The sequence below is a fragment of the Nerophis lumbriciformis genome, linkage group LG28, assembly GCF_033978685.3.
Source record: "Nerophis lumbriciformis linkage group LG28, RoL_Nlum_v2.1, whole genome shotgun sequence".
Classification (NCBI taxonomy): domain Eukaryota; kingdom Metazoa; phylum Chordata; class Actinopteri; order Syngnathiformes; family Syngnathidae; genus Nerophis; species Nerophis lumbriciformis.
This window is the reverse complement of record NC_084575.2, coordinates 34,062,825-34,134,913: the sequence shown is the minus strand read 5'-3', so window position 1 is coordinate 34,134,913 and position 72,089 is coordinate 34,062,825. Positions and strand designations below refer to the sequence as shown.

The 72,089-nt window shown below is 41.1% G+C and overlaps 2 protein-coding genes and 1 non-coding gene across 3 annotated transcripts in view; 2 read left to right on the top strand and 1 right to left on the bottom strand.

The window, feature by feature from the left end:
* The window catches only part of sumo1 (small ubiquitin like modifier 1), a 10,660-nt gene extending 3,455 nt beyond the window's left edge, over positions 1-7,205 (bottom strand). The window contains exons 1-2 of the mRNA XM_061924073.1: positions 7,080-7,205; positions 6,725-6,799 (exon numbers count right to left, since the gene is read on the bottom strand). Of these exons, the coding sequence (XP_061780057.1) occupies positions 6,725-6,799; positions 7,080-7,091 (87 nt within the window). The 5' untranslated portion in view covers positions 7,092-7,205. The remainder of the gene's footprint in view (positions 1-6,724; positions 6,800-7,079) is intronic.
* A 3,052-nt stretch (positions 7,206-10,257) lies between these two features.
* On the top strand, positions 10,258-10,329 carry trnag-ucc (transfer RNA glycine (anticodon UCC)). The gene has a single exon. It is a non-coding gene; the product is annotated as a tRNA-Gly (tRNA).
* Positions 10,330-31,603: 21,274 nt separating this feature from the next.
* On the top strand, positions 31,604-68,088 carry LOC133571079 (mitogen-activated protein kinase kinase kinase 2-like). The gene is given in 17 exon segments (XM_061924123.2): positions 31,604-31,633; positions 31,636-31,663; positions 34,553-34,671; positions 37,662-37,702; positions 37,776-37,875; positions 37,981-38,094; positions 41,741-41,837; positions 49,675-49,805; positions 49,887-49,966; positions 50,042-50,106; positions 57,037-57,129; positions 57,211-57,444; positions 59,521-59,669; positions 59,747-59,878; positions 59,950-60,079; positions 60,179-60,356; positions 65,826-68,088. Coding segments are annotated over 17 exon segments (1,941 nt in total). The 3' UTR covers positions 66,046-68,088.
* The last annotated feature ends 4,001 nt before the right edge of the window (positions 68,089-72,089 follow it).

Below are 72,089 nucleotides of genomic sequence, written 5' to 3'. Positions count from 1 at the left end.
CCCACCCCCCTCCGTCAGCCGGCGCAACGCGACCTAATACGCATGCCCGGAAAATGTACACGTCATAGTCACCTCCAGTGTTGCTTTGTGTGCAAGCTGGCTTTCGGAGACTCTTGTTTTGAAAGCGCAGGCGCGATGGAGCGGCACTTTTATTGTGAAGACAGGAACTGTGCAGTCAGTCTTTAGGCTTTTGACGGGATGTACGGTTGAAATAAAAAAGGGACTTTTTTCCTTCACACTTTTGATTGATTGATTGGAACTTTTATTATTAGATTGCACAGTACAGTACATATTCCATACAATTGACCACTAAATGGTAACACCCCAATACGTTTTTCAACTTGTTTAAGTCAGGTCATGTGACCACCTCGCTCTGTTTGATTGGTCCAACGTCACCAGTGACTGCATCTGATTGGTGGAACGAAGTGAAACGTCACCAGTAACGCAGGCACTTTGAAGGTCTGTCTGACAGACCAAAACAAACAAAGCGTGCATTAACAGATCGATAAAAAAAATGAGTAGCGAGTAGCGAGCTGAATGTAGATAAAAGTAGCGGAGTAAAAGTAGCGTTCCTTCTCTATAAATATACTTAAGTAAAAGTAAAAGTATGTTGCATTAAAACTACTCTTAGAAGTACAATTTATCCCAAAAGTTACTCAAGTAGATGTAACGGAGTAAATGTAGCGCGTTACTACCCACCTCTGATTATACAGCATTATTCACATGTGAATATTATAAATACATTATACGTTTAAATACAGTCAAAAAGGAACATCTGCATTATACATGTCTATAATTTGTTGTTAGTTTGTACACTCGAGTGACTTTCAACTAAATAATTATTTGTTTAAGGGGTTATCTGGCTTTGTGTAGACTTAGCCTTAGATGGTATATTTTGTTGTTAGTTCCGGCACTCGAGTGACTTTCAACTAAATAATTATTCGTTTAGGGGGTTATCCGGCGTAGTGTAGACATAGCCTTAGATCAGGGGTGCTCATTACGTCGATCGCGAGCTACCGGTTGATCTCGGAGGGTGTGTCAGGCGATCACCAGCCAGGCATTAAAAAAATAGTCCTAAAAATGAGCGATCATAAATCTTCACTATGACGTCACTTTCGTCACTTGATTGACAGTCACGGCACCCGAGGGTCTTCTGAGATGACGCTGGCTGCTGCCAGCTCATTAAAATTACCGACTGGAAGGCGAGAAACACTTTATTTCAACAGACTCTGGCGCCGTACCTATCGTCAAAACTCCAAAGACCGACCGCACAGTTGCACAATAAAAGCTCTGCTTCATCCTGCTTGCGCTACCAAAATAAGAGTCTCAGGAAGCTGGCGTGCACAAGCTAGCAAGCTACGGAGTTTGCCAACAATGTATTTCTTGTAAAGTGTATAAAAAGGAGTACGGAAGCTGGATAAATAAGATGCCAAAAAGCAACCACTTTCATGTGGTATTGGACAGAAAGGAGGACTTTTTTTCTCCTCCATTCGAAAACGTGGACGTTATCAGCACCACTGTCTGATTACAATCAATGCAAGTAATCAGAAACAGGTAATACACCAACTTATATTCTTGTCTTCATGAAAGAAAGGAATCTATATGTGTTAAACATGCTTGTATTATCTTTAAACACCTTTAACTTGTTAACAATATTAACTATATGTGTTAAACATGCTTGTATTATCTTTAAACACCTTTAACTTGTTAACAATATTAATTATATGTGTTAAACATGCTTGTGTTATCTTTAAACACCTTTAACGTAGTAACAATATTAACTATATGTGTTAAACATGCTTGTATTATCTTTAAACACCTTTATCTTATTAATAATATTAACTATACGTATTAATATATGTTTGTATTATCATTAAACACCTTTAACTTATTAACAATATTAACTATATGTATTAAACATGTTTGTATTATCATTAAACACCTTTAATTTATTAACAATATTAACTATATGTGTTAAACATGCTTGCATTATCATTAAACATCTTTAACTTGTTAACAATAGTAACTATATGTGTTAAACATGCTTGCATTATCTTTAAACACCTTTATCTTATTAACAATATTAACTATATGTATTAAACATGTTTGTAATATCATTAAACACCTTTAACTTGTTAACAATATTACCGTATTTTCCGCACTATAAGGCGCACCTAAAAACCACAAATTTTCTCAAAAGCTGACAGTGCGCCTTATAACCCGGTGCGCTTTATATATGGATAAATATTAAGATTCATTTTCATAAAGTTTCGGTCTCGTAACTACGGTAAACAGCCGCCATCTTTTTTCCCGGTAGAACAGGAAGCGCTTCTTCTTCTACGCAAGCAACCGCCAAGGTAAGCACCCGCCCCCATAGAACAGGAAGCGCTTCTTCTTCTACTGTAAGCAACCACCCGCCCGCGTAGAAGAAGAAAAAGCGCGCGGATATTACTGTACGTTTCATTTCCTTTGTGTGTTTACATCTGTAAAGACCACAAAATGGCTCCTACTAAACGACAGGGATCCGGTTCATGAAAAGACGCAATCTCTCCAACCGCACACGGATTACTATTTCACAGCAACTGATATTCCTGTGAACCGCACTGTGGATACAACGGGAGCACGTACGGTGAATATTCGCACCACAGGGAATGAGAAGTCATCCTTCACTGTGGTTCTAGCTTGCCATGCTAATGGCCAGAAACTTCCACCCATGGTGATATTCAAAAGGAAGACCTTGCCAAAAGAGACCTTTCCAGCCGGCGTCATCATAAAAGCTAACTCGAAGGGATGGATGAAGAAAAGATGAGCGAGTGGTTAAGGTAAGTTTAAGTTTACGCGAAGAGGCCGGGTGGCTTTTTTCACGCAGCTCCGTCCATGTTGATATACGACTCCATGCGCGCCCACATCACGCTGGTTTTAATATATTATTAAAGTTTGACTGACCTATTTGACTGTTTTTTTGACATTCCTTTAGCGCAGTTAGATGCGGCTTACAACACGGGGCGGCTTATAGGTGGACAAAGTTTTGAAATATGCCGTTCATTGAAGGCGCGGCTTATAACCCAGGGCGCCTTATGGTGCGGAAAATATGGTAACTATATGTATTAAACATGCTTGTATTATCATTAAACACCTTTAATTTATTAACAATATTAACTATATGTGTTAAACATGCTTGTATTATCATTAAACACCTTTAACTTGTTAACAAAAACATATATTTCATAAATAAGTAAATATAAATGATATATATGAATGAGGTAGATCCCCACGACTTGATCAATTGAAAAGTAGCTCGCCTGCAGAAAAAGTGTGAGCACCCCTGCCTTAGATGGTATAGAATAGAATAAAAAGTACTTTGTTGATCCCTGGGAGAAATTCTGCACCACAGTTCGCTCACAAAAGACAATAAACACTTAGGTATTTTTTACATGTGAATAATATAAATACAGTCTATTATACAGCATTATTCACATGTGAATAACATGAATACAGTCTATTATACAGCATTATTCACATGTGAATAACATGAATACAGTCTATTATACACAGAGGTGGGTAGAGTAGCCAGAAACTGTACTCAAGTAAGAGTACTGTTACTTTAGAGATTTATTACTCAAGTAAAAGTAAGGAGTAGCCAAATATTTACTTGAGTAAAAGTAAAAAGTATGTTGTGAAAAAACTACAAGTACTGAGTAACTGATGAGTAACATACACACTCATATCATATATATATATATATACTGTGTATATATATATATATATATATGTATGTATGTATATATATATACATACATATACATTGATATATACAGTATATAATTTATATTTATTTAATTTGCTGTTTTTGTTTACATGTTAAAGGTGTTTTAATGAATATACAAGCATGTTTAACATATAGATTAATTTCTTTCATGAAGACTAGAATATAAGTTGGTGTATTACCTGATTCTGATGACTTGCATTGATTGTAATCAGACAGCTGATGTAACGTCCACGTTTTCAAATGGAGGAGAAGAAAAATTCCTCCTTCTGTCTAATACCACATGAAAGTGGTTGGTTTTTGGCATCTTATTTGTCCATCTTCCATATTCGTTTTTATACACTTTACAAGAAATATATTGGCGTCAAACTCTGTTGCTTGCTAGCTTGTTTGCGCTGGCTTTCGGAGACTCTTGTTTTGAAAGCGCAGGCGCGATGGAGCGGCACTTTTATTGTGAAGACAGGAACTGTGCAGTCAGTCTTTAGGCTTTTGACGGGATGTACGGTTGAAATAAAAAAGGGACTTTTTTCCTTCACACTTTTGATTGATTGATTGGAACTTTTATTATTAGATTGCACAGTACAGTACATATTCCGTACGATTGACCACTAAATGGTAACACCCCAATACGTTTTTCAACTTGTTTAAGTCAGGTCATGTGACCACCTCGCTCTGTTTGATTGGTCCAACGTCACCAGTGACTGCATCTGATTGGTGGAACGAAGTGAAACGTCACCAGTAAGGCAGGCACTTTGAAGGTCTGTCTGACAGACCAAAACAAACAAAGCGTGCATTAACAGATCGATAAAAAAAATGAGTAGCGAGTAGCGAGCTGAATGTAGATAAAAGTAGCGGAGTAAAAGTAGCGTTCCTTCTCTATAAATATACTTAAGTAAAAGTAAAAGTATGTTGCATTAAAACTACTCTTAGAAGTACAATTTATCCCAAAAGTTACTCAAGTAGATGTAACGGAGTAAATGTAGCGCGTTACTACCCACCTCTGATTATACAGCATTATTCACATGTGAATATTATAAATACATTATACGTTTAAATACAGTCAAAAAGGAAAATCTGCATTATACATGTCTATAATTTGTTGTTAGTTTGTACACTCAAGTGACTTTCAACTAAATAATTATTTGTTTAAGGGGTTATCTGGCTTTGTGTAAACTTAGCCTTAGATGGTATATTTTGTTGTTAGTTCCGGCACTCGAGTGACTTTCAACTAAATAATTATTCGTTTAGGGGGTTATCCGGCGTAGTGTAGACATAGCCTTAGATCAGGGGTGCTCATTACGTCGATCGCGAGCTACCGGTTGATCTCGGAGGGTGTGTCAGGCGATCACCAGCCAGGCATTAAAAAAATAGTCCTAAAAATGAGCGATCATAAATCTTCACTATGACGTCACTTTCGTCACTTGATTGACATTCACGGCACCCGAGGGTCTTCTGAGATGACGCTGGCTGCTGCCAGCTCATTAAAATTACCGACTGGAAGGCGAGAAACACTTTATTTCAACAGACTCTGGCGCCGTACCTGTCGTCAAAACTCCAAAGACCGACCGCACAGTTGCACAATAAAAGCTCTGCTTCATCCTGCTTGCGCTACCAAAATAAGAGTCTCAGGAAGCTGGCGTGCACAAGCTAGCAAGCTACGGAGTTTGCCGACAATGTATTTCTTGTAAAGTGTATACAAAGGAGTACGGAAGCTGGATAAATAAAATGCCAAAAACCAACCACTTTCATGTGGTATTGGACAGAAAAGAGGACTTTTTTTCTCCTCCATTCGAAAATGCGGACCTTATCAGCACCACTGTCTGATTACAATCAATGCAAGTAATCAGAAACAGGTAATACACCAACTTATATTCTTGTCTTCATGAAAGAAAGGAATCTATATGTGTTAAACATGCTTGTATTATCTTTAAACACCTTTAACTTATTAACAATATTAACTATATGTGTTAAACATGCTTGTATTATCTTTAAACACCTTTAACTTGTTAACAATATTAATTATATGTGTTAAACATGCTTGTATTATCATTAAACACCTTTAACTTGTTAACAATATTAACTATATGTATTAAACATACTTGTATTTTCATTAAACACCTTTAATGTATTAACAATATTAACTATATGTGTTAAACATGCTTGTATTATCATTAAACACCTTTAATTTATTAACAATATTAACTATATGTATTAAACATTCTTGTATTATCATTAAACACCTTTAATTTATTAACAATATTAACTATATGTGTTAAACATGCTTGCATTTTCATTAAACACCTTTAACTTATTAACAAAAACATATTTCATAAATAAGTAAATATAAATGATATATATGAATGAGGTAGATCCCCACGACTTGATCAATTGAAAAGTAGCTCGCCTGCAGAAAAAGTGTGAGCACCCCTGCAATAGACAATAAACACTTAGGTATTTTTTACATGTGAATAATATAAATACAGTCTATTATACAGCATTGTTCACTTGTGAATAACATGAATACAGTGTATTATACAGCATTATTCACATATGAATATTATAAATACATTATACGTTTAAATACAGTCAAAAAGGAACATATGCACTATACATGTCTATAATTTGTTGTTAGTTTGTACACTCAAGTGACTTTCAACTAAATAATTATTTGTTTAAGGGGTTATCTGGCTTTGTGTAGACTTAGCTTTAGATGGTATATTTTGTTGTTAGTTCCGGCACTCGAGTGACTATTTATTCGTTTAAGGGGCTATCCGGCGTAGTGTAGACATAGCCTTAGATGGTATAATTTGTCATTAGTTTGGACACTGGAGTGACTTTCAACACACCGAGGTAGAAACACTTGCAACTCCAGTTAAACGTTAACTTCAAAACACATCATGTCCTGCGACTGATTCTGGTGTAAACAATGTTTGGAAACGTTGCAGAGAAGTCTCTTACCTGACCGATCACTTTCAATTTGATGTATTCTCCATCTTTCTTATCTCCACCGTCTTGGCTCGATGGTTTTGTTTCCTGCAAGTCAACAACAATACATGTTTAAACGTCACTCCGGACGACGCTTTGAAAATAAAACCCCTGCTGGTGAAAACAGAAGTGAAAGTGGTGATGAAAAAACATTTGAACTCATATCTTGTTAGTTTGGAGATAAAGTGAGTAGTGTTTGGGCCTCTAAATGAGAGCTAAACGTTAGCATATCACTGCACCTAAATGGCAGGCAAAACACACTTTTATGTCCAATTGTGGGTTACAAACATGTAATGTACAACAATTACGATAAATACGCGCATCCTACCGTATCTGACATGTTTTCCACTGTGGGCGAAGACACAAATGAACAAAAGAATTAGCGTTAGCAATTATTCGCTGCTTCGCCGACCATAAAGCTGATGTTGTGAGAGTCATTGTACCCGGAAGTGATATAAAAACCGGGATATCGTAAACGGAAGTGATGTACAAAACGAGCTATTTTCAAAATAAAACACAATCCGATTTAATCGACTCCAGTCAGTTATTAACTTATTACAGCCATTTTTTTCGATAAACATCGTAAAATTAGAGAGTTTAATTATTTCATTATTTTGTTTGGACAATTGAAACAACAATGTTTGTCGTTTGGTTTAGCTAAACTACAAACCCCGTGTCCATATGAGTTGGGAAATTGTGCTAGATGTAAATATAAACGGAATACAATGATTTGCAAATCCTTTTCAACCCATATTCAATTGAATGCACTACAAAGACAAGATATTGATGTTCAAACTTATAAACTTTATTTTTTTTTTGCAAATAATAATTAACTTAGAATTTCATGGCTGCAACACATGCCAAAGTACACTCTTAGAAATAAGGGTTCTAAAAGGGTTCTTCTACAAGGGCTGAGGTTCTAACTGGAACCATTTGCTTCTGAAAAACCCTTTCCCGAAGAAAGGGTTTTTCAAGGGTTCTTGGTAACGCTAATGGTTCCAGTAAGAACCATTTTGATCCAGAGAACCCTTTAAAACCCCTTTTCTGAATAATTGGTTTTAAAAGGGTTCTCACTAACACTAAGGGTTCCAGTAAGAACTATTTTGATCCAGAGAACCGTTTTTGGAAGAAAGAGTTCTTCAGGGATTGTTGAAAGCATGGGTAAGATCCTGTGTCACCAGGGACATACTTCCTGATAACATTTGCCAATAATGGTGCCTATCTTTAAATAAATGTTTTTCTCATTAAAATGTTTTGAATGTTTGTTCAATGTCAACATGATAAATGACCACAGTATAATATGAACTAAACTGATCTGTAGAATACAATATGGTTCTTTATAGAACCCTCAGAAGACAAGACGGTTATCGGTGAAAACCTTTGAAAAGGGATGTTTTTAGAACCCCCTGTGTCAGGTCTAGATGAAACCCTTGAAACATGAAAGAGTTCTTTGTGGAACTCCCTGTGTGAGTTCTAGATGAAACCCTTGAAACATGAAAGGGTTCTTAGTGGAACTCCCTGCATAGGTTCTAGGTGAAACCCTTGACAAACGAAAGGGTTCTTAGTGGAACTCCCTGTGTGGGTTCTAGATGCATCCCTTGAAATACGAAAGGGTTCTTAGTGGAACTCCCTGCGTGGGTTCTAGATGAAAGTCTTGAAATACAAAAGGGTTCTTAGTGGAACTCCCTGTGTGGGTTCTAGATGAAAGTCTTGAAATACAAAAGGGTTCTTAGTGGAACTCCCTGTGTGGGTTCTAGATGAAACCCTTGAAATACGAAAGGGTTCTTAGTGGAACTCCCTGCATGGGTTCTTTGTAGAACCTCTCATGGGGGGTTCTGGGTGGAACCTTACACACACAGTTCTAGGTAGAACACTCCAAAAGGGTTCCAGGTGGAACCTTTATAAAAAGGTTCTACCTGGAGCCAAAAAGGGTTCTCCTATGAGGACGAGCCGAAGAACCATATATGGTTCTACTTAGCACTTTTATTTCTAAGAGTGTAGTTGGGAAAGGGCATGTTCACCACTGTGTTACATCACCTTTTCTTTTAACAACACTCAATAAACGAGTGGGAACTGAGGAAACTAATTGCTTTGAAAGTGGAATTCTTTCCCATTCTTGTTTAATATAGAGCTTCAGTCGTTCAACAGTCCGGGGTCTCCGATGTCGTATTTTACGCTTCATAATGCGCCACACATTTTCGATGGGAGACAGGTCTGGACTGCAGGCGGGCCAGGAAAGTACCCATACTCTTTTTTTATGTAGCCAACGCTGTTGTAACACGTGCTGAATGTGGCTTGGCATTGTCTTGCTGAAATAAGCAGGGGCGTCCATGAAAAAGACGGCGCTTAGATGGCAGCATATGTTGTTCCAAAACCTGTATGTACCTTTCATCATTAATGGTGCCTTCACAGATGTGTAAGTTACCCATGTCTTGGGCACTAATGCACCCCCATACCATCACACATGCTGGCTTTTCAACTTTGCGTCGATAACAGTCTGGATGGTTCGCTTCCCCTTTGGTCCGGATAACACGATGTTGAATATTTCCAAAAACAATTTGACATGTGGACTCGTCAGACCACAGAACACTTTTCCACTTTGCATGAGTCCATCTTAGATGATCTCGGGCCCAGAGAAGCCGGCGGCGTTTCTGGGTGTTGTTGATAAATGGCTTTCGCTTTGCATAGTAGAGCTTTAACTTGCACTTACAGATGTAGCGACCAACTGTATTTAGTGACAGTGGTTTTCTGAAGTGTTCCTGAGCCCATGTGGTGATATCCTTTAGAGATTGATGTCGCTTTTTGATACAGTGCCGTCATTCAATGTTGGTTTCCGGCCATGCCGCTTACGTGGAGTGATTTCTCCAGATTCTCTGAACCTTTTGATAATATTATGGAGCGTAGATGTTGAAATCCCTAAATGTCTTGCAATTGCACTTTGAGAAACGTTGTTCTTAAACTGTTTGACTATTTGCTCACGCAGTTGTGGACAAAGGGGTGTACCTCGCCCCATCCTTTCTTGTGAAAGACTGAGCATTTTTTGGGAAGCTGTTTTTATACCCAATCATGGCACCCACCTGTTCCCAATTAGCCTGCACACCTGTGGGATGTTCCAAATAGGTCTTTGATGAGCATTCCTCAACTTTATCAGTATTTATTGCCACCTTTCCCAACTTCTTTGTCACGTGTTGCTGGCATCAAATTCTAAAGTTAATGATTATTTGCAAAAAAAAAAAAGTGTATCGGTTTGAACATCAAATATGTTGTCTTTGTAGCATATTCAACTGAATATGGGTTGAAAAGGATTTGCAAATCATTGTATTCCGTTTATATTTACATCTAACACAATTTCCCAACTCATATGGAAACGGGGTTTGTATATATTTTCTTATTTTTACTCAAAAGTGGACGAACATTAGACACATTTTACCTGCACATTGCTTCCCGCTGTTTCCGACATCAGCTGCCTGTGTCTTTTAGAGTCCATTTTAAAATGACTTTACTAAGCATTGGTGGTATAGTGGTTAGCATAGCTGCCTTCCAAGCAGTTGACCTGGGTTCGATTCCCAGCCAATGCATGACTTGCGGTTTTACCATGAATTGATTACGTGGACCCTGACTTAAACAAGTTGAAAAACTTATTGGGGTGTTACCATTTAGTGGTCAATTGTATGGAATATGTACTGTACTGTGCAATCTACTAATGAAAGTTTCAATCAATCAATCAAAAACCTTACCTCTCTGAGCTGCTCCACCTCTATGCCCCCACCCAGTCCCTCTGGTCAGCTGATCAGCTGCTCCTGGAGGTACCCAAATCAAAGTGCAAGCTTGGAGGGGACAGGCCCTTCTCTGTTGTGGGTTCCAAACTCTGGAACCATCTCACTCTCCATGTGAGACAGGCCCCTTCTTTGGCTACTTTTAAGACCATTCTTAAAACCCATTTTTATTCACTGGCTTTTAACCCAGCATGAGACTTTAAACTGTTTTTAACTGTTTTTAACTTTTTAACTGCTTTTTATCCAACAAATTGTTGTTAAGATAATTTGTATTTGCTTTTTCAATGTGTTTTAAATGTTATTTTTTAGTCTGTCCTTTGCCTGTATTTCTTTGTGGTGTACAGCCCTTTGTTCTTCAACTGTGCTTGTTTTTAAAGGGCTTTATAAATAAAGTTGGTATGGTATGGTATAAAGCAATTAGCTACCGGCTGCCACCTACTGATATGGAAGAGTATTACATGGAGCTCTAGACAGCACCGACACTCAACAACAACACATCATTTGCAGACTATAATTACTGGTTTGCAAAAAATATTTTTAACCCAAATAGGTGAAATTAGATCATCTCCTACGGCACACCAGACTGTATCTCACGACACTGCGGCACAGTGGTTGAAAAACACTGCTGTAGAGCCTTAAATCAGTGGTCCGGGGACCGGTACAGGTCCGTGACGCGATGGTTACCGGGCCGTAGAGAAACATTAGATAATTTATTGACGACTGCATTTTCCCAGACAGACGCAGAAGGAGATTTTTTACAAGAAAGTTATGAAGTTTAGTGATAAATCACATACAGGTAAAAGCCAGTAAATTAGAATATTTTGAAAAACTTGATTTATTTCAGTAATTGCATTCAAAAGGTGTAACTTGTACATTATATTTATTCATTGCACACAGACTGATGCATTCAAATGTTTATTTCATTTAATTTTGATGATTTGAAGTGGCAACAAATGAAAATCCAAAATTCCGTGTGTCACAAAATTAGAATATTACTTAAGGCTAATACAAAAAAGGGATTTATAGAAATGTTGGCCAACTGAAAAGTATGAAAATGAAAAATATGAGCATGTACAATACTCAATACTTGGTTGGAGCTCCTTTTGCCTCAATTACTGCGTTAATGCGGCGTGGCATGGAGTCGATGAGTTTCTGGCACTGCTCAGGTGTTATGAGAGCCCAGGTTGCTCTGATAGTGGCCTTCAACTCTTCTGCGTTTTTGGGTCTGGCATTCTGCATCTTCCTTTTCACAATACCCCACAGATTTTCTATGGGGCTAAGGTCAGGGGAGTTGGCGGGCCAATTTAGAACAGAAATACCATGGTCCGTAAACCAGGCACGGGTAGATTTTGCGCTGTGTGCAGGCGCCAAGTCCTGTTGGAACTTGAAAAATCTCCATCTCCATAGAGCAGGTCAGCAGCAGGAAGCATGAAGTGCTCTAAAACTTGCTGGTAGACGGCTGCGTTGACCCTGGATCTCAGGAAACAGAGTGGACCGACACCAGCAGATGACATGGCACCCCAAACCATCACCCAACCATGCAAATTTTGCATTTCCTTTGGAAATCGAGGTCCCAGAGTCTGGAGCAAGACAGGAGAGGCACAGGATCCACGTTGCCTGAAGTCTAGTGTAAAGTTTCCACCATCAGTGATGGTTTGGGGTGCCATATCATCTGCTGGTGTCGGTCCACTCTGTTTCCTGAGATCCAGGGTCAACGCAGCCGTCTACCAGCAAGTTTTAGAGCACTTCATGCTTCCTGCTGCTGACCTGCTCTATGGAGATGGAGATTTCAAGTTCCAACAGGACTTGGCGCCTGCACACAGCGCAAAATCTACCCGTGCCTGGTTTACGGACCATGGTATTTCTGTTCTAAATTGGCCCGCCAACTCCCCTGACCTTAGCCCCATAGAAAATCTGTGGGGTATTGTGAAAAGGAAGATGCAGAATGCCAGACCCAAAAACGCAGAAGAGTTGAAGGCCACTATCAGAGCAACCTGGGCTCTCATAACACCTGAGCAGTGCCAGAAACTCATCGACTCCATGCCACGCCGCATTAACGCAGTAATTGAGGCAAAAGGAGCTCCAACCAAGTATTGAGTATTGTACATGCTCATATTTTTCATTTTCATACTTTTCAGTTGGCCAACATTTCTAAAAATCAATTTTTTGTATTAGCCTTAAGTAATATTCTAATTTTGTGACACACGGAATTTTGGATTTTCATTTGTTGCCACTTCAAATCATCAAAATTAAATGAAATAAACATTTGAATGCATCAGTCTGTGTGCAATGAATAAATATAATGTACAAGTTACACCTTTTGAATGCAATTACTGAAATAAATCAAGTTTTTCAAAATATTCTAATTTACTGGCTTTTACCTGTATATTAGATTGTAGGTGGGTTTATTTTTTCACACTTTGCGTTTGTATTTTGCTGTGTTTGTTGCATTTTTTTTGTGTTTCGCTTGATCGTAAAATATGTCAATCAAGAGGGGGTGTGACGGTCATATGTTGTCGATATTCAGTGTTTTATCGTTCATAGTTAATATCGTAATTCCCACATTCTTTATTTTCATGTACATCCTGCGTGTCTCATTCAGTAACAAAAATGTAAATACATTTTTTGAGGCGGTCTGTCATAACGTTTTTAACATTCAATCATACATTATTGTGAGGTTTTGTATCAGTTTTCCTAAAAATCAGACACGCCGGCCCAAAGACACATTTTTTTCTCAAAATTTGGCCCCCGAGTCAAAATAATTGCCCAGGCCTGCCTTAAATTGTTAAGACTGGGTTAAGTCTTATCAAACAAACCAGTATAATACAAATATTTCCTATATCTGAACACCAACATAAAAGTTGATTTGGTCCATCGTCATCGCATGCGGCCTTTGTTTTGGCGGACATCCTTCACAACTTCCGGCCGTCACTGTCAACAATCCAGCAGCTTGATGCCGCCAGCCAAGCTACCACAGTCAGCCAACACAAGGAAAAGTAGCACAAAATGGCAGCTTGGGTTTTTTTAACAGCACAGAGAAGAGGCTCCGCCGCCGAATGAATTGTAAATGTTCCGGCCAGGAGACACTTAGAGGGCTGGAGTGATAGCCCGAGGCCCTCGTCGTCGTGTCCCAACAGTGAAGTTGCCCGCCGAGTGCCAAACTTCGGCTTCCTCCGCGGGGCGCCAGTCGCCGGCCCTGTGGATGAGGGAGTGAAAGCTTCGCATTCAGGTAAGAAAAGACAAAGTTCATATTTCTATTGCAACATGGAGTTTGTCTGCACTTCATGCGCTGCAACGTGGAGATCTTTGGACGTTAGCATAGCTGGACAACTTCTCCCGGCCTGACAGCCTCGCTGCTCGCGGAACTAAACTGCCTTTTTTTCTACGCGTATCTTCACTTATCTGTCACAATCTGTTTACTTTGGGACGAAACGACGCACTCTTTGAGATTATATCTTCATGTCTGGCGATGGAAGAATAATTCGCCACAGTTGACATATTTAGCTATCAAATATTAGCATTGGAGCTAATTCTCCAGCAGGCAGGCCGGAGTCAGGCTGCAATGTTTGTTGTGAGCAGCAATAATGTCTTAACAACACATTGTACATCATTAACAACACATAGTACGTCATTAACAACACATTGTACGTCATTAACAACACATAGTACATCATTAACAACACATTGTACGTCATTAACAACACATTGTACGTCATTAACAACACATAGTACATCATTAACAACACATTGTACGTCATTAACAACACATTGTACGTCATTAACAACACATAGTACATCATTAACAACACATTGTACGTCATTAACAACACATTGTACGTCATTAACAACACATAGTACATCATTAACAACACATTGTACGTCATTAACAACACATAGTACATCATTAACAACACATTGTACGTCATTAACAACACATTGTACATCATTAACAACACATTGTACGTCATTAACAACACATTGTACGTCATTAACATCATAGTACATCATTAACAACACATAGTACATCATTAACAACACATTGTACGTCATTAACAACACATAGTACGTCATTAACAACACATTGTACGTCATTAACAACACATAGTACGTCATTAACAACACATTGTACGTCATTAACAACACATTGTACGTCATTAACAACACATAGTACGTCATTAACAACACATTGTACGTCATTAACAACACATAGTACGTCATTAACAACACATTGTACATCATTAACAACACATAGTACATAATTAACAACACATTGTACATCATTAACAACACATTGTACGTCATTAACAACACATTGTACATCATTAACAACACATTGTACGTCATTAACAACACATAGTACATCATTAACAACACATTGTACGTCATTAACAACACATTGTACATCATTAACAACACATAGTACATCATTAACAACACATTGTACATCATTAACAACACATTGTACGTCATTAACAACACATTGTACGTCATTAACAACACATTGTACGTCATTAACAACACATTGTACGTCATTAACAACACATAGTACATAATTAACAACACATTTTACGTCATTACCAACACATTGTACATCATTACCAACACATTGTATGTCATTACCATCATTACCAACACATTGTATGTCATCACTACCAACACATTGTACATCATTACCAACACATTGTACGTCATTAACATCATTAACACATTGTATGTCATTACCATCATTAACGACACATTGTACGTCATTAACGACACATTGTACGTCATTAACAACACATTGTACGTCATTAACAACACATAGTACGTCATTAACAACACATTGTACGTCATTAACAACACATAGTACATCATTAACAACACATTGTATGTCATTAACAACACATAGTACATCATTAACAACACATTGTACGTCATTAACAACACATAGTACATCATTAACAACACATTGTATGTCATTAACAACACATAGTACATCATTAACAACACATTGTACGTCATTAACAACACATAGTACATCATTAACAACACATTGTACGTCATTAACAACACATAGTACATCATTAACAACACATTGTACGTCATTAACAACACATAGTACATCATTAACAACACATTGTACATCATTAACAACACATAGTACATCATAGACAACACATTGTACGTCATTAACAACACATAGTACATCATTAACAACACATTGTACGTCATTAACAACACATAGTACATCATTAACAACACATTGTACGTCATTAACAACACATAGTACATCATTAACAACACATTGTACGTCATTAACAACACATTGTACGTCATTAACAACACATTGTACGTCATTAACAACACATTGTACGTCATTAACAACACATAGTACGTCATTAACAACACATAGTACATCATTAACAACACATTGTACGTCATTAACAACACATAGTACGTCATTAACAACACATTGTATGTCATTAACAACACATTGTACGTCATTAACAACACATAGTACATCATTAACAACACATTGTACATCATTAACAACACATTGTATGTCATTAACAACACATAGTACATCATTAACAACACATTGTACGTCATTAACAACACATTGTACGTCATTAACAACACATTGTACGTCATTAACAACACATAGTACATCATTAACAACACATAGTACATCATTAACAACACATTGTACGTCATTAACAACACATAGTACATCATTAACAACACATTGTACGTCATTAACAACACATTGTACGTCATTAACAACACATAGTACATCATTAACAACACATAATACGTCATTAACAACACATAGTACGTCATTAACAACACATTGTACGTCATTAACAACACATAGTACATCATTAACAACACATTGTACGTCATTAACAACACATAGTACATCATTAACAACACATTGTACGTCATTAACAACACATAGTCATCATTAACAACACATTGTACGTCATTAACAACACATTGTACGTCATTAACAACACATTGTACATTATTACCAACACATTGTACGTCATTACCAACACATTGTACATCATTACCAACACATTGTATGTCATTACCATCATTACCAACACATTGTATGTCATCACTACCAACACATTGTACATCATTACCAACACATTGTACGTCATTAACATCATTAACACATTGTATGTCATTACCATCATTAACGACACATTGTACGTCATTAACAACACATAGTACGTCATTAACAACACATAGTACATCATTAACAACACATTGCACGTCATTAACAACACATTGTATGTCATTAACAACACATAGTACGTCATTAACAACACATAGTACGTCATTAACAACACATAGTACGTCATTAACAACACATAGTACATTATTAACAACACATTGTACGTCATTAACAACACATAGTACATCATTAACAACACATTGTACGTCATTAACAACACATTGTACGTCATTAACAACACATAGTACATCATTAACAACACATTGTACGTCATTAACAACACATTGTACGTCATTAACAACACATAGTACATCATTAACAACACATAATACGTCATTAACAACACATAGTACGTCATTAACAACACATTGTACGTCATTAACAACACATAGTACATCATTAACAACACATTGTACGTCATTAACAACACATAGTACATCATTAACAACACATTGTACGTCATTAACAACACATAGTCATCATTAACAACACATTGTACGTCATTAACAACACATTGTACGTCATTAACAACACATTGTACATTATTACCAACACATTGTACGTCATTACCAACACATTGTACATCATTACCAACACATTGTATGTCATTAACAACATTACCAACACATTGTATGTCATCACTACCAACACATTGTACATCATTACCAACACATTGTACGTCATTAACATCATTAACACATTGCATGTCATTACCATCATTAACGACACATTGTACGTCATTAACAACACATAGTACGTCATTAACAACACATAGTACATCATTAACAACACATTGTACGTCATTAACAACACATAGTACATCATTAACAACACATTGTACGTCATTAACAACACATAGTACATCATTAACAACACATTGTACGTCATTAACAACACATAGTACATCATTAACAACACATAGTACGTCATTAACAACACATTGTACGTCATTAACAACACATTGTACGTCATTAACAACACATTGTACGTCATTAACAACACATTGTACGTCATTAACAACACATTGTACGTCATTAACAACACATAGTACGTCATTAACAACACATTGTACGTCATTAACAACACATAGTACATCATTAACAACACATTGTACGTCATTAACAACACATTGTACGTCATTAACAACACATAGTACATCATTAACAACACATAGTACATCATTAACAACACATTGTATGTCATTAACAACACATAGTACGTCATTAACACATTGTACGTCATTAACAACACATAGTCATCATTAACAACACATTGTATGTCATTAGCAACACATTGTATGTCATTACCATCATTAACAACACATTGTACGACATTAACAACACATAGTACATCATTAACAACACATTGTACGTCATTAACAACACATAGTACGTCATTAACAACACATTGTACGTCATTAACAACACATAGTACATCATTAACAACACATTGTACGTCATTAACAACACATTGTACGTCATTAACAACACATAGTACATCATTAACAACACATAGTACATCATTAACAACACATTGTATGTCATTAACAACACATAGTACGTCATTAACACATTGTACGTCATTAACAACACATAGTCATCATTAACAACACATTGTATGTCATTAGCAACACATTGTATGTCATTACCATCATTAACAACACATTGGACGTCATTAACAACACATTGTACGACATTAACAACACATAGTACATCATTAACAACACATTGTATGTCATTAGCAACACATTGTATGTCATTACCATCATTAACAACACATTGTACGTCATTAACAACACATTGTACATCATTAACAACACACTGTATGTCATTAACAACACATTGTACATTAACAACACATTGTACGTCATTAACAACACATAGTACATCATTAACAAAACATTGTACGTCATTAACAACACATAGTACATCATTAACAACACATTGTACGTCATTAACATCATAGTACATCATTAACAACACATAGTACGTCATTAACAACACATAGTACATCATTAACAACACATAGTACATCATTAACAACACATAGTACATCATTAACAACACATAGTACGTCATTAACAACACATTGTACGTCATTAACAACACATTGTACGTCATTAACAACACATAGTACATCATTAACAACACATTGTACGTCATTAACAACACATTGTACGTCATTAACAACACATTGTGCATAAATAACAACACATTGTATGTCATTAACAACACATTGTACGTCATTAACATCATTAACACATTGTACGTCATTACCATCATTAACAACACATTGTACATCATTAACAACACACTGGACGTCATTACCATCATTATCAACACATTGTACATCATTACCAAAACATTGTACCTCATTACCATCATTACCAACACATTGTACATCATTACCAACACATTGTACATCATTAGCATCATTACCAACACATTATACATTATTACCAACACATTGTACATCATTAACAACACACTGGACGTCATTACCATCATTATCAACACATTGTACATCATTACCAACACATTGTACCTCATTACCATCATTACCAACACATTGTACATCATTACCAACACATTGTACATCTTTACTATCATTACCAACACATTGTACATCATTATCAACACATTGTACATCATTACCAACACTTTGTACATCATTACCGTCATTAACAACACATTGTACATCACTACCAACACATTTTACATCATTACCAACACATTGTACATCATTACCAACACATTTTCCACCATTATCAACACATTGTACATCATTAGCATCATTACCAACACATTATACATTATTACCAACAAATTGTACATCATTAACAACACACTGGACGTCATTACCATCATTATCAACATATTTTACATCATTACCAACACATTGTACCTCATTACCATCATTACCAACACATTGTACATCATTACCAACACATTGTACATCTTTACTATCATTACCAACACATTGTACATCATTATCAACACATTGTACATCATTACCAACACTTTGTACATCATTACCGTCATTAACAACACATTGTACATCACTACCAACACATTGTACATAATTACCAACACATTGTACATCATTACCAACACATTGTACACCATTATCAACACATTGTACATCATTAGCATCATTACCAACACATTATACATTATTACCAACACATTGTACATCATTACCAACACTTTGTACATAATTACCATCATTACCAACACATTGTACATCATTACCAACTAATTGTTCATCATTACCAACACTTTGTACATCATTACCATCATTACCAACACATTGTACATCATTACCATCATTACAACACATTGTACATCATTACCATAATTACAATACATTGTATATCATTGCCATCATTACCAACACATTGTACATCATTACCATAATTACAACACATTGTATGTCATTACCATCATTACCAACACATTGTACATCATTACCATCATTACCAACATATTGTACATCATTACCAACACATTGTACATCATTATTACGTCATTATTATTATATTGAGAAGTCATGGGTGATGCTGTTGGAGTAGACGTTATCAGCTGATACATGCGACCCCCTTAAAAAGTCCTGCGGAGCCAGATGAACATTGTCAACAGTGACATCTATTGACCTTGTCATGGCTGTTCCAGTACATATTAATGTCATTGTTTTGTTTTGAAGTAAAACACTCTCAATTAACATTTTATGCTTTTAACTAGTAATGAATTCAAGCTTACCATATTCATCGGCATGTCATTACTGTCTAATGTAAAAGGGATGCTGTACTATTGTGTTGCACCCACATGACCTAGAGCACAGGTGTCAAACTCAAGGCCCGGGGCCCGGATTTGGCCCGCCACATCATTAAATGCGGCCCGCGAAAGCCCTGAAATATGAATCAATAAAGCATTTTATCATTTACTAAATGTAATCTTTTCATTGTGACAGACATAAATACATGTATTGCATGCTATTGAGTACATTTTTAACTTTATTATGTAATAATGCAACAAATATAATACTCATTCATTTCAAACGTTTTAAAATGAAAACAAACAAAATATCTGTTTGTGTTATATCAAAGCAAGTTATTCATCAAATTATACACTGTAGAAATGACAATAGATTGTGCAGTAAAAAAAAAACTGGCAGCTGAGTTGCGAGTATTTTACAGTAAAGAACTAAACTATAGTACCGTTTTTCCATTCATGCTGTAAAAACCATCAAATGTTACGGTGCAGTTGTGGCGATTCAGCTGCCATTTTTTTTACTGAATAACATATTAGTGATGGGTTGATGAGGCGTCATGAAGCGTTTCGACACATTGCAAAACTGTATTGATACTGTGTCGATACTGTGTCACTAAATACTGACATCTGCTGGACATTAAAAATCCCTACAGGCAACCTATGGACCGACTCAACTGACACTGATTTGATGCCCTAGTACAGGGGTCACCAACCTTTTTGAAACCAAAAACTACTTCTTGGGTACTGATTAATGCGAAGGGCTACCAGTTTGATACACACTTAAATAAATAAATATATTGTCATTTGTAAGTTACACGTAAGTGTGATTTAAACAAGAATAGCTAAATAAATACATTTATATATATAAAAAAATGGGTATTTCTGTCCGTCATTCTGTCGTACATTTTTTTTTCCTTTTACGGAAGGTTTTTTGTAGAGAATAAATGATGAAATAAACACTTAATTGAACGGTTTAAAAGAGGAGAAAACACGAAAAAAATTAAAATAAAATTTTGAAACATAGTTTATCTTCAATTTCGACTCTTTAAAATTCAAAATTCAACCGACAAAAAGAAGAGAAAAACTAGCTAGTTTGAATTTTTTTGAAAAAATTAAAAAAAGAATTTATTGGACATCATTAGTAATTTTTTCTGATTAAGATACATTTTAGAATTTTGATGACATGTTTTAAATTGGTTAAAATCCAATCTGCACTTTGTTAGAATATTTAACAAATTGGACCAAGCTATATTTCTAACAAAGACAAATCAGTATTTCTTCTAGATTTTCCAGAACAAAAATTTTAAAAGAAATTCAAAATACTTTGAAATAAGATTTAAATTTGATTCTACAGATTTTCTAGATTTGCCAGAATAATTTTTTGAATTTCAATCATAGTAAGTTTGAAGAAATATTTCACAAATATTCTTCGTCGAAAAACCAGAAGCTAAAATATTTATTATTCTTTACAATAATAAAAAAAAAAAAAATTACTTGAACATTGATTTAAATTGTCAGGAAAGAAGAGGAAGAAATTTAAAAGGTAAAAAGGTATATTTGTTTAAAAATCCTAAAATCATTTTTAAGGTTGTATTTTTTCTCTAAAATTGTATTTCTAAAAGTAATAAGAAGCAAAGTAAAAAATAAATGAATTTATTTAAACAAGTGAAGACCCATCCATCCATCCATTTTCTACCGCTTATTCCAAGTGAAGACCAAGTCTTTAAAATATTTTCTTGGATTTTCAAATTCTATTTGAGTTTTGTCTCTTTTAGAATTAAAAATGTCGAGCAAAGCGAGACCAGCTTGCTAGTAAATAAATACAATTGAAAAAATAGAGGCAGCTCACTGGTAAGTGCTGCTCTTTGAGCTATTTTTAGAACAGGCCAGCGGGCGACTGATCTGGTCCTTACGGGCTACCTGGTGACCGCGGGCACCGCGTTGGTGACCCCTGCCCTAGTATATACAATAATATAAACCAAGTCATTGTATTTCATTTAGGATTATTTCATATCTTCATTTAAATAAACATATATTTTTATCTTTTTTAGATACAGTCAATAAATAATGTGAACATGTATCATAACATGGAAATCTAAGAGAACGTGTTGTGGATGATTGTGGACTGGGAATTGTTTTAATTTTATTTTTTTACACATTTTTATAAAAAAAAAAAAAAAAAAAAGTTTTTCCGACGTATTACATTTTAGACGATTTCTCTTCTTAGTTATTATTTCTCCGGCTGTAGAAAAGAGCCGCTCACAGGGCACAGAGGAGGCGTCAGTGCGACACAGTTGGCGTATCGGTCACGTGACCAAAACAGCTCATGATCGGTCACGTGACTTTCTAAAAGCGGTACGCGCACCGACACAGGGTTTTGCTCTATGAGCTCGACGCATGCGCCGATGCATCGGTGTTGCCGGACCCATCACTAACATATATATATATTTTTTTTTTACAGTGTATGTAATACAAATATATTAATCAAATTCATAGCAATTAATTTGATAACATCATGAGGCAAATTCTTATACATTTATATTCATAAATTATATATGGTTACAAGCGGCCCTCTTAGGGCAGCCATAACTGCGATGTGGCCCTCAATGTAACCGTGTACGACACCCCTGACCTAGAGACTTCAGGTTCTCCCATATAAGGAAATCATTCAATATGGCTACTGTTTATTTACATTTATTAGCACAGGAGAGTCTTCCAGACAGCAGGTTCCCTGCTTGGCACTCAGCATTAAGGGTTGGAATTGGGGGTTGAATCACCAAAATGATTTGGTGACCCATCACCCTCACCAGGGGCTCAGGGTGATGGGTCAAATGCAGATAATAATCTCACCAGACCTAGTGTGTGTGTGACAATCATTGGTACTTTAACTTTTTAAAGGGGTCATATTATGATTTACTTCTACATTTAAAACCTTTCTTTGTGTTCTACGTAACATATAATGGTGGTTTTTGGTCAAAATTTTGCATTGATTATGTTTTACAGACCGTTTTCAGGCTGCTTTCTGACTGTCTGTTCACAATGCCCAGTTTTGTGGGCGGGCCTTATTTACGTGCCACTTGAACTGTCTCATCTCCACGGCCACACGTTGTAGTTTTTAGCGCTGCCATAGCGAGTCTACTGACAGATACAGTGTTTCCCACAGGACAGGCATCTATTTGTGGTGGTGTGGTCGGGGGGTGGGGGTGGCGGCGGCAGCGGCGATGACCAAGAAGAACGCGGAGTTGGAATATAATTACAACATTTTATGTACATATTTATATACAGATTTGAACAATTAGTGATTCACTGAAATATATTTATTAAATGTGGTTCTTACAAAAAATAAATCTTATAAAATATAAAAGCTAAAATGTCTCTTAAAGCTCTGCCCCTTTAATTACTGAATACTAAATAATTTAACTTTAGCCTACTACTACAACCATATTATTTACCAGCAACATGAAGTGAAACAGAGGCAGAGGTGTCCTGCCACAGTCAGTCAACCTCCTCCTCCTCCTCCTCTTCCTGCTGCTGCTGAACAGGTCGCACCTGTGGTCCGGACAGTAGGCCTACCTCCTCTCCAAGTCGAGCCCTTTTCGGCCGTTGAAAATATTTTTCTATACTCATCTGTGTAAAGGAGTGAACATCCAACATTAGAATTTATTACTAACGAGCAGAAGCGCTCTATGTACAGTGCCGTCTAACCTTAAGCGGCAGCAGCTCAACACATGCAGGGTTCAACGTTAAGCTTTTTTTCTACTTGCCCGACTTCTCAAATCTACTTGCCCCAATATTTTTACTTGTCCTGCCTAGGTTTTTTTCTGGCTGTGTAGTGCTTAGTGCTCTTACTAAAATTCTTCCCGTTGACTATTTACAACACTACACAGTATTTATTATTATTATTATTATTATTATTATTATTATTATCTATAATTACATTTAAATGGCATTGCATACATGTAAAATTAAATGCTATTTCACATTATTTGACCAGTAGCAGTTACACTCATCTGAACAGGTCATCCACCTGTTTAAAGCCCGATCACAGTTGAAATCTTGAAATGAAGGGCCTTTAATGGCCAAAACATTAACCTGGACAACATTTTAACAGCTGGTTGGCTCAGATTTTATTATTTTCATTGCATTCACATGCTGCAGTGGACAGTGGACAATTTAGCTTCAGTCCATGTGTGTTTATTGACAACAGGGTTATAACCTGGACACGTTAGCTCGTCGGTATGAAAACACGTGACTGTTACTACGTGCGTCTGCCCCGGCCCCCGAGTCAAACAGCGGCGGTGTTAATGAAGCAGCGTCAGGCTGCTCACCGTCAGTGAAACGCTCGGTGAAATCGCGGATTAACGTTAAATATATGACGAGCCGCGAGCGATGCAGCTGTAACCTATCTACCTATAACACCTGTAAAAATGAAGCAATGCTACCACGCTAGCAAGCTATGAGCCACCAAGCTGCTAACTATCGCCAAAAGAAAAAAGAAGGAGCTTATTGACTACAGTGCGGACTACAGTGCGGACTACAATGGCGGACGCACTCAAGGCACTCTTTAGCAACGATTCGGTTTGATTCAATATTTGTGGTTACCGGTACGATCCAGGGATGATCTCATTTTTCCAAAACGGTACGTTTTGAACGATTCGGTGAGGTCAAATCAATTCAGTAACTTTTTAGCAGTGTGTGATTGTAAAATAAATACTGTATGCTGGACACTCCAGGTGACGTTTCCTATATTCCTGTTGTTTCCTGAGGGAACTCTCCTGAAGGAATCAATAAAGTACTATCTATCTATCTATCTATCTATTTTTATGGCAGGGGTAGACAATTAATAACATGTTGATTTTGATTAAGGCTTCTCATGATCATGAAAATTAGAATAATTGAAAAAAAAAGATGAATGTGCCGTGCAACGTACATGCAAATTCCGAAGCTTGCAGGTGAGGAGCGAATGAGTGAAAAAAGAGCATGTTTACTGCAGGTGAAGTTTCCTATATTCCTGTTATTTTTGGAAGGGTATTTGGTCCAGACAATCACATTTTGATTTAGATTATGGCTTCTCACGATCATGAAAATATAAAAATTGAAAAAAAAAAAAAATATATAGAGGGCTGTGCAATGTGCATGCAAATTTAATTTTCATTTTATTTCATTCATTTATTTATTTATTTATTTATTTCAGGCAATGACATAAAAAAATGTACAAAGTTGACAACACATAATAATATAAATTATTTAGTGCAAAAGGTAATATATAGTATCAATCAATCAATGTCAATCAATGTTTATTTATATATCCCTAAATCACAAGTGTCTCAAAGGGCTGCACAAGCCACAACGACATCCTCGGTACAAAGCCCACATAAGGGCAAGGAAAAACTCACCCCAGTGGGACGTCGATGTGAATGACTATGAGAAACCTTGGAGAGGACCGCATATGTGGGTAACCCCCACACTCTAGGGGAGACCGAATGCAATGGATGTCGAGTGGGTCTGACATAATATTGTGAGAGTCCAGTCCATAGTGGATCCAACATAATAGTAAGGGTCCAGTCCATAGTGGGGCCAGCAGGACACCATCCCGAGCGGAGACGGGTCAGCAGCGCAGAGATGTTCCCAGCCGATGCACAGGCGAGCGGTCCACCCCGGGTCCCGACTCTGGACAGCCAGCACTTCATCCATGGCCACCGGACCTGTGCCCCCCACCCCTCCACAAGGAAAAGGGGAGCAGAGGAGAAAAGAAAAGAAACGGCAGATCAACTGGTCTAACAGGGGGGCTATTTAAAGGCTAGAGTATACAAATGAGTTTTAAGATGGGACTTAAATGCTTCTACTGAGGTAGCATCTCTAATTGTTACCGGGAGGGCATTCCATAGTACTGGAGCCCGAATAGAAAACGCTTTATAGCCCGCAGACTTTTTATGGGCTCTGGGAATCACTAATAAGCCGGAGTTCTTTGAACGCAGATTTCTTGCCGGGACATATGGTACAATGCAATCGACAAGATAGGACGGAGTATGTAATGCATGATTGTCCAGTTTTGCCTGAAAGGGAGTGGGAAGAAGATAATTTATTTAATCCCACCACCAGTTCTCCATTCAGTGATTATTCACATGAGTTTCACTCTTACTATGTTCAAGGATTATAATACACATGTTGTATCATAGTGGCATTACCACAGGTAACAATAATTATTACACTGTAACAATCATTTGTATCAACAATGTAGGAATAATGATTATAGCAACAATGGTAATAGACAACATAGTAATAATGGTAATAGACAACATAGTAATAATGGTAATAGACAACATAGCAATAATGGTAATAGACAACATAGCAATAATAGTAATAGACAACATGGCAATAATAGTAATCGACAACATGGCAATAATGGTAATAGACAACATGGCAATAATGGTAATAGACAACATGGCAATAATGGTAATAGACAACATGGCAATAATGGTAATAGACAACATGGCAATAATGGTAATAGACAACATAGCAATAATGGTAATAGACAACATAGCAATAATGGTAATAGACAACATAGCAATAATAGTAATAGACAACATAGCAATAATGGTAATAGACAACATAGCAATAATGGTAATAGACAACAGCAATAATAGTAATAGACAACATAGCAATAATAGTAATAGACAACATAGCAATAATAGTAATAGACAACATAGCAATAATGGTAATAGACAACATAGCAATAATGGTAATAGACAACATAGCAATAATGGTAATAGACAACAGCAATAATGGTAATAGACAACATAGCAATAATGGTAATAGACAACATAGCAATAATGGTAATAGACAACATAGCAACAATGGTAATAGACAACATAGCAATAATGGTAATAGACAACATAGCAATAATGGTAATAGACAACATAGCAACAATGGTAAAGAAACATTGAGCACATGTTAACACTTTGAGACAGAGTACAGCAGCAGGTCAAATTAAAGACCCTCATCTCTATATTTGAACCAGACCCCATGTTTGTATAATAGTTTAAATGGATGAATAGTTTGGCATTGCTTGTGTTGTAAGTCCAGTTTGTTCCATAGTTTTACTCCGCATACAGACACACAAAAACGTTTACGAGTGGTTTGAGCTCTCGGCAATAAGAAATATCCAAAGCCTCTCAAGTTATGAGCCTGCACTCGTCTTATGAAAAAACGTTGTAGATTAGGCGGCAATAATTTGTTAAATGCTTTATATAGACTTAGACTTAGACTTCCTTTTTATTGTCATTCAAATTTGAACTTTACAGCACAGATAAGAAGGAAATTTTGTTACATAAGCTCATGGTAGTGCAGGATAAAAAAAGCAATAAGGTGCATATATAAATAAATACATATATATAAATAATATATAAATAAATATATATAAATAAATACATAGATTACTGTACAGATAAATATATTGCACTTTTTCACATGCGTCCACGTTTATGGATGTATGTTATATTGTCTTTTTTATTCCAGCGAGTTAATCCATTTTGGGGGGAGTTGAGGGGATAATTTAATTATGATGTGTTCAAGAGTCTTACTGAAGCTGTTACAGAACCTGGAGGTTCTGCTTCGGAGGCTGCGGAACCTCTTTCTAGAGTCCAGCAGTGAAAACAGTCCTTGGTGGGGGTGGGAGGAGTCTTTGCAGATTTTCTGAGCCCTGGTCAGGCAGCGGCTTTTTGCGATCTCTTGGATAGGAGGAAGAAGAGTCCTGATGATCTTTTCCGCCGTCCTCATATAAGATTATTAATGTATTATATTTAACAAGGTCATCACGTTTGAGCAACTTTGATTGCATAAACAGATTATGAGTATGTTCTAAATAACCAACGTTGTGAATGATCCGCACTGCTCTTTTCTGTAATATGATCAGAGGATGAATTGTGTTGTGGTAAGTATTCCCCCATACTTCAACACAGTATGTAAGGTATGGCAATACCAAGGTGCAGTATAGAGTACCGAGTGCATTTTCATTGAGGTATAGTTTTGCTTTGTTTATAAGTGAGAGGCTTTTGGATATTTGTGTTTTAATGTGTCTGCCATGAGGTTTTCCATGATATAATATAATTATTACTCCCAAAAATGTATTCTCATTTACGATTTCAATTTGGGTACCATCAATACTTAAATTCCGGAGCTTGTAACAGTGAAACAGGTGAGGAGCGAATGAGTGAAAAAATAGCACGTCTACTAGAAGTTTGGGATGTCACCATGATTGCTACTTTTTATTTGACATTTGATTAATAATCACTTAAGGCCCCATTTAAAATGTTGTTTTTGTTGAGTTTGGCAGCGCCAGTGGTAGTGTTTTGCCTGAAGGAAGACCACGTTTCCCATGAGTTCCAGCGCATAGCGTAGTAAATCGTCAGAAACGACTGTCACGTACATTCAAACTGACACGATAATACCACAATGGTTCAGTATGACTGATTTTTCCACAGTAGGAACCTACATATTTTACTAAAACTTTATATTTCCGGTTTGCAGTCATCCCGAGTCATACCAAAGACTATAAAAATGGGACCTATTACCTCCCTGCTTGGCACTCAGCATCATTTTAGTGAATCATATTTTGCTGTAATCTACTGTATAATTTGGTGCCTACAGTTGCTTTAATGGTGTGAAGTTAATGTTTTGTCTCAACGTTTAGATAGATTACGCTGTTTACTATTGTCTGGCAATGTTTAGTTTCCAACAATATTTAGCGATACCAAGATACCAAGATACTCTCTGAGCACTCCCCACAGGACTTCCCGAGGGACACGGTCGAATGCCTTCTCCAAGTCCACAAAACACATGTAGACTGGTTGGGCAAACTCTCATGCACCCTCAAGGACCCTGCCGAGAGTATAGAGCTGGTCCACAGTTCCACGACCAGGACGAAAACCACACTGTTCCTCCTGAATCCGAGGTTCGACTATCCGGCGTAGCCTCCTCTCCAGTACACCTGAATAGACCTTACCGGGAAGGCTGAGGAGTGCGATCCCACGATAGTTAGAGCACACCCTCCGGTTCCCCTTCTTAAAGAGAGGAACCACCACCCCGGTCTGCCAATCCAGAGGTACCGCCCCCGATGTCCACGCGATGCTGCAGAGTCTTGTCAACCAAGACAGCCCCACAGCATCCAGAGCCTTAAGGAACTCCGGGCGGATCTCATCTACCCCCGGAGCCTTGCCACCGAGGAGCTTTTTAACTACCTCAGCAACCTCAGCCCCAGAAATAGGAGAGCTCACCACAGACTCCCCAGGCACTGCTTCCTCATAGGATGATGTGTTGGTGGGATTGAGGAGGTCTTCGAAGTATTCCCTCCACCGATCCACAACATCCGCAGTCGAGGTCAGCAGAACACCATCCTCACCATACACGGTGTTGATAGTGCACTGCTTCCCCTTCCTGAGGCGGCGGATGGTGGTCCAGAATTGCTGACTGTCTGATTGTGGCAGTCCGCTCCCTGTATGCTCAGTGCCAGAGCTTGGTCCGCATTGCAGTAAGTCGGACACGTTTCCAGTGAGGGTTGGACTCCGCCAAGGCTGCCCATTGTCACCGATTCTGTTCATAACTTTTATGGACATAATTTCTAGGCGCAGTCAAGGCGATCTGGTTTGGTGGCTGCAGGATTAGGTCTCTGCTTTTTGCAGATGATGTGGTCCTGATGGCTTCATCTGGCCAGGATCTTCAGCTCTCACTGGATCGGTTCGCAGCCGAGTGTGAAGCGACTGGGATGAGAATCAGCACCTCCAAGTCCGAGTCCATGGTTCTCGCCCGGAAAAGGGTGGAGTGCCATCTCCGGGTTGGGGAGGAGATCTTGCCCCAAGTGGAGGAGTTCAAGTACCTCGGAGTCTTGTTCACGAGTGAGGGAAGAGTGGATCGTGAGATCGACAGGCGGATCGGTGCGGCGTCTTCAGTAATGCGGACGCTGTATCGATCCGTTGTGGTGAAGAAGGAGCTGAGCCGGAAGGCAAAGCTCTCAATTTACCGGTCGATCTACGTTCCCATCCTCACCTATGGTCATGAGCTTTGGGTTATGACCGAAAGGACAAGATCACGGGTACAAGCGGCCGAAATGAGTTTCCTCCGACGGGTGGCGGGTCTCTCCCTTAGAGATAGGGTGAGAAGCTCTGTCATCCGGGAGGAGCTCAAAGTAAAGCCGCTGCTCCTCCACATGGAGAGGAGCCAGATGAGGTGGTTCGGGCATCTGGTCAGGATGCCACCCGAACGCCTCCCTAGGGAGGTGTTTAGGGCACGTCCGACCGTTAGGAGGCCGCGGGGAAGACCCAGGACACGTTGGGAAGACTATGTCTCCCGGCTGGCCTGGGAACGCCTCGGGGTCCCACAGGAAGAGCTGGACGAAGTGGCTGGGGAGAGGGAAGTCTGGGCTTCCCTGCTTAGGCTGCTGCCCCCGCGACCCGACCTCGGATAAGCGGAAGAAGATGGATGGATGGATGGAAGATAAAGTATGTCGTTGCCGTGGAATGGGGAGGCTACAAGCGATTTATTGATCGTTGTTATTAATATTATTTATATTAAGTCTATGGAGAATAAAAAAAGTAGTTTATTTCAAGCTCATACAGAACTAGTGGTCACTACAAACTCAATATGTTGCTCACCTGGCTTCACTTGACAAGAGCTTAACACAGCAGCAACCTTTCTGTGTTTATTTGTTTTTAACAACTTTTTCCCATTCATGATGGGCTATTTTATTGAATTCTAAAATAATTTTTACCAAAATCCTTATTGTACCTATTTCTATAGGCATGAACAGTGCATGTATGCAGCATTTCCACTCTGTTTTTAATTGACTTCTTGCTACAAATATGCTTGTTTGCTCAAAATGTCTTTGAGTCCGTACGTCTGGCGTCTTGTGCAAACCAGCAACGTGTTTTGGCGGTAGTAAAATGTACTGTTGCTGATAATCTACTGTTACATGGTGCTGCTTGAAGACAGCATGTCAACCGAGTTTTCAGTTGTTCTAATGAGGCAAGCCGATTCCTGCTCCAACTTGTCTGTTGTGTGTGCTCTTACAGGAAAAGGAATCCCTTTGATGGGAGAATCCTCTTTCCTGGACTCTTGGCTTGGGTCAATAGCCGTGTCGTTATGATGGGTATGTATACCTGTTTACTGGATTACACCTAGGCCATGTCCACACGAACACAGAGATTTTCAAAATCTCATATTTAATGTTAAAACCGTCTCCATCCACACAAGTGTAGTTTCAAAACTGTCTGTCTACACACACACGAACACACCTGCTGTCATGCACATTCTGTCTAATCAGAAGCCTGAAAAAAGCATCAACAGCTGACTTGGTGGCATTACACCTCTGTTATGTTTATTTTAAATACTAGATGTACAATGACATGTATGTTATCTTTTAAACCAGCCTGCGTGTACACAGATCCCTGGGAACATTATGTATTTTTTTTTTCAGTGTTTAAAGCGTATATGCACGCTTTTGCTGCTGAAAGCCAACACTCATAGAATTATAACATGGTGATGTATTACATGTGCAGTGAAGTGTACATTATTTCTAAAATCAGCACGCACTAACGAGCCAAGAAAACCCTTTTGCATCTTTAAGTGCCTATACAGGTAAAAGCCAGTAAATTAGAATATTTTGAAAAACTTGATTTATTTCAGTAATTGCATTCAAAAGGTGTAACTTGTACATTATATTTATTCATTGCACACAGACTGATGCATTCAAATGTTTATTTCATTTAATTTTGATGATTTGAAGTGGCAACAAATGAAAATCCAAAATTCCGTGTGTCACAAAATTAGAATATTACTTAAGGCTAATACAAAAAAGGGATTTTTAGAAATGTTGGCCAACTGAAAAGTATGAAAATGAAAAATATGAGCATGTACAATACTCAATACTTGTTTGGAGCTCCTTTTGCGTGGCGCAGTGGAAGAGTGGCCGTGCGTGACCCGAGGGTCCCTGGTTCAATCCCCACCTAGTACCAACCTCGTCATGTCCGTTGTGTCCTGAGCAAGACACTTCACCCTTGCTCCTGATGGGTGCTGGTTAGCGCCTTGCATGGCAGCTCCCTCCATCAGTGTGTGAATGTGTGTGTGAATGGGTAAATGTGGAAGTAGTGTCAAAGCGCTTTGAGTACCTTGAAGGTAGAAAAGCGCTATACAAGTACAACCCTGGATTTCAGGAAACAGAGTGGACCGACACCAGCAGATGACATGGCACCCCAAACCATCACTGATGGTGGAAACTTTACACTAGACTTCAGGCAATGTGGATCCTGTGCCTCTCCTGTCTTCCTCCAGACTCTGGGACCTCGATTTCCAAAGGAAATGCAAAATTTGCATGGTTTTATGTACATATTTATATACAGATTTGAACAATTAGTGATTCACTGAAATATATTTATTAATTGTGGTTCTTTCAAAAAATATATCTTATAAAATATAAAAGCTAAAATGTCTCTTAAAGCTCTGCCCCTTTAATTAGTGAATACTAAATAATTTAACTTTAGCCTACTACTACAACCATATTATTTACCAGCAACATGAAGTGAAACAGAGGCAGAGGTGTCCTGCCACAGTCAGTCAACCTCCTCCTCCTCCTCCTGCTGCTGCTGAACAGGTCGTACCTGTGGTCCGGACTGTAGGCCTACCTCCTCTCCAAGTCCAGCCCTTTTCGGCCGTTGAAAATATTTTTCTATACTCATCTCTGTGAAGGAGTGAACATCCAACATTAGAATTTATTACTAACGAGCAGAAGCGCTCTATGTACAGTGCCGTCTAACCTTAAGCGGCAGCAGCTCAACACATGCAGGGTTCAACGTTAAGGTTTTTTTCTACTTGCCCGACTTCTCAAATCTACTTGCCCCAATATTTTTACTTGTCCTGCCTAGGTTTTTTTTTGGCTGTGTAGTGCTCATGGCTTATATCTTACTAAAATTCTTCCCGTTGACTATTTACAACACTACACAGTATTTATTATTATTATTATCTATAATTACATTTAAATGGCATTGCATACATGTCAAATTAAATGCTATTTCACATTATTTGACCAGTAGCAGTTACACCCATCTGAACAGGTCAGCCACCTGTTTAAAGCCCGATCACAGTTGAAATCTTGAAATGAAGGGCCTTTAATGGCCAAAACATTAACCTGGACAACATTTTTACAGCTGGTTGGCTCAGATTTTATTCTTTTCATTGCATTCACATGCTGCAGTGGACAGTGGACAATTTAGCTTCAGTCCATGTGTGTTTATTGACAACAGGGCTATAACCTGGACACGTTAGCTCGTCGGTGAAACGCTCGGTGAAATCGCGGATTAACGTTAAATATATGACGAGCCGCGAGCGATGCAGCTATAACCTATCTACCTATAACACCTGTAAAAATGAAGCAATGCTACCACGTTAGCAAGCGTTAGCTAGCCGGCTATGAGCCACCAAGCTGCTAACTATCGCCAAAAGGCACCATTTAAGTTTTTTCCCCATGGCATCCTATATCAAGGCTTTCAGCAGCTTTTGGACGTTTGAGGTAGAAACGTAGGAAGCGCCATCATTATGAAAAGTAGCCGGCGAGTATTTTGATCCCGTCCGTCCATCCGTCCCTCTTCTTATTCTTCTTCTTCTTCTTCTGTGCTATTGGCGGAGTTACAATGCATAGTAGGCTACCGCCACCTACTGCACCGGAGGTGTAACTACAAGCAACATTCACAGACAGTCCCATTGCTTTTATGAGCGGTCGAGCGAGTCAAAAGCCGAAAAATCCATTTGTGGCGGACGTAATTCTTTCGTGGCGGGCCGCCACAAATAAATGAATGTGTGGGAAACACTGCACTAAAATGTTCTCACCTGCAATAAAACTTTTATAATGCGAGTCATATACAGGAATGTAAGATGGTACAGTTTGCTGCCTCCAAAAATGACTTTTACTTTGAGAGTTTTCTCATTTTTATCTTCTACCTAATTTAAAGGTATTTATTTGTTTTTTCTTAAATTAAATGAACAGATGAGCAGGAGGCACTGCAGTCAATCATGCAGGACCTGGCAGAACTCCACCGCTCCAGCCGTCCTGCTGGGTTCCTGTCGGACCTGGGCAAACCCAAAGCCTCCTCGCCCAAGAACCTGGTAAGCACTGTGTTTGAACATACTCCTTTTCCATTATAGCTGTTGCTGGGTTAGTTGAGAGTAGGTTAAAAGATATGACGGCATATCTTTTGTTTTTAATAGTATACATGCCACGGGGTTGATGACACATTTTTTGTGTTTCTTGTCTACCGAGTAGCAAACTCTTTGGTGGGGTAGAGTTACATCCCATCCTGGCTTCTATACATATTACCTCTAAACAGTGTTACGCTCCTCAGAAGGTCAAATTAACTTTATATGATATGACTTCCAGTTTTAATGTCTTCCACAAGCCTCTGGGTTGTTGACAGCAGTGCTGAAATTAATGAGCAGCCTGACAAGTAAATATGACAAAGTGTACATACGGTAGTAGCCATCTAAAGTTCCCCTTCAGGCTGAACGCCAGCACATTTCTAGCTAATTTACAGCCAGGAACTTCCATCCTCAAAAGATGAGCTGCCATGGATCAGCTAAGTTTCAGCCAAGGGCCCATATAGAGACAGAGAACAAAGGGAACCATTGCACTAGTTTGCCTGTCCTATGTCTGAAATCTATCACGTCTACACTGGTCTATTTCTGCTTTGTTCCTGACTTAGGGTAATTTACAGTTTTATTTCGGGATTTTCAAATCATTTCTATTGTGCAAAGCGATGACTGTCTTTCATTGCTTGTGAGAGGACTGAGGAGTGATCACATTCATTTCATTTGAGCAAGCTTGCCGTATTATTAGACTATGCCTTCATTTGGAGTCTTTATTTTGTTTATACATGGGGCTAATACGTGTAGCTGTTGGCCAGTTGTAACTAAAATAGGCATAACCCCAAGCAAGCATCACAGAAACGCATTGCTTCCGACAGTCAACTAGACACATACATACTTTAATTAATAGTAAACCCTGTGACACACTGATATTTGTGCCACAAGAACAGAAACAGGTGGAGTGAGTTTGTGGTAGAGCCGTCTTAGAACTGGCTCGACTCAGCTAACCAACACCATTACTTAAATGTGCTATCCTGGAAAAGAGGTAATAGAGTGCAACCCGAGTTACTGCGCATAGAGGAGATTGACATACTGTACATCCCAGAACACGTCTGTGGGGGGGGCGGGCGTGGCCTGCGGACCTGCAGCGAAGCCGGTCCTGGCACACTCCGCTTCGCTGCAGGTCCGCAGGCCACACCCCCCCCCCCCCCCCCCCCCCCCCCCCCACAACGTCACTGTACAATTTCCATTCTTATGATGAATGCAAGCCACACTGATTTACTTCATGTTCACACTGTGATGGAACATAGATTGAATTTCAGTAAAAAATGCAGCGTATTTGCGGTATTGATGTGCCCCCACCTCTGCAGCATCGCGTGGACATCGGGGGCGGTACCTCTGGATTGGCAGACCGGGGTGGTGGTTCCTCTCTTTAAGAAGGGGAACCGGAGGGTGTGTTCTAACTATCGTGGGATCACACTCCTCAGCCTTCCCGGTAAGGTCTATTCAGGTGTACTGGAGAGGAGGCTACGCCGGATAGTCGAACCTCGGATTCAGGAGGAACAGTGTGGTTTTCGTCCTGGTCGTGGAACTGTGGACCAGCTCTATACTCTGGGCAGGGTCCTTGAGGGTGCATGGGAGTTTGCCCAACCAGTCTACATGTGCTTTGTGGACTTGGAGAAGGCATTCGACCGTGTCCCTCGGGAAGTCCTGTGGGGAGTGCTCAGAGAGTATGGGGTATCGGACTGTCTGATTTTGGCGGTCCACTCCCTGTATGATCAGTGTCAGAGCTTGGTCCGCATTGCCGGCAGTAAGTCGGACACGTTTCCAGTGAGGGTTGGACTCCGCCAAGGCTGCCCTTTGTCACCCATTCTGTTCATAACTTTTATGGACATAATTTCTAGGCGCAGTCAAGGCGTTGAGGGGATCCAGTTTGGTGGCTGCAGGATTAGGTCTCTGCTTTTTGCAGATGATGTGGTCCTGATGGCTTCATCTGGCCAGGATCTTCAGCTCTCACTGGATCGGTTCGCAGCCGAGTGTGAAGCGACTGGGATGAGAATCAGCACCTCCAAGTCCGAGTCCATGGTTCTCGCCCGGAAAAGGGTGGAGTGCCATCTTTGGGTTGGGGAGGAGACCCTGCCCCAAGTGGAGGAGTTCAAGTACCTCGGAGTCTTGTTCACGAGTGAGGGAAGAGTGGATCGTGAGATCGACAGGCGGATCGGTGCGGCGTCTTCAGTAATGCGGACGCTGTATCGATCCGTTGTGGTGAAGAAGGAGCTGAGCCGGAAGGCAAAGCTCTCAATTTACCGGTCGATCTACGTTCCCATCCTTACCTATGGTCATGAGCTTTGGGTTATGACCGAAAGGACAAGATCACGGGTACAAGCGGCCGATATGTGTTTCCTCCGCAGGGTGGCGGGGCTCTCCCTTAGAGATAGGGTGAGAAGCTCTGTCATTCGGGGGGAGCTCAAAGTAAAGCCGCTGCTCCTCCACATCGAGAGGAGCCAGATGAGGTGGTTCGGGCATCTGGTCAGGATGCCACCCGAACGCCTCCCTAGGAAGGTGTTTCGGGCACGTCCGACCGGTAGGAGGCCACGGGGAAGACCCAGGACACGCTGGGAAGACTATGTCTCCCGGCTGGCCTGGGAACGCCTCGGGATCCCCCGGGAGGAGCTGGACGAAGTGGCTGGGGAGAGGGAAGTCTGGGCTTCCCTGCTTAGGCTGCTGCCCCCGCGACCCGACCTCGGATAAGTGGAAGAAGATGGATGGATGGATGGATGTGCCTCCACATCATGTTGTTGTTATGGCAACAGTTAGCTGAAATTTAATGCCACTATAAATAATGTTTGTATACATTGACAAGAAAAACAGTAGACATGTATATTCAGTTTGTATTTATTACTGTAATGCTTTACAAATGACACCGCAACTCCTCTAATAATTTAAGAAAGTACAAAGCAATATGTAATTCCTCCTGAATTTTAACTTTCTCTCCATGTTTGCATTTGGGACAGAATGACATCAGAGTAAAATTCGAGTTCAAAGGCGAGAAGAGGTGAGACACAGACTTGGTTCATTACCCGTGCTACTCTGCGCACCCCTCTATCTCTGACCTTTTATTTTCGTAGAATTTTGCAATTCCGTCGCCCTCTCAAGTTGGACGACCTGAGGGCAAAAGCTAAGGTGGCTTTTGGTCAGACGATGGATCTTCACTACAGCAACAACGAGGTAGAACCAAAACTTTTGAGACCATTATTAGCCCGGTCAGTCATTTAAGATAAGCAATACATTCACTCAGCTCTCTTTGTTCATTTTGTCCTTTGGCTTTTGCAGCTGGTGATTCCGCTGACCGTTCAGGATGACCTGGACAAGGCCGTGGAGCTGCTGGATCGGAGCATTCACATGAAAAGTCTGAAGATCCTCTTGGTGCTGCAGCTCTCCTCACAGGTCATTTGGCTTTAGTCACACACCAAAAATATACCAGGAGATCTATTGTGATCTCAACTTGTGCTACACTTTGATAATCCCTGGTTAGGGTTGTGCAATATAAACAATAGATTGATACACTCAAAATCGGTCCTGTGTTAAGACATTCCAGCTGTGTCCTGCAAAACTGAGGGAGACAAGCTGCAACAGGTTGCGACAGACATGTTGTCAATGCAATGTAGCGTCCTAATGGCGAATGCAGTTAATGCCTGTCCACCAACAGTGCCTAGCGCTTCTGTTACTCTAATGCTCCATGACAGTGAATAAACTACATTTCTTTCAAGTACCATCATCACTGAAGGAATGGAGGAATAGCTAAACATGCGACACCAAGCAAGAGAGTAGGAGGAGATAAGAGGCCATGCTAAGCGCTGAATTAGCTTGAATGTAAAGCAGCAAAACAACAGAAGTGCTTATGTGTCGTCATGCTGGTTCACTTCCTCTTGTAGACCGCCTTGTGTCATATTCCTCCAGATAAATCACTCTCTTTTAAAAAAGCACAGCGGGTAGGTTCAATGTGCACAATTAAATAGCCCAAATGCTGAGACAGCAATGTGTTATATATATATATATATATATATATATATATATATATATATATATATATTAGGGATGTCCTAATATATAATGGGAAAATGCCGATCCAGATCCAGTTTTTAGAAAAAAAACCCGGTCCGTGTTTTCCAACGCACCTATTTAAATAATACATTCCACTTTTCTGCTGCTCCGTAATTTCCGTTCCGCATTTTCCAGCACACCTTCAACACATCCACAATTCTCACGCAGTTGATTTTAGCTGCTGGCATTACACGACAGTGTAATGCCAGCATTACAGCAATCACTCTTTCCTGTGTCTCCCTCTCACAGACAGCGAGCGCACCTTCTTACACACGTCACATACTGTCACGTCATACGTCACATACGTATACGTCCTCTCCCAGCAGAGAGCGAGGTAGCGGCATGGCTAACGTTAGCTGTGATGCTAGCGCAGCTGCTAAGGTGCGCGCCTGCTCAAGCGTCCTCTGCGCACGGCAAATCTATGCCACGCACAAAATCAAATAAAAAAATAAGCGCATAACAATTTTCGACACACGGACACGACAGAGACAACAGTTTTCGTCATCATTGTTCAAATATTGTGACGTCTGTCGAGACGCTTATCTCCATTCGGTGCCACACGTCCAGACTCCACACCATCAATATAGTATATATCTGTATCATGAATCAATTTAAGTGGACCCCGTCTTAAACAAGTGGAAAAACTTATTGGGGTGTTACCATTTAGTGGTCAATTGTACGGAATATGTACTTCACTGTGCAACCTACTAATAAAAGTCTCAATCAATTAATCAAAACACATAGAATCATCATACTGCTGTGATTATATGCATCAAGTGTTCATTCAAGGCTAAGGCAAAATATCGAGATATATATTGTGTATCGCAATATGACCTTAAAATATCGCAATATTAAAAAAAGGCCATATCGCCCAGCCCTAGTTCAATGATGCCATTTCTGTTTGTCATGTATAATTTTGTCTATTTTGTGTTTATCCTTGAATAAACAGGTCAGTTTCTTGTTACCAACCATTGTGTATTATTCAAACTCCCCTAATTCAGCTGGCTAGTTGTTATCAAGAGTACTAAAACCCTTTTCAACATGATTCTGACAACTAAGTAGGCTAAATAACTTTAATACATGCTCGGATAGGCCATTATCGGTCAGTATCGGTATCGGTCAGTATCGGTATCGGATCGGAAATGCAAAAACAATATAGGTATCGGATCGGAAGTGCAAAAACCTGGATCGGGACATCCCTAATATATATATATATATATATATATATATATATATGTATATATATATATATATATATATATATATATTAGGGCTTTCAAACGATTAAAATATTTAATCGCAATTAATTGCCTTTTGCTCATTGTTAACTTAGAACTAATTGCGAAAATCGCAAATAGATATCATTTTTCATAATTAATAAATGTACCCTAGACAGATGATTTTGAAGTTTTTAATACCATGACTGGACAATTAATTTGCTTTAATGCGGTCACAAACCTTTTCGAGCCCAAGATGCCTGGTCTCAGCCAAAAGCCAAAGCAAGATCTACCCCTGCGTCAACTGTTTTATACATACCAATATTTTGGTACTGACACCAAAATGTTTTTGATACTTTTCAAAATAAAGGGGTCCACAAAAAATTTCGTATGGGCTTCATTTTAACAGAAATTCTTACGATACATTAATATGTTTCATTCAGCACTTAAAAACACTATTTTACAATATTAAAATACAAATTAAAAGGCATTCATACACTGGGCTATTCTTATTGCACTCTAAGAACACTTTACAAGTGTATATATATTACATGTATAGCCTGCCATAATCTAGAATTAGGTTAAACTAGAACTAGAAAGCTTTATTGACATTATATTAAATGCTTCATAATTTATGGTTGCCACTCTTGGTCTGTGCTTTAAAACAAATACAATAATTAATAAATACTAAAAATGATGCTCTGGCTAAAAGTACACAGGTAAGACATGTAGCAGATAAAACGCATTGTTTAATATAAAACACAAATTGTAGGAATTTGGAACAAAAATTCAATCATTTTCACTTGCATTAATTTAATTTACGTGGGCGGTTTGGACTGCACTAATAATTGGACCGCGACCCCAAAAGGGACAAGCGGTAGAAAATGGATGGGTGTTAACATTTTATTGTCAAATGCCACATTTGGCGAGTCATGTTTTAAAGCACGCTTTGCAGCCTGACACTAACGTGTTTAAAGCGTCACCTCAAGCATCACCTCAAAACCTCAATATTGCGCTTCACGCACACTCTTTATTAAAGCTGGGGTATTTAAGTTATATTCTTTAACAAAAAAAAAATAAAAAAATCATATTACCATCATGCAGTATATCGTAACAGTAATCATTTCTGAAAAAATTGTACGTCTGTGTGTCGTCTGTGCCTTACAATTAAGTACTTTAGTAAATAAAACCCCGGAAGACAAAATAATTTGTTTTCGTGGCGGTCACAAGATTTAGAGAAAGGAGGGGTGAGCAGAGCTGATGCGATATATATTGAAGCTTGTGTATGGTGCAAACTTGTTTTCAGTAAAGCATTGCTGCCGAACACTCACCTGGAAGGATCGCAACACCCGCGCTTGCTGTTACAGCATATACTGACATTTGTACCTGTAGATTTGTCCTGACAAAAGCCAGTATCTTGATTGTTCAGCGACATCATTTCAATGATTAAATCGCAAAATCGCATTTTTTTCTGGCGATAATCAGCACATTTGTGGGGACGTATATGCTGAATCGAGAATATGGGGGGATCTAATATATAATCATTAAATCTACGACTACAATAATGAATGACTTTGACAGTCTTTATTTAATCAATTATAACTTAGCAGGTTTGTCTTTGTAAAGATGAGTAAGAAACAGATCAGTCTTGTTAAACAGCATATAAGGTGGATACATTGTACAACTTCAGTATTAAAATTTTCAGTTTGAGATGGGATACAATGTGCATTTTTAATGTTTATAGGTTTGACCTTTTTTTTTGCTTTTTACAGAACTCTTCCTGCAATATGGGCCTTCTGCCTTCCTCTGAGGAGTTGGACAACACAGGATTCAGAGTCCCAGACAAAAAGAGCTTGCTTGGATCATTAGGTAGGAAAATAGCAATATTTCTACCGAATCACCTAACTATGAGATTTTGCGACTCAGTTGTCATGCTAACAGAATTAGCTGACGTTAGGTCTTTTTCCACCGAAAGTACAGGAACTTTAAGTTCTTGAAACCTTTAGTTTCTGGAACTATAGGTTCATGATGACCTGTGTGGTTTGTTTGTCCACCGCATTTCACACTTTAGAGTAGGTTGTACAAATCAGGTTGATGACTTATGGAGTAGTGTTTATCTACACTGATACCATATAAATTAACAGACAATATTAGGTCATATTTATTTTACTAAAAGTGTAGGTAAATGACAAAACTATATGATTTCTTTTTTAAAGTTTTACCGGATTTTACATAAAAATTCAGGCTTTTGTCTATAGTGTGCAACAATCAGAAAGTGGTCGCCCCAGCAAATGATGAATTCATGAGTGGGTCAGGCGATTCCTTATGGTCTATTTCAGCTGTAAATAGCAACAATTCATACCTGCCAACTACGGTTTTCCCGTAATTAGTACGGTTTTCATCAACCTATTCCGGGTTACGGTTGCAGTGATAAAAAATACGGTTTTTCATTAATTAAAAAAAAAAAGTTTTTTAAAAGTTTTAATCACGAAATCGCGTAACAACAATGACAATCGACACTGCTTCCCGTAACTTCCTATCGAGCCATTCCGAATGCCATGTGCGAGGCTATTTATAGCACCGCTGCCAAGCACGAGGCACCAGTTGTATGGCGTCACATTAGTGCCAAAAATCCGAGCGCATAAAAACTGTTATCGCGCGCTGATTCTCCACTTCGTGCGCGCGCGCAACACCATTTTGCGCGCGCGTGGTGCCTTTTAGTGCGCGCACGGTGCCTTTCTGCGTGCTCTCTGTGTACTCCTGGCATCTCTCCTCGCGCTGTCATGTTTCTTTTTGGCACTTTGGGGGCGGGTATGCTTAGACGGCCTCTTCTTTCTGATTGGTCCGGCGAAAAACGCTGAAAAATGCTCAGAGCCAATCAGAAGTATAGCAGGGCGGGTCATCGTCAATATGTATCAAGATTTACGGAGGAAGAAATGGATAAAAAAATGTTGCGCGCTGATGAAGGTTATTTCATACCACATAAACACAATACAGGGTAACACAAAATGTGACCCAAATAAATAATAAGACAACAAACACCATAATCACATCTTTCAGCCAGAACTGATCCACCAGCAATAACATTATTTTATATTTTCACTTCTTCTTGAACATTTGTTTTCTAATTTATGGAATTTCTTTTGATTCAGCCATAAAATTAATGAAATAATCTTTGAATTTTGTTTTTAAAATGTTAAAAATAGCCTTTTAATAATGTATTCTGAAACAGTTTAAAATAATCAGAGAACTGACTAACACTGACCCTACACAACTATGTTGCACAATTAAGTCTTTTTTTTTTTTAAAGCGAAAGAGGTAATTTCAACAGCATCCTATGTCATATCTACCGTATTTTCCGCACCATAAGCCGCCCTGGGTTATAAGCCGCGCCTTCAATGAACGGCATATTTCAAAACTTTGTCCACCTATAAGCCGCCCCGTGTTATAAGCCGCATCTAACTGCGCTAAAGGGAATGTCAAAAAAACAGTCAGATAGGTCAGTCAAACTTTAATAATATATTAAAAACCAGCGTTCTAACAACTCTGTTCACTCCCAAAATGTACGGTAATGTGCAAATGTGCAATCACAAACATAGTAAAATTCAAAATAGTGCAGAGCAATAGCAATGTCACAACACACAAAATAAACATAACGCTCACTTTCTGAAGTTATTCTTCATTCATAAATCCCTCGAATTCTTCTCCTTCGGTGTCCGAATTAAAAAGTTGGGCGAATACGGGATCCAAAATGGCCGGCTCCGTCTCGTCGAAGTCATCAGAGTCAATGTTGCTATTGTTGTCCAGCAGTTCCATGAATCCTGCCTTCCGGAAAGTTCGGACCACAGTTGAGACCGATATATCCGCCCAGGCATTTACAATCCACTGGCAGATGTTGGCGTATGTCGTCCGGCGCTGTCTCCCTGTCTTTGTGGCGCAGGTCATCTTGTTGCTTCCTCTACCTACGCACCATTCATGTTCAATTCTCTTGATGCTGCTCTATTTCCGTGTTCTACTGCGTGACTTATTGCCTTGAGTTTGAATTCTGCGTTGTACGCGTGTCTCTTAATAGGAGCCATTTTGTGGTCTTTACAGATGTAAACACACAAATGAAATGAAACGTAATATCCGCGCGCTTCTTCTTCTACGGGGGCGGGTGGTTGCTTACAGTAGAAGAAGAAGCGCTTCCTCTTCTATGGGGGCGGGTGCTTACCTTGGCGGTTGCTTACCGTAGAAGAAGAAGCGCTTCCTCTTCTACGGGGAAAAAAGATGGCGGCTGTTTACCGTAGTTGCGAGACCTAAACTTTATGAAAATGAATCTTAATATTAATCCATATATAAAGCGCACCGGGTTATAAGCCGCACTGTCAGCTTTTGAGTAAATTTGTGGTTTTTAGGTGCGGCTAATAGTGCGGAAAATACGGTACATTTAATAAGATTTGTAACAAGGCAAACCGTTTGTAAATTGGTCGAAAATCGAGCAAGTTATGGTAATTTAAGTAGTACATGTACCATTGACATCAATGTAATGATTGAGGTTAGATGTCTGAAGTAAGATGGCTACAACGTTGCTACGCTGGAGAATGATTGGTCATATGAAAAATGCTCACAGCCAATCAGAAAGAAGGGGCCGTCTAAGCATACCCGCCCCCAAAGTGCCAAAAAGAAACATGACAGCGCGAGGAGAGATGCCAGGAGTACACAGAGAGCGCGCAGAAAGGCGTCGCGCGCACGCAGAAAGGCACCGCGCGCACGCAGAAAGGCACCACGCGCGCGCAAAATGGTGTCGCGCGCGCGCACGAAGTGGAGAATCAGCGCGCGATAACAGTTTTTATGCGCTCGGATTTTTGGCACTAATGTGACGCCATACAGTTGCCATTGTTTCCAAACGAGCGAACGATCATGGAGTCAGCCGGAGAAAAATCGCAAACGAGTCTTAAACCGAAAAGAAAACTGCAGTCATTCCGTGAAGAATATTCAAAAGCCTATCCGGGAATAATTATCCGTTCCAAAAAGGGCGAAAACTACGCGAATTGCACCTTGTGCAGACAAGATTTTTCGATCGGACACGGAGGAATTAGCGATGTAAAAGACCACGTTGGGACAAAAAAACACAAGTCTAATGCCGTTGCTAGCGATACAAGTGGAAAACTTTCAACGTTTTTCGTCGCCCAAACAGTGATGGTTTTAGCAACATTTTAACCTGTCTGAATGCTAATAATCATTTTGGTTTTTCTGATTTCAAAAGTTGGCAGGTATGCAACATATAGAGAACAAATGTCAGTGTTTATCCTGCGGCGACAAAACAAACGCATCAGATTTAGCTTGTGAGCATTAGCATTCGGTTCACTCGAGTTGAGACGAATCACTACACCAATGGCGTGTCACTGACTATTTGTACTGCATGTAAAAAAGTAAATATTTTAATATTTTTAATGTAATTTGCGTTTGTTCTACTCGTCATTTAGCTATAAGGTCAGAATCGAAGTCCGGCTGAAAACCTTGTATTCCTCTATAAATATGTGTAAAAAAATCGAAAAATAAAAATCAGTCCACTTTTCATAGTTTCGCCTATTGAAATGAATTTGGAAAAGAATAATAAACAGCATTCTTTTTCGTTTTATGGCGAGTTGCGACCAATGTTATTAGGTGCATACCCCATAAACAGCTTTAAACTGCACACTAAATAAACAAGTTGTCATCGCATACTGCAATTGCGGTTGGAACTTTGAATACAAAGTTTTAGAATCACCCCCTTCTGTGTTCAGCCAATCAGCGGTCGACAGCACAGCCCGCCCACTCTAAAGATTTGAATATACTTATGCGTCGCGTAGCTTGCATCCCCCCTGATGGCATCTTGTTTGATTTATAGTTCTTCCCTGGTGGGTGGCGCCATATGTGTAATTCCCTTCCAGTGTTTCCCACAGGACAGGCATCTATTTGTGGTGGTGTGGTCGGGGTGCGGGGGGTGACGGCCGCAGCGGCGATGACCAAAAAGAACGCGGAGTTGGAATATAAGTACAAGACTTTATGTACATATTTAGCTCATTAAAATTACCGACAGGAAGGCGAGAAACACTTTATTTCAACAGACTCTGGCGCCGTACCTGTCGTCAAAACTCCAAAGACCGACTGCACAGTTGCGCTAACAAAATAAGAGTCTCAGAAAGGCTGGCGTGCACAAGCTAGCAAGCTACGGAGTTTGCCGACAATGTATTTCTTGTAAAGTGTATACAAAGGAGTACAGAAGCTGGACAAATAAGATGCCAAAAACCAACCACTTTCATGTGGTATTGGACAGAAAGGAGGACTTTTTTTCTCCTCCATTCGAAAATGCGGACGTTATCAGCACCACTGTCTGATTCCTATCAATGCAAGTCATCACAATCAGGTAATACACCAACTTATATTCTTGTCTTCATGAAAGAAAGGAATCTATATGTGTTAAACATGCTTGTATTATCTTTAAACACCTTTAACTTGTTAACAATATTAACTATATGTGTTAAACATGCTTGTATTATCTTTAAACACCTTTAACTTGTTAACAATATTAACTATATGTGTTAAACATGCTTGTATTGTCATTAAACACCTTTAACTTGTTAACAATATTAACTATATGTATTAAACATACTTGTATTATCATTAAACACATTTAATTTATTAACAATATGTGTTAAACATGCTTGTATTATCTTTAAACACCTTTAACTTGTTAACAATATTAACTATATGTATTAAACATACTTGTATTATCATTAAACACCTTTAATTTATTAACAATATTAACTATATGTGTTTAAACATGCTTGCATTATCATTAAACACCTTTAACTTGTTAACAAAAACATATATTTCATAAATAAGTAATTATAATTATATATATGAATGAGGTAGATCCCCACGACTTGATCAATTGAAAAGTAGCTCGCCTGCAGAAAAAGTGTGAGCACCCCTGAGTTACACCCATCTGAACAGGTCAGCCACCTGTTTAAAGCCCGATCACAGTTGAAATCTTGAAATGAAGGGCCTTTAATGGCCAAAACATTAACCTGGACAACATTTTAACAGCTGGTTGGCTCAGATTTTATTATTTTCATTGCATTCACATGCTGCAGTGGACAGTGGACAATTTAGCTTCATTATTACTGCAGTATCTGAAGCACCGTCTCCACGTGTGTTTATTGACAACAGGGTTATAACCTGGACACGTTAGCTCGTCGGTATTGTAACACGTGACGTGACAACAGCGGCGGTGTTAATGAAGCAGCGTCAGGCTGCTCACCGTGAGTGAAACGCTCGGTGAAATCGCGGATTAACGTTAAATATATGATGAGCCGCGAGCGATGCAGCTATAACTTATCTACCTACAACCTATATTACCCTCGTATTTTGATCCGGTCGGTCCGTTCTTTTACTCCGCCGTCTTCTTCTTCTTCTTCTTCTGGCCCACCAGGTGAATTAAGTGCTATTGGCGGAGTTACAATGCATAGTAGGCTACCGCCACCTACTGCACCGGAGTTGTAACTACAAGGTACATTCACAGACAGAGTCCCATTGCTTTTATGAGCGGTCGAGCGAGTCAAAAGCCGAAAAATCCATTTGTGGCGGACGTAATTCTTTCGTGGCGGGCCGCCACAAATAAATGAATGTGTGGGAAACACTGCCTTCCAAAACACTAAGAAGCAGTATGTCCTGATAGAACAACCACAGCTATGTTGACTAAATATTTACTTTTTCGTGAAGAGTGACGACAACCGCAACAGTGACATTTTTGTGTACACTCGAACTAATCATTCAGAATCAGCAATTTACTTTTAATGGACGTTTTACTCATAAACCAGAGGAAAAGATATTTGTGACGATGGACTGTGTAACTTTTTAACGAGTCGTGGCAAAGGACGTTATTACTATTTGCACCGCTATTTGGCCGTTATTATCCATCCATCCATCCATCCATCTTCTTCCGCTTATCCGAGGTCGGGTCGCGGGGGCAGCAGCTTAAGCAGGGAAGCCCAGACTTCCCTCTCCCCAGCCACTTCGTCCAGCTCCTCCCGGGGGATCCCGAGGCGTTCCCAGGCCAGCCGGGAGACATAGTCTTCCCAGCGTGTCCTGGGTCTTCCCCGTGGCCTCCTACCGGTCGGACGTGCCCGAAACACCTTCCTAGGGAGGCGTTCGGGTGGTATCCTGACCAGATGCCCGAACCACCTCATCTGGCTCCTCTCCATGTGGAGGAGCAGCGGCTTTACTTTGAGTTCCCCCCGAATGACAGAGCTTCTCACCCTATCTCTAAGGGAGAGCCCCGCCACTCGGCGGAGGAAACTCATTTCGGCCGCTTTTACCCGTGATCTTGTCCTTTCGGTCATGACCCAAAGCTCATGACCATAGGTGAGGATGGGAACGTAGATCGACCGGTAAGTCGAGAGCTTTGCCTTCCGGCTCAGCTCCTTCTTCACCACAACGGATCGATACAGCGTCCGCATTACTAAAGACGCCGCACCGATCCGCCTGTCAATCTCACGATCCACTCTTCCCCCACTCGTGAACAAGACTCCGAGGTACTTGAACTCCTCCACTTGGGGCAAGATCTCCTCCCCAACCCGGAGATGGCACTCCACCCTTTTCCGGGAGAGAACCATGGACTCGGACTTGGAGGTGCTGATTCCCATCCCAGTCGCTTCACACTCGGCTCCGAACCGATCCAGTGAGAGCTGAAGATCTTGGCCGGAGGAAGCCATCAGGACCACATCATCTGCAAATAGCAGAGACCTAATCCTGCAGCCACCAAACCAGATCCCCTCAACGCCCTGACTGCGCCTAGAAATTCTGTCCATAAAGGTTATGAACAGAATCGGTGACAAAGGGCAGCCTTGGCGGAGTCCAACCCTCACTGGAAACGTGTCCGACTTACTGCCGGCAATGCGGACCAAGCTCTGACACTGATCATACAGGGAGCGAACTGCCACAATAAGACAGTCCGTTACCCCATACTCTCTGAGCACTCCCCACAGGACTTCCCGGGGTACACGGTCGAATGCCTTCTCCAAGTCCACAAAGCACATGTAGACTGGTTGGGCAAACTCCCATGCACCCTCAAGGACCCTGCCGAGAGTATAGAGCTGGTCCACAGTTCCACGACCAGGACGAAAACCACACTGTTCCTCCTGAATCCAAGTTATTAAGTACACAAAATCCGTTTTCATGCAAATGTTTATTCACTGTTGTTTTATTTCATAAAATAATTTGTGCATTTCAAACCCTGAGTCTGCTGTCCTATGGTCGGTAACCCTCCTCTTCAAAAAGCTGACCAATTACAGCTCTGTGGTCTGCGTCAGCATGAACCTAGAATTGTTGGAAGGTGCACGCAGGGCTTGCGGGAAGGTATGCAGGGGGAGGGGCAAGATGGCCTCGCTGACTATACACCAGGCTTAAGGTTCATAGAACCTTTCAAAAGTCCCACCTCGCTACTAGGAACTAAAAATAGTTACTGAAGAACTAAATCTACCCAGGTAGTTTTTGGTGGAAACACATAGAGAGGGTACTTAATTTACCCGGGTAAATGGTAAAGTTCCTGAAAAGGTTCCTGTTGTGGAAAAGGGCCTATGTTCCAGGGCTGCATGTCACTGTTGCCGTCAGTAAATCCAAGTGTGTCAGAGGCTCAATAATTTGATATTAAAATAAACATTGTGTCCAACTTGTTCAGGATCTCATTCAGCGGATCGTAGCTCTCCTCCACCTGGATATATTCCTGACGCACTCCAGCAGGTGGCGAGGAATGGATCCTTCACAAGTATTAACAGCGAAGGAGAGTTCATTCCAGAAAGCATGGACCAGGTGCTCATCTTCAGTTTAGTACTTAAACCTTCCAATTCTTTGTGCATGGGAAGTATGATGAGTGCATACTTTTTTCCTTAGATGCTGGACCCTTTGAGCATGAGCAGTCCGGAAAACTCTGCATCTGGTAGCTGCCCTTCTTTGGACAGCCCTCTGGACAGGTGAAGACACATTTTGGCAGTCGGCATGAGCTTGCATATTACCATACTTGACTGAGATGTTCGTCTGTTAAACAGCGACTACCCAAAGTCGAGGATGCCAAGAGCACAGAGCTACCCTGACAACCACCAGGATTTTTCAGGTGCAGGTACTGTGTATATACAGTGGAGGAAATCATTATTTCATCACCTATTGATTTTGTTAGTGTATTTTTTTTTGTTTTAAGTCATTTTTAGTCAGGTTGTTAATCAGATCGAGACAGAATATCAAAATGCAATTCTACAAAAATACATTTTAAATAAGTGTCATAAATTAATGACGGACATAGGTATTTCATCCCCTACTAACCAGCAATAATTCTTACTCCCACAAACTAAAGCACACACATGTCCTCTCCTGTCCTTTGTTGCGTTTGGGACCAGTTGTTCCTCCCAGGGAATTCAAGTCACAATTCGCTCCCAAGTTCTTTCCGACACTTAAAGCTGAGTTGAAAAACCACCAGAGACAGAATAGGTATTTTGTTGTATATTCTCAAAGCTTTGCCAATATACATTGATTGAGACCAGTCTAACCCTAGAACATTCTATTGCGCCTCCCAAAATGGTCTGTCTTCCCGGTCCCACCACCCTCTCTCTCGTCCCATCTCTGTAGACAAAACAAATGCTAGTCAAAACACATTACAAAGAACTCAAGGTTAACACACACAGTATACTTGCTGACAGAGCATCAAGAGAAGAAATGGAAAACACGAGCTGTTTTAGAAAGGGAGGAACAACTTAAATTCGGATATATGTAAATATCTGCCTCCGACAATTCCCCCTTCAGATCTTCTAAAAAGATCTTTATCACTAGTACAACACTTCTAAAATACGCCCCTCTTTGAGCAAGCTAGTAAAAAATTAAAAGCATAGTTACATGGGAGATAAACGGATGGAATCTATGTCAATGTCGTCACTCTCAGGGAAGGAAACTAGCATTTCTCGAAAGTCACCACTTTGCCAGACCCCCTTCAGGGACACAGCAAACCCAGGTTGTTCAGCAAGCCCCTCAACAGCATCATGGGAGGAACAACTTAAATTCAGATATATGTAAATATCTGCCTCCGACACCTTTCAGCCAGAAGCATAGTAAAAAAGAGACTACTGTTTGTGCAATGAATGCTTCCGACTTTGCCCGCTAAGCCGTGCCGCCCTGATTAGTGTTGTTATAACCCACAAGATTTTGACAAAGATGGCAGACAATCAGCAATCACTTGCTCGAATCTCAGACAAAATTAGCATAACTTTCCTTCCCAATAATGAAAATCTATTGCCAAGATCACGGAAAATGGAGCTGAACTACTTTACCCAAGGTGTACATTCTTGAAATGTGTGTTTCAAAGGCATGTTTCGCCACCACATAGACTGCACATTAAAATGTTCCCAGAAAAGATTCCTTCTGCTATTACTTTTAAGAATCACCCTGATAGATAGCCACATCAAAGTTTGAAAAAGTGTTGCTTTCCACCACATGCTACGTCTTTACTGTTTATAAAAAATATTTCCATCCATCCAACCATTTTTTACTGCTTGTCCGTTTCGGGGTCGCGGGGGGTGCTGGAGCCTATCTCAGCTGCATTCGGGCGGAAGGCGGTGTACACCCTGGACAAGTCGCCACCTCATCACAGGGCCAACACAAAATAGACAACATTCACACTCCCATTGACACACTAGGGACCATTTAGTGTTGCCAATCAACCTATCCCCAGGTGCATGTCTTTGGAGGTGGGAGGAAGCCAGAGTACCCGGAGGGAACCCACGCAGTCACGGGGAGAACATGCAAACTCCACACAGAAAGATCCCGAGCCCAGGATTGAACCCAGTACCTTTGTATTGTGAGGCACAGAAACTAGCCCCTGTACCACCGTGCTGCCCAGGCTGTAGCATAAAATGTGTAAAAAGTGAAGCGCTGTGAATACTTTCCGGCAAAATAGGGCCAAATGTTTTTACTTGAACAGATTAACTTTGTAATTTTAGGTTTTGATGATGAATTGTGAAAAATACATCCTTGCATTCAAATTAAAAATAAGTGCACACAATTTATTTTCAGGTTGAATATAATTTCAAAATTCGCCCTCATTATTAGTTAGAATTATTTAAATTTTTCATTTTCATATGTTTTGATATCTTTTAGCTTCTGTTTTTCAGATTAAAACCTTATTTTCCAGTTTGCGTTTTTTTTTTTTTCCAGTTTGAGACTTATGACAGACAGCTCAGCAAAAAGATAAGAAAACTTAGGAACTATTTCTGTTCAACCCAACACTTCATATAGGCTACACCAGTGGTTCTCAAATGGGGGTACGCGTACCCCTGGGGGTACTTGAAGCTATGCCAAGGGGTACGTGAGATTGTTTTTTAAATATTCTAAAAATAGCAACAATTCAAAAATCCTTTATAAATATATTTATTGAATAATACTTCAACAAAATATCAATGTAAGTTCATAAACCGAACATCAAATCAAGTAGGCTATTCCATTCATTACAATGCAACAATTCAATATTCAGTGTTGACAGCTAGATTTTTTGTGAACGTGTGCCATAAATATTGATGTTAAAGATTTCTTTTTTTGTGAAGAAATGTAAGTTAAGGATCTCTATTACAATCCCCAAAGAGGGCACTTTAAGTTGATGATTACTTCTATGTGTAGAAATCTTTATTTATAATTGAATCACTTGTTTATTTTTCAACAAGTTTTTAGTTATTTTTAGATCTTTTTTTCCAAATAGTTCAAGAAAGACCAATACAAATGAGCAATATTTTGCACTGTTATACGATTTAATAAATCAGAAACTGATGACATAGTGCTGTATTTCTTTTTCTTTCAACCAAAAATGCTTTGCTCTGATTAGGGGGTACTTGAATTAAAAACAATTTCACAGGGGTTACATCACTGAAAAAAGGTTGTGAACCACTGGGCTACACCATGCAATTGTCAGTGAAAGAAGTGATGCCAGTGAGACTTCAAGGCTGTTTTAAACAGCACTTAGTACAAATTGCAGAACTGGAGTGACAGGTTATGCCAAATTATGCACTTCAACAGCCAATCTTTAAATTCCGATTACCGCAAAGCACCAGCACAGTGGTTAGTACGCGTGCCTCACAATACAAAGGTCTTGGGTTCGATCTTGAGTTTGCATGTTCTCCCCGTGACTGCGTGGGTTCCCTCCGGCTTCCTCCAAAGACATGCACCTGGGGATTGGCCCCTCCCACCTCCAAAGACATGCACCTGGGGATAGGTTGATTGGCAACACTAAATGGTCCCTAGTGTGTGAATGTTAGTATGAATGTTGTCTGTCTATCTGTGTTGGCCCTGTGATGAGGTGGCGACTTGTCCAGGGTGTACCCCGCCTTCCACCCATGTGCAGCTGGCATAGGCTCCAGCATCCCCCGTGACCCCATAAGGGACAAGCGGTAGAAAATGGATAGATGGACCATGAGCGCTGCACAGTATTTTGTTAGCTAATTGCAATGATGGCGTCTGGCTCTGCAAGCTCTTCTTCTGGAACTAGCAGTGGTGATGTGCAATACCACTGATTTTATTTCTGATCCAAGACACCGATACTTTGTGCTAACATACCCGATGTGACTGGAAGAATTGAGTTAAAATTGTAGTGTATTTCAAGTGTTACTGCTCTGGGGAAATCATCTTCAAATGATATAAAATCACAGGGTGAAACAAATGATGGCGGTATTCTGCACTGAATGTGTCACCAAATAGCCATCAATGAAAGGATACTTAGTAACCAATTTTAATTGCCAGTCATTTTCCTAAATAGAAAAATGACAGACCGAATGACTGCGCACTGCACATTGTGCCGCTGCACTTGTATATTACGTACTTAGGCAGAAAAAAAAGTAGCTCCCACCAATTGCGTTTCATTTAAACAAGATCTCAATGATTTAGTTAATGTTCACGTTATCAATATGAATGATCTGAAATATAACTAATGTATCTAAAGTATCAATTTATTTATTTTGACAACTTGTCCCAGGTTTTCTTTAATCTTTTTCTAAATCCCAAACTCCCCGAGCTTAAAGAATTTGTGCGAGAGTTTAGGCAAGAGAGAAACGGTGTCTCGATTCTTAAGTATGATGAAAGAATTTACAAATAATCTTTCATATGCCTTTGATACAAAATGTTAAGTTGAACTGAATTAGTTCCCAGGTTCCCTGAAGGCAACGTGATAGGGGACACCCCTTATCCTTTTGCTAAGCTGTGTCATGAATGGGTAGAGTAGCCAGAAATTGTACTCAAGTAAGAGTACTGTTACTTCAGAGATTTATTACTCAAGTAAAAGTAAGGAGCAGTCACCCAAATATTTCCTTGAGTAAAAGTAAAAAGTATGTTGTGAAAAAACTACTCAAGTACTGAGTAACTGATGAGTAACCTGTTCGTTTAATGATGACGGCAACAAATAATGCACGAAAACATAAAAATAGCAATGAGCAAATTCAGAGCCAGGAATATCTCTTAAGCAACTAAAACATTGATGTATATTAAATAATAATACATTAACATAAAAAAAATTAAGGCAAATTGAGCCACAATAACTTAACAGCACCATAGGCTCAGTAGGCAGAGATTACAAAGGAAAATAACAAGTTAGCCTTTACGCAAACCATAAACTGATAGGTGTGGGCTGCATCTGGGAACACACTGTGCACTTCTGATTGGTGTTTCTATGCATGTGTGTGTGTGTCTTTGTCTGTCTCTCTATGAGGCTGCAGTGCGTTAATAAATGTCCCCACACGATGTACATTTGACAGTGATTCATAGCAGGGAAGCTAACATCAGCCTACGGTGACAGCCAAAATATCTACTAACGTTACTTACCGTCATGTGCTTCCTCAAATTTGACGTTGAGTTCATGTAAGCTTAAGCTTGTCGCCGCTGAAACTTTATGTGCAGTTAATCATGTGACCGCCTGGCTCTGTTTGATTGATGAAACGGAGTCAAACATCACCAGTGACTGTATTTGATTGGTGAAACGGAGTCAAACGTCACCAGTGACTGTATTTGATTGGTGAAACGGAGTCAAACGTTACCAGTGACTGTATTTGATTGGTGAAACGCAGGCATGTGATAGATCCTACTTTGAAGGTCTGTCTGACAAACCAAAACAAACAAAGCGTGCATTAACAGATGGATAAAAATCAGTAGCGAGTAGCGAGCTGAATGTAGATAAATGGAGTGGAGTAAAAGTAGCGTTTCTTCTCTATAAATATACTCAAGTAAAAGTATGTTGCATTAAAACTACTCTTAGAAGTACAATTTATCCCAAAAGTTACTCAAGTAGATGTAACGGAGTAAATGTTGCACGTAACTACCCACTAGAGATGCGCGGTTTGCGGGCACAACCGCGGATTATCCGCGGATCGGGCGGATGAAATTTAAAAAAATTAGATTTTATCCGCGGGTCGGGTCGGGTCGGGCGGTTGAAATAAAAAAAAATTAGATTTTAATTAGATTCAGGCGGGTGGCAGTTAAACCAATTGGGAAATATATATACATAGTTAAATGTTGTTACCCACATACGAAAAACGAGCAGGCACCTGCTGCATATGCCACAACAGAAGAAGAAAAAAAAAAAGAGATGGACACTTTTACGGAGCGGAGAAGGGACGCCTCGCCGGGGTCCGGGACCGAGGCCCCTTCCCCCGAGAGGGCCCCACCGGGAGCCGTAGCTGAGGCGATCCGCGAGAAGGGCCCGACGCACGTCCAGGGTCACCACCGCGCCCACCGCACCGACACCCCGCCTCGTCCGCCTTCGCCGCAGCCGGCGTCACGCGCAGCAGGTAAGCAGCTTACCTGCCCGCTACCCCCGTGGCCGGGGGCGCGTAACAAGGGTCACTTGCTCACGAAAGGGGTGGGGCTCACCCTGGTTGATATAAATGATAAATGGGTTGTACTTGTATAGCGCTTTTCTACCTTCAAGGTACTCAAAGCGCTTTGACACTACCTCCACATTTACCCATTCACACACACATTCACACACTGATGGAGGGAGCTGCCATGCAAGGCACTAACCAGCACCCATCAGGAGCAAGGGTGAAGTGTCTTGCTCAGGACACAACGGACATGACGAGGTTGGTACTAGGTGGGGATTGAACCAGGGACCCTTGGGTTGCGCACGGCCACTCTCCCACTGCGCCACGCCGTCCCTATATAGACAGCAGGACGGTGGCCATGGAAGTCGGAACCCGCTAAGGAGTGTGTAACAACCCACCTGCCGAATCAACTAGCCCTGAAAATGGATGGCGCTGGAGCGTCGGGCCCATACCCGGCCGTCGCCGGCAGCGAGACGCGCTTGGAGGTGCGCTCAGCGCGGCTCCCATATGATTGCGCACTGGTGTGCGTCTGGGTCGTGACAGCGTGGCACGCGAATGTCTGTACTGCATTGGATCAGTCTCCTTTCTTTAACAGGCAAAAGCTTTATAACCTCACTAATGCCTTGCATCGTCTATATTAGATATATAACAACGGGCGGGTGCGGGCGGGTGCGGTTCTGATCAAATGTTAGAACGGGTGGATGGCGGATGGTTGACGACTTTCTGATGCGGTTGCGGATGAAATAATTGCCTATCCGCGCATCTCTACTACCCACCTCTGCTCAACACTAAAACAGGGCAAGAGTTTGAATCTGAAAAAAAAGATTTTAATCTGATAAAGTAAAAATTAACTAAGAACTAAGATTTCAATGTGAAAATATACAGAAGCTTAAATATCAAAGTTAACAAATGTGAAAAATTAAAATAAAGAATTTTGAAAAAATTATAAGTGTGAATCAAAATTATATTCAACCTTATCAATCAATCAATCAATCAATGTTTATTTATATAGCCCTAAATCACAAGTGTCTCAAAGGGCTGCACAAGCCACAACGACATCCTCGGTACAAAGCCCCTTAATATACAAAATCAACATGGGATGAACATATGCACCACCCCCACTGTATGTATGACTGCAACACTGAAGATACCATTTTCTGATGTTTTGAGCAGCGCTCCTCATCTTCTCCCTGCTTCTGCAGATTACGACATTCCAATCTTCGACAAGACAGGAAAAGGAGGCACGTACCCTCGCCGATACGGTGTTCCCTTTGGTCTTCAAGATTACAGTGATGGTGCGCATCCAATTGTACTTCACGCTGAAACATTGGATGATGCAAACGTCGCACGTGTCCTCTCCTCCTTTTGTTCATCAGGGAGGAAGACCTTCCCTCGCGCACGCCGGACACAAGCACACGGCCTGCGCTCACCTGTCAGCTTCAGTCCCACAGAGCAGTCTCCGAGCACCAGCAGCGGCAGCAGCGTCTTCACCCCCGACCTGGAAGATGCTGTTGGGCCTGCCAGGCGTCCACGAAGAGGAAGTGACATTGAAGTCAATCAGTCGGCCACCCCGAACTTGTCAGTCATGGACATCAGTCCACCCAGCCGCTGTGAGTCCCCACTTTGATGTCACAACTACCGTATTTTTCGGATTATAAGTCGCAGTATTTTTCATAGTTTGGCCGGGGGTGCGACTTATACTCAGGAGCGACTTATGTGTGAAATTATTAACACATTACCGTAAAATATCAAATAATAATATTTAGCTCATTTACGTAAGAGACTAGACCAGTGGTTCTTAACCTGGGTTGGATGGAACCCTAGGGGTTCGGTGAGTCAGCCTCAGGGGTTCGGCGGAGGTCAAAACACACCCGACTCATTGTGTAAATAAAAACTTCTCCCTATCGACATTACGGATAAGACAAAACAGCAGAAGTCAGACTGATTTGCAGGTGTGTAATTTGTTGTGAGTTCATGCACTGTGTTGGTTTTGTTGTTTGAACAAGGTGATGGCTCTTAACTAATCATTACTAAGTACTTATTAATGCCTTATTCGGCATGGCTTTATTATAACCCTAACCCTCTAACCCTAACCCTAACCAAATAACTCTAAATGATCAATCAATCAATCAATGTTTATTTATATAGCCCTAAATCACAAGTGTCTCAAAGGGCTGCACAAGCCACAACGACATCCTCGGTACAAAGCCCACATAAGGGCAAGGAAAAACTCACCCCAGTGGGACGTCGATGTGAATGACTATGAGAAACCTTGGAGAGGACCGCATATGTGGGTAACCTCCCCCCCCTCTAGGGGAGACCGAAAGCAATGGATGTCGAGTGGGTCTGACATAATATTGTGAGAGTCCAGTCCATAGTGGATCCAACATAATAGTAAGAGTCCAGTCCATAGTGGGGCCAGCAGGACACCATCCCAAGCGGAGACGGGTCAGCAGCGCAGAGATGTTCCCAGCCAATGCACAGGCGAGCGGTCCACCCCGGGTCCCGACTCTGGACAGCCAGCACTTCATCCATGGCCACCGGACCTGTGCCCCCCCCCCCTCCACAAGGAAAAGGGGAGCAGAGGAGAAAAGAAAAGAAACGGCAGATCAACTGGTCTAACAGGGGGGCTATTTAAAGGCAAGAGTATACAAATGAGTTTTAAGATGGGACTTAAATGCTTCTACTGAGGTAGCATCTCTAATTGTTACCGGGAGGGCATTCCATAGTACTGGAGCCCCAATAGAAAACGCTCTATAGCCCGCAGACTTTTTTTGGGCTCTGGGAATCACTAATAAGCCGGAGTTCTTTGAACGCAGATTTCTTGCCGGGACATATGGTACAATGCAATCGACAAGATAGGACGGAGCTAGACCGTGTAGTATTTTATACGTAAGTAGTAAAACCTTAAAGTCACATCTTAAGTGCACAGGAAGCCAGTGCAGGTGAGCCAGTATAGGCGTAATGTGATCAAACTTTCTTGTTCTTGTCAAAAGTCTAGCAGCCGCATTTTGTACCAACTGTAATCTTTTAATGCTAGACATAGGGAGACCCGAATTAAGTCTTTGTTATTTAGAAAATGTTCCCCTAGTGTCCAAAAAACTCTAAATTAAGTCTTTGTTACTTAGAATATGTTCCCCATACTAAAGTGTTACCAAAAACATATAACTTTGTCTTGAATTTGAAAAAAAACATTTTATTTTTCACTAAAGAAGGGTTCGGTGAATGCGCATATGAAACTGGTGGGGTTCGGTACCTCCAACAAGGTTATGAACCACTGGACTAGACGTATAAGATTTCATGGGATTTAGCGATTAGGAGTGACGGATTGTTTGGTAAACGTATAGCATGTTCTATATGTTATAGTTATTTGAATGACTCTTACCATAATATGTTACGTTAACATACCAGTTGGTTATTTATGCCTCATATAACGTACACTTATTCAGCCTGTTGTTCACTATTCTTTATTTATTTTAAATTGCCTTTTAAATGTCTATTCTTGGTGTTGGCTTTTATCAAATACATTTCCCCCCAAAAATGCGACTTATACTCCAGTGCGACTCATATATGTTTTTTTCCTTCTTTATTATGCATTTTCGGCCGGTGCGACTTATACTCCGGAGCGACTTATACTCCAAAAAATACGGTATTTTTTCCACCTTGATCACACAATGTGTCTCCAGCGCCACGTGCACCCACCAACTGGCGACTGGGGAAGCTGCTTGGCCAGGGCGCCTTCGGACGGGTGTTCCTTTGCTACGACGCAGACACTGGACGGGAACTGGCTGTCAAACAGGTCCAGTTTGATCCAGATAGTCCTGAGACGAGCAAGGTCAGAATTGTCCTACCTTTTTTATGCTCTTTCCCCCTGCGGTAGGAATGCTGCAATTGTTCTTCTGTTACGAGCAGGAGGTGAGCGCGCTGGAGTGTGAAATTCAGCTGCTAAAAAATCTTTGTCACGAGCGCATCGTCCAGTACTACGGGTGTCTGCGAGATACCATGGAACGAACACTCTCCATCTTCATGGAGTACATGCCTGGAGTAAGTGTTCATGTCCTCTTAACTTCGCGTTAAGCTCTGCATGTTCCACTTAGTATGCCTCTTGTTGCTAGGGTTCCATAAAGGACCAGGTGAAGACTTACGGTGCACTGACGGAGAACGTGACACGTCGTTACACTCGGCAAATCCTTGAAGGGGTTTCCTACCTTCACAGCAACATGATCGTTCACAGGGACATCAAAGGTGCGACATTGCATTTGATGCCTGTTATCTACAGGTATTTGGACCAGGACCTAAATGTATCTGAAGGATGAGAGCCTCATCAAAACTCTGTGTCTTCAGGGGCCAATATCCTCAGAGACTCTATTGGAAACGTGAAGCTGGGAGACTTTGGGGCCAGTCGGCGGCTGCAGACTATATGTCTGTCAGGAACGGGAATTAAGTCAGTGACTGGCACTCCCTACTGGATGAGCCCGGAAGTAATCAGTGGCGAGGGTTATGGCAGGAAGGCTGACATCTGGTAATGCCACATTATCAGTCATTCATTTTCTACCACTTATTATTCTGTTTATAGTCACGGAGAAGCTGAAGTCTATGCTAGCTGTGAGAGAAGTGGGGTACGACACACAACTGCTCCCCAAGTCAAACACAAGAATTTTGTCCATTGTTAAGCAATACAATCAAACCCATTTAGGTCGTCCCCGTTTATGTGGACATGTCTCTAGCTGCGTTTCATTACCCCTACAAAGGCGCAAAACCTAATTATCGCATTAAGAAACTGGTATTGGAAATATTGCAAAAAAAACTGTCTTTTTTGGGCTCTCATGAGGTGGTTTTTGAGACGTTTCGATATTGGAAGTTTTTCGCAAAAGCATAATGGAAACACTTTTTTCGCATTAAAGACTGAACCGGCAGGGCGTCCATGCAGGACAACGAGGGCAGACGGGTCGTCTTGGTCTCACTTTCGATCGGGCAGCCAAGGTCGAGCGAGGCGGCATCGCCGCAACGGATGTCTCGCGGGTCCCTTCCCTGCAATAGGGGTCGACCCGCAGCCTCTGAGATTTTACGACAATTACGGCTCATGATGCAAAACACCCTTTATTGGAAACACCTACAAGTCACAAATGTCCATCCATTAGGGGTGTAACGGTAAACAAAAGTTTCGGTTCGGTACGTACCTCGGTTTAGAGGCTACGTTTCGGTTCATTTTCGATACAGTGAGAAAACAACAAAATATACATTTTTGGGTTATTTATTTACCAAATTTGCGAAATCTTCCACCAAAAATATTTTTCTTAGTGGAATATTTGATGTGAAGTAATGGGAACCTTGGTTAGGTCAATAATTCAAAATAACATTGACTTTGATTCAATATTATGTTTTGAGCAATGACAGTTTGAAAGAAAAAAAAAACGCTTTGTTTTATTAGTCAACATTGCAACTTTTTCTAAATTACATTTAACCTTTAAGCTTTTTTATTTCACTTTTGTTATGTTTTTGTTTTGTTTTATTTTAATAGTATTTTTAGGATGTGCCGTGGGCCTTTAAAACATTAGCTGTGGGCCGCAAATGGCCTCCGGGGCACACTTTTGACACCCTTGCTATAGATAATAAAAAATTAAATGTGATAAATCTATGGAGCCTGGCGACGCATGCGCGTTTATCATAACTCTCTCTCTCTCTCTGTCTCTGCCCCTCCCTCACCAATGCTGCTGTTTGTTTTGTTTTTAACCCCTTCTTAACCCTGAACGTACATTGAAAATACACGCAACCATAACTCAAAATGCCGGACATTTGAGGCATTTAAGAAACTCCGCCCTGACATCTCCGCAAAAGAGGACATGTCCGGTGAAAAGAGGACGTGTGGTCAGTCTATCGTAGCCCGTTAGCTGCTAGCATGCTGTGTGTTGTGCCTCGGTGTGCATTGTTTACACAACGTGTGTTACGCTACTTAATATGTTCATGTGGAAACTCGTTCGGTACACCTCCGAACCGAACCGGAACCCCCGTACCGAAACGGTTCAATACAAATACACGTACCGTTACACCCCTACTAAGCAGAGAAGCCCAGACTTTCCTCTCCCCAGCCATTTGGTCCAGCTCCTCCCGGGGGATCCCGAGGTGTTCCCAGGCCAGCCGGGAGACATAGTCTTCCCAACGTGTCCTGGGTCTTCCCCGTGGCCTCCTACCGGTCGGACGTGCCCTAAACACCTCCCTAGGGAGTCGTTCGGGTGGCATCCTGACCAGATGCCCGAACCACCTCATCTGGCTCCTCTCCATGTGGAGGAGCAGAGGCTTTACTTTGAGTTCCTCCCGGATGGCAGAGCTTCTCACCCTATCTCTAAGGGAGAGCCCCGCCACCCGGCGGAGGAAACTCATTTCGGCCGCTTGTACCCGTGATCTTGTCCTTTTGGTCATAATCCAAAGCTCATGACCATAGGTGAGGATGGGAACGTAGATCGACCGGTAAATTGAGAGCTTTGCCTTCCGGCTCAGCTCCTTCTTCACCACAACGGATCGATACAGCGTCCGCATTACTGAAGACGCCGCACCGATCCGCCTGTCGATCTCACCATCCACTCTTCCCTCACTCGTGAACAAGACTCCCAGGTACTTGAACTCCTCCACTTGGGGCAAGATCTCCTCCCCAACCCGGAGATGGCACTCCACCCTTTTCGTTTTTTGAAATATGAAATATCTTTTTTTTTTTTTTTTTTTTGCGAAACACTGCAGTGTAAGCCAGCTGGTGTCGACTGACTCATCAAGTTCAGGTCCGCCGTATCTTTCTTATTATTACTGCGTGCGTGCAAGGTGGATAGTGACAGTTAAATAGGTTACATTCTTCTCTTATTCTACTTGCGTTCGTAAGCAACCGACAGTACCCTTTTTTGTTCAATAAAACGATTGCTGATGATCTCAATCCCTTTTTTTAATGTCTGGTAGGTAGGAGTGTAATGGTACGTGTATTTGTATTGAACCATTTCGGTACGGAAGTTTCGGTTCGGTGCGGAGGTGTACCAAACGAGTTTCCACACGGACATATTAAGTAGAGTACTGCACGTTGTGTAAACAATACTCAAAATGCCGGACATTTGAGGCATTTAAGAAACTCCGCCCGGACAGCCCCGCAAAAGAGGACATGTCCGGTGAAACCGATCTAGCTAGCAGCGACCGGGCTGCTGCGGGGCTGTCTGGGCGGAGTTTCTTAAATGCCTCAAATGTCCGGCTTTTTGAGTTATGGTTGCGTGTATTAACAATGTACGTTCAGGGTTAAGAAGAGGTTAAAAACAAAACAAACAGCAGCATTGGTGAGGGAGGGGCAGAGACAGAGAGAGAGAGAGAGTTATGATAAACGCGCATGCGTCGCCAGGCTTTGCTTTTTATCCATAGATTTATCACATTTAATTTTTTATTATCTATAGCAGGGGTGTCGAAAGTGTGCCATTTACGGCCCACAGCTAATGTTTTAAAGGCCCACGTTACATTCTAAAAATACTATTAAAATAAACAAAAACATAACAAAAGTGAAATAAAAAAGCTTAAAGGTTAAATGTCATTTAGAAAAAGTTGCAATGTTGACTACTAAAACAAAGCTGTTTTTTTTCTTTCAAACTGTCATTGCTCAAAACATAATATTGAATCAAAATCAATGTTATTATGAATTATTGACCTAACCAAGGTTCCCATCACTTCACATCAAATATTACACTAGGGACGGCGTGGCGCAGTGGAAGAGTGGCCGTGCGCAACCCGAGGGTGACTGGTTCAATCCCCACCTAGTACCAACCTTGTCATGTCCGTTGTGTCCTGGGCAAGACACTTCACCCTTGCTCCTGATGGGTGCTGGTTAGCGCCTTGCATGGCAGCTCCCTCCATCAGTGTGTGAATGTGTGTGTGAATGGGTAAATGTGGAAGTAGTGTCAAAGCGCTTTGAGTACCTTGAAGGTAGAAAAGCGCTATACAAGTACAACCCATTTAAGACAAATATTTTTGGTGGAAGATTTTGCAAATTTGATAAATAAATAACCCAAACATTTATATTTTGTTGTTTTCTTACTTTACTGAAAATGAACCGAACCGTGACCTCTCAAACGAGGTACGTACATACCTGCCAACTACTCCGGTTTTCCCGTAATTAGTACGGTTTTCATCAACCTATTCCAGGTTACGGTTGCAGTGATAAAAAATACGGTTTTTCATTAATTAAAAAAAAAATTTTTTTTTAAGTTTTATTCACAAAATCGCGTAACAACAATGACAATCAACACTGCTTCCCGTAACTTCCTATCGAGCCATTCCGAATGCCACGCGCGAGGCTATTTATAGCACCGCTGCCAAGCACGAGGCACCTGTTGCCATTGTTTCCAAACGAGCGAACGATCATGGAATCAGCCGGAGAAAAATCGCATACGAGTCTTAAACCGAAAAGAAAACTGCAGTCATTCCGTGAAGAATATTCAAAAGCCTATCCGGGAATAATTATCCGTTCCAAAAAGGGTGAAAACTAGGCGAATTGCACCTTGTGCAGACAAGATTTTTCGATCGGACACGGAGGAATTAGCGATGTAAAAGACCACGTTGGGACAAAAAAACACAAGTCTACTAATGCCGTTGCTAAATTTGGATTTTAGCCACAAAAAGGTAATGACACCAATGTTATCTATTGGAATTGTTTAGTACTGTTATACTGTTAAAAATGTTTATACTATTTATGCTTTCAAGTCCAAGTTGAAGAAATCTTGTTAAATGTTGACAGCATAACTACCAAAATACAGAAGTATGTCCTTAATATTTTTGCAGTGCTATTTCTGTTGAAAAGTTCAAATGATTACATTAGAGATGTGATGTGCCACTTTTCAAGTGTCTGATGGCTTAAATTAATTTTCATTAATTTTTCATATTTTGAATTCTTTTGAAAGGCTTACAAAAAAACTACATTTGAATTGTAGTTCCATGCTATTGACAGGACTATTAATTTTAATGAAGTTAGCTTACCATGTTTACAGTATGATAATTGTGATAGAAATGTGAATTTTAGGCACAGAATATTTTTTACAATTGAACAAGGCAGTAGATTATACAAGCTTGGACAGAAAGTTAATAATGACACCAATTTTTTTTTTAATGGAATTGTTTAGTACTGTTTTACCATTTGTTTACTGTAAAAAGTGTTTATACTTTCAATTAACAAATTGAAGTCTTGTGAAAGGTTGACAGGATAACTGGCATTAACTGTCAAAATAATTTCAAACTATTGAAGTTAGCTTACAGAATAAACATGTCAATCAACCCATATGATTTTTGCTGTAATATTTTTGTTTTGAAAAGTCACTGTGACTGATAGAAAAGTGATGGTTTTAGCAACATTTTAACCTGTCTGAATGCAATCAATCATTTTGCGTCGGGGGGCCTGAACCCCCCACCAGGACTTTGTCCTGGACCTACCGGGGCCTGCGGCCCCTGGACCCTGGCTACTAGGTTTTTCTGATTTCAAAAGTTGGCAGGTATGCGAACCGTGACCTCTCAAATGAGGTACGTACCAAAACGAAATGTTTGTGTACCGTTACACCCCTACTGATAGGCACTATATTTGTATTTAATCAGGGGTGCCCATTAGGTCCATCGCGAGCTACTGGTCGATCTTTTATGTTGTTAATTTTCACTTTAATGTCACAGTGCTGCAAGGGAGACATAACAAAGTCCTTAAACTTAACTAAAATGTGACAGTAGTCATCTCCTCACTGTGCAGTCTCCTCCTCAGACACGGTGAAGTGGCACACATGCTCTTCCACTGTCCTTGCTGCAACTGCTTCTGTCTTTTTAAAGGAAAAAGTTCTAATTAACCAAAAATGCCCCCTGCAGTATCTCTGTGGACCCACGGTTGAAGGTCACTGCCCTATGACAATTGGCGTACAACTAAAGTTATTCCACCAAGTATCAGCTCAGAAAAAAACTTTGCTCTAACAAATGTGTGTGGTTGTGTTGTCAGGAGTGTGGGATGCACTGTTGTGGAAATGTTGACCCAACGACCCCCCTGGGCGGAGTTCGAGGCCATGGCGGCCATCTTTAAGATTGCCACACAGCCCACCAACCCTATGCTGCCAGCTCACGTGTCCGACCACTGCAGAGACTTCCTCAAGCGTATCTTTGTGGAGACCAAGCAGCGTCCTTCTGCAGATGAACTGCTGAGGCACATTTTTGTACATTAAGATGAGAGCGCCGGCCAGTTTGGACCTTGCCTGACAACACACCAACCTCTCAGCTTGCTCGCTGTAACCATATTGGACCAGGAAGATGGTTGGGTGCTTCGTACCAAACTGCTAAAGACACAAGTCTTCTCTTTTTTGCACCTTAATTTCTCAAATAAGGAGGAATCAAGCGCGTTATGAACTCTCAGAAAACTGCTCTCCCTTTTTTTAACGCCCTCTCTTCAAATGTTGGTGTCATTGTTGTGGACCAGACCCCAGAATGTAGTCTCCTGCTTGTGATGACCTGGACTTGCTGCTAAAAAAAAACAACCCCATGCAGACAACATTCTCCACTTGCCTGCCTTCATCTCGCCGCCTTTTTCAGTCGCCATCTTGCCACGTGCCTTTTTTTTTTCAGTTTCTCTACATTGCCTGGAGGAGTTTGTGTCATGGTCACATTAAGTCCCGCCAGTTGACTGCTTGCGGTCACATCTCATGGCCGCAGGAAAGTCTGCTTCATCCGCTTTCACTTTCACGCAAAAAAGCAAGTGCAAGATCTTGATTGACAAACTGCTGTGTTGCAATACCACAGTGGGGGAAATAGGAAGGAAGCCCCTGCTGAGACAATCTATATTTTTAACGGCAGGTTTGTTGTAGAGAAAAACAGAATATTTAACAACAACTCCAGAAAAAAGAACTCTAAAAAGATTAGAGCGAGTTTTTGTATTTGAAATTGTGGCGAAGTACTTGGAGAAAAGCTTGTTGGGCAGCACAGAGATGTTTGTGGGAGTTGGTCATCAGGGTTGTCATACGCATTTCTCTGCACGTTGAGTCGATGTTGGCATCATCTGACCACGTCCCATTCTTCCAAGCCTTGTCTGGAGTTTGCCAATGAAGACCTCAATGACTTTGACAGGCCTCATCACAATCAATGACATGTGCTTTTCTGTGGTCCCAACTTTCATTAACCAGCTATCTAACCTTTGTAATTCTGGGCTGGCCCCGCACCTTTCTTAGAACCACCTTTACTCCACGGGGTGAATTCTTGCATGGAGCATTTCCGATTTATTGCGTCTACAGCGGGGGTTTTAAACCAAGGTTCTTGTTGATGGTCTCGTTGCTTATTCTAGTCTTGTGCAGGTCCACAATCTTATCCCTGATGTCTTTTGACAGCTCTTTTTCTTTCCCATGGTGGTGGACGGTCATTTATCCACATCCATTGAGATGAGGTATCCTCTTCTAAAGGACAGGACTGTGTGCTTTTTTGGCATGTACTGTATTTTTCGGAGTATAAGTCGCACGGGCCGAAAATGCATAATAAAGAAGGAAAAAAACGTATATACGTCGCACTCGAGTATGAGTCGCATTTTGAATAAGTGTACTTTATATGAGGCATAAATAACCAACTGGTATGTTAACGTAACATATTATGGTAAGAGTCATTCAAATAACTATTAACATATAGAACATGCTATACGTTTACCAAACAATCTGTCACTCCTAATCGCTAAATCCCATGAAATCTTATACGTCTAGTCTCTTACGTGAATGAGATCCATCCATCCATCCATCTTCTTCCGCTTATCCGAGGTCGGGTCGCGGGGGCAGCAGCTTAAGCAGGGAAGCCCAGACTTCCCTCTCCCCAGCCACTTCGTCCAGCTCCTCCCGGGGGATCCCGAGGCGTTCCCAGGCCAGCCGGGAGAGATAGTCTTCCCAGCGTGTCCTGGGTCTTCCCCGTGGCCTCCTACCGGTCGGACATGCCCGAAACACCTTCCTAGGGAGGCGTTCGGGTGGCATCCTGACCAGATGCCCGAACCACCTCATCTGGCTCCTCTCGATGTGGAGGAGCAGCGGCTTTACTTTGAGTTCCCCCCGAATGACAGAGCTTCTCACCCTATCTCTAAGGGAGAGCCCCGCCACTCGGCGGAGGAAACTCATTTCGGCCGCTTGTACCCGTGATCTTGTCCTTTCGGTCATAACCCAAAGCTCATGACCATAGGTGAGGATGGGAACGTAGATTGACCGGTAAATCGAGAGCTTTGCCTTCCGGCTCAGCTCCTTCTTCACCACAACGGATCGATACAGCGTCCGCATTACTGAAGACGCCGCACCGATCCGCCTGTCGATCTCACGATCCACTCTTCCCTCACTCGTGAACAAGACTCCGAGGTACTTGAACTCCTCCACTTGGGGCAAGATCTCCTCCCCAACCCGGAGATGGCACTCCACCCTTTTCCGGGAGAGAACCATGGACTCGGACTTGGAGGTGCTGATTCCCATCCCAGTCGCTTCACACTCGGCTGCGAACCGATCCAGTGAGAGCTGAAGATCTTGGCCGGAGGAAGCCATCAGGACCACATCATCTGCAAATAGCAGTGACCTAATCCTGCAGCCACCAAACCAGATCCCCTCAACGCCCTGACTGCGCCTAGAAATTCTGTCCATAAAGGTTATGAACAGAATCGGTGACAAAGGGCAGCCTTGGCGGAGTCCAACCCTCACTGGAAACGTGTCCGACTTACTGCCGGCAATGCGGACCAAGCTCTGACACTGATCATACAGGGAGCGAACTGCCACAATAAGACAGTCCGTTATCCCATACTCCCTGAGCACTCCCCACAGGACTTCCCGGGGTACACGGTCGAATGCCTTCTCCTAGTCCACAAAGCACATGTAGACTGGTTGGGCAAACTCCCATGCACCCTCAAGGACCCTGCCGAGAGTATAGAGCTGGTCCACAGTTCCACGACCAGGACGAAAACCACACTGTTCCTCCTGAATCCGAGGTTCGACTATCCGGCGTAGCCTCCTCTCCAGTACACCTGAATAGACCTTACCGGGAAGGTAAGGTCTATTCTAACATTTTACGCTAATGTGTTAATCATTTCACACATAAGTCGCTCCTGAGTATAAGTCGCACCCCCGGCCAAACTATGAAAAAAAACTGCGACTTATAGTCTGAAAAATACGGTACTTGGAGAAAAGCTTGTTGGGCAGCACAGAGATGTTTGTGGGAGTTGGTCATCAGGGTTGTCATACGCATTTCTCTGCACGTTGAGTCCATGTTGGCATCATCTGACCACGTCCCATTCTTCCAAGCCTTGTCTGGAGTTTGCCAATGAAGACCTCAATGACTTTGACAGGCCTCATCACAATCAATGACATGTGCTACTTAGGCTTTTCCTGCTGACTGTGGTCCTAACTTTCATTAACCAGCGCCTCCTTTGTAATTCTGGGCTGGCCCCGCACCTTTCCTAGAACCACCTTTACTCCACGGGGTGAATTCTTGCATGGAGCATTTCATAATGATTGCGTCTACAGCGTTTTTTTTTAAAACCAAGGTTCTTGTTGATGGTCTCGTTGCTTATTCTAGTCTTGTGCAGGTCCACAATCTTATCCCTGATGTCTTTTGACAGCTCTTTTTCTTTCCCATGGTGGTGGACGGTCATTTATCCACATCCATTGAGATGAGGTAGACTGGTTGGGCAAACTCCCATGCACCCTCAAGGACCCTGCCGAGAGTATAGAGCTGGTCCACAGTTCCACGACCAGGACGAAAACCACACTGTTCCTCCTGAATCCGAGGTTCGACGATCCGGCGTAGCCTCCTCTCCAGTACACCTGAATAGACCTTACCGGGAAGGTAAGGTCTATTCTAACATTTTACGCTAATGTGTTAATCATTTCACACATAGGTCGCTCCTGAGTGTAAGTCGCACCCCCGGCCAAACTATGGAAAAAAAACTGCGACTTATAGCCTGAAAAATACGGTACTTGGAGAAAAGCTTGTTGGGCAGTACAGAGATGTTTGTGGGAGTTGGTCATCAGGGTTGTCATACGCATTTCTCTGCACATTGAGTCGATGCCAAAGAGCTCAATGTTGGCATCATCTGACCACGTCCCATTCTTCCAAGCCTTGTCTGGAGTTTGCCAATGAAGACCTCAATGACTTTGACAGGCCTCATCACAATCAATGACATGTGCTACTTAGGCTTTTCCTGCTGACTGTGGTCCTAACTTTCATTAACCAGCTATCTAACCTTTGTAATTCTGGGCTGGCCCCGCACCTTTCTTAGAACCACCTTTACTCCACGGGGTGAATTCTTGCATGGAGCATTTCATAATGATTGCGTCTACAGCGTTTTTTTTAAAACCAAAGTTCTTGTTGATGGTCTCGTTGCTTATTCTAGTCTTGTGCAGGTCCACAATCTTATCCCTGATGTCTTTTGACAGCTCTTTTTCTTTCCCATGGTGGTGGACGGTCATTTATCCACATCCATTGAGATGAGGTATCCTCTTCTAAAGGACAGGACTGTGTGCTTCTTTGGCATATACTGTATTTTTCGGAGTATAAGTTGCACGGGCCGAAAATGCATAATAAAGAAGGAAAAAAACATATTTACGTCGCACTCGAGTATGAGTCGCATTTTGAATAAGTGTACGTTATATGAGGCATAAATAACCAACTGGTATGTTAACGTAACATATTATGGTAAGAGTCATTCAAATAACTATAACATATAATAATAATAATAATAACTGGGATTTATATAGCGCTTTTCTAAGTACCCAAAGTCGCTTTACATGTAGAACCCATCAGTCATTCACACCTGGTGGTGGTAAGCTACTTTCATAGCCACAGCTGCCCTGGGGTAGACTGACGGAAGCGTGACTGCAATTTGCGCCAACGGCCCCTCCGACCACCACCTATCATTCATCATTCAATTCACCGGTGTGAGTGGCACCGGGGGCAAAGGGTGAAGTGTCCCGCCCAAGGACACAACGGCAGCAATATTTGGATGGTAAGAGGCGGGGAGCGAACCTGCAACCCCCAGGTTTCTGGCACGGTTGCTCTACCCACTACGCCATGCCGCCCCTATATATATAGAACATGCTATACGTTTACCAAACAATCTGTCACTCCTAATCACTAAATCCCATGAAATCTTATACGTCTAGTCTCTTACGTGAATGAGATCCATCCATCCATCCATCTTCTTCCGCTTATCCGAGGTCGGGTCGCGGGGGCAGCAGCTTAAGCAGGGAAGCCCAGACTTCCCTCTCCCCAGCCACTTCGTCCAGCTCCTCCCGGGGGATCCCGAGGCGTTCCCAGGCCAGCCGGGAGAGATAGTCTTCCCAGCGTGTCCTGGGTCTTCCCCGTGGCCTCCTACCGGTCGGACGTGCCCGAAACACCTTCCTAGGGAGGCGTTCGGGTGGCATCCTGACCAGATGCCCGAACCACCTCATCTGGCTCCTCTCGATGTGGAGGAGCAGCGGCTTTACTTTGAGCTCCCCCCGGATGACAGAGCTTCTCACCCTATCTCTAAGGGAGAGCCCCGCCACTCGGCGGAGGAAACTCATTTCGGCCGCTTGTACCCGTGATCTTGTCCTTTCGGTCATGACCCAAAGCTCATGACCATAGGTGAGGATGGGAACGTAGATCGACCGGTAAATCGAGAGCTTTGCCTTCCGGCTCAGCTCCTTCTTCACCACAACGGATCGATACAGCGTCCGCATTACTGAAGACGCCGCACCGATCCGCCTGTCGATCTCACGATCCACTCTTCCCTCACTCGTGAACAAGACTCCGAGGTACTTGAACTCCTCCACTTGGGGCAAGATCTCCCCCCCAACCCGGAGATGGCACTCCACCCTTTTCCGGGAGAGAACCATGGACTCGGATTTGGAGGTGCTGATTCCCATCCCAGTCGCTTCACACTCGGCTGCGAACCGATCCAGTGAGAGCTGAAGATCTTGGCCGGAGGAAGCCATCAGGACCACATCATCTGCAAAAAGCAGAGACCTAATCCTGCAGCCACCAAACCAGATCCCCTCAACGCCCTGACTGCGCCTAGAAATTCTGTCCATAAAGGTTATGAACAGAATCGGTGACAAAGGGCAGCCTTGGCGGAGTCCAACCCTCACCGGAAACGTGTCCGACTTACTGCCGGCAATGCGGACCAAGCTCTGACACTGATCATACAGGGAGCGAACTGCCTCAATAAGACAGTCCGTTACCCCATACTCTCTGAGCACTCCCCACAGGACTTCCCGGGGTACACGGT